Source organism: Juglans microcarpa x Juglans regia, chromosome 1S (genome assembly GCF_004785595.1).
Source record: "Juglans microcarpa x Juglans regia isolate MS1-56 chromosome 1S, Jm3101_v1.0, whole genome shotgun sequence".
Lineage (NCBI taxonomy): Eukaryota > Viridiplantae > Streptophyta > Magnoliopsida > Fagales > Juglandaceae > Juglans > Juglans microcarpa x Juglans regia.
The window spans coordinates 63,673-135,761 of NC_054595.1; the positions used below are offsets into that span (position 1 = coordinate 63,673).

At 37.1% G+C, this 72,089-nt stretch overlaps 1 protein-coding gene and 1 long non-coding RNA gene across 3 annotated transcripts; one reads left to right on the plus strand and one right to left on the minus strand.

Annotated features, from left to right (window-relative positions):
• Positions 1 to 3,703: 3,703 nt before the first annotated feature.
• On the plus strand, positions 3,704 to 12,229 carry LOC121246697 (DEAD-box ATP-dependent RNA helicase 53, mitochondrial-like). 2 transcript variants are annotated; one of them, XM_041144932.1, is made up of 10 exons: positions 3,704 to 4,282; positions 4,548 to 4,675; positions 4,833 to 5,244; positions 5,887 to 5,985; positions 6,121 to 6,345; positions 9,379 to 9,540; positions 10,048 to 10,309; positions 10,397 to 10,539; positions 11,929 to 11,999; positions 12,030 to 12,229. In XM_041144932.1, exons 1-8 carry the CDS (start codon positions 3,890 to 3,892, stop codon positions 10,534 to 10,536), a joined length of 1,821 nt encoding a protein of 606 aa, XP_041000866.1. In that variant the 5' UTR covers positions 3,704 to 3,889; the 3' UTR covers positions 10,537 to 10,539; positions 11,929 to 11,999; positions 12,030 to 12,229. The 2 variants fall into 2 exon arrangements, with proteins under 2 accessions (XP_041000866.1, XP_041000865.1); XM_041144931.1 differs by having other exon boundaries at positions 10,048 to 10,539.
• A 4,666-nt stretch (positions 12,230 to 16,895) lies between these two features.
• LOC121247844 lies at positions 16,896 to 37,786 on the minus strand. Its single transcript, XR_005937295.1, has 3 exons — positions 37,775 to 37,786; positions 26,724 to 26,729; positions 16,896 to 17,024 (listed from the first exon to the last, which is right to left on the minus strand). It is a non-coding gene; the product is annotated as an uncharacterized LOC121247844 (long non-coding RNA).
• Positions 37,787 to 72,089: the final 34,303 nt, after the last annotated feature.

A 72,089-nucleotide genomic window follows, 5' to 3' on the forward strand; every position in this document is an offset into this window, starting at 1 on the left:
GAACAACTTCAAATGAAAATATGTTTTTGACAATAATTTTATTTCTATCAAATTATTCTCTTGTACTTACCTAATGTATTGTGATCTCGTTACTTTTAGTTAACTTTTCCTCTTCCGGAGACAACTCTTCAAGAGATTCATCTTCAAGGGATTCTATTCTTGTTGCCTATTTCATGGGTACAATCTCTTCAGGAGCATCGATTTTCTTTTATTTGTGATTTTCTCTTCCAGTGAGTCTTATCATTTGCACCAATAAGTCTTCCAAATTTCATATGTGTTTTAGACTTAGTAACTGTTGCATTATATGATTGTACTACCGAGACATCAATCTATGTTATAGAGTATTAACAGCTGGAATATGATACTTCACTATTTTCTTATTATCAGTAAAAGTATCTGGTAATTGATTTTCAATAGTTTGCAAATGAATGATCTTTTGAACTTCCAGTTCACATTGATTTATACGAGAATCAAGATGAGATAGTATCAAAGTGTTCAATGTTATTTGCTTTTGTGATTCTGTCAACTTTTCTCCCCCTTATGGTGGGAAGACTATTTCATCAAAACAATAATTTTCAAAACGAACCTTAAGAACATCTTAAGTTAAAAGTTTAAGATATCTAATGATAGAGGGAGAATCAAGATCAACACAAGTTTCAAGTCTACGTTGAGGACTCATCTTAGTGCGTTGTGGAGATGCAATTGGAATATACACAGCACAACCAAAAGTACGAATATCAAAAAGAAAAATTATACTCATCATCCCCATACCACACAACACACATAAATTTTTAATTTTCTTATTTTTTTTCCCTTACCAAATACGTGGTGTATAAATTATGTGTATAAAAACTTAATTAGTTTAGGAAAAATAGAACAAAAAAAAAAAAAAATAAGTGTAGTATGTGAAATGATGAGTAACAAAGCTTTAAGAAAAATATTTGGTGGTTGGCCAAATGTAAGTTGCAATAGAGAATATTTGTTATAAGCAGTTGGTTTTATTCAAACCAATGATACAGCATGCAAAATTGTATGTTCCTAAGTAGAGAGATGTAGTTTTATTTTCAGAAGTAATGGTTGAGTAATTAATTACAGACATTTAATAAATGACTCAGCTAAACCATTCTATGTATGTGTATGGGCAACAAGATCTTCAAAATTAATCCAACCTAATATGCAATAATCATAAAAAGTTTTAGATATAAATTCTTCTACATTATCCAATCGAATAACTGAATTAAATAATCAGGAAATTGAGTCCATAATCTATTAATTTGTACAAGAAGTCTAGCAAATACAACATTTAGAGCAGAAAATAGACAAATATGTAATCATCTAGTTGATGCATCTATTAAAATCATAAAATATCTAAATGACCCACATGGTGGATGTATAGGACCACATATATCTCCATGGATTTTTTGTAAAAATGATGGAGATTCAATAATTATCTTGGAAGTGGATGGTCTGGCAATTAGCTTTCATTTGAAACATGCCACACATTGAGAATCACTTGGTAAAAGAATCTTCTAATTCTTTAAGAGATGTCCATATTAATTCTCAATTATTTGACGCATCATGATTGATCCCTGATAACCAAGACAATCATGCCAAAGCATAAAGATCTTTGGATCATAACACTTCTGGTGCATTACAATATGTGATTCAATTGTTTTCAATATTATATAGCATAACCCAGAAGAAAAAGTTGGCAGTTTTTCTAATATGAGTTTTTGGCCCAAATTTATTATTGTAATGTAAAGATATTCATCACTGCCTTCATTGGTGGTTTCAACATAATAACCATTACGACGAATATCTATAAAACTTAATAAATTTCTTCTAGACTTCAAAGAATACAAAACATTGTCAATACAAAATTTTGTTAATTTTGACAAAATGAAATTGGCTCTTCCAGAGCCTTCAATTAGGTTCGATGACTCAGTTATTATATTGACATTGGTTCTATATAATATTAAATATTGAGTATTTTTCTTATCCTAGAATTGTGTGTTGTACAGCTGTTTGCCAGACACATATCTTTATCAATCATCTTAGAATTGGTCAATACATCAATAGAATTCATGTTTTCTTATAAACAAAAATATGTATAAAATTTTATTAATGCAAAAGAAAGCTTAACATGATGTATTAAAAGATAACGACTCAAACATAATGTAATTATAGTAAAGAAATAAAATTAATTATTATGGTTATATGCATCACTAATTAAAATATTATTATCCATGCTTGGATCTATAAAGAAACTAGAAATATTGAGATGAGTTAGGACCATCATATTTAGATTATCAAAATAAGTTAAATGATCTTTTGGATTCTTGTGATTGGTAAAATTCATTTCGAGTAATTTTTCTTTTTTCTTCATAGATGCTTAATATAGGTCTACCAAATGTTTAGATGTACAACACGTACGTGACCAATATCCTTTCAGACCACACTTGTGACATTTATTTTCATATTTCTTTACAAACTTATTGTACAAGTCTCTATTTTTATCTTTTTTTGTCATGGTGTGATTCCACTTATAGTGTTAAACAAATATTCAAAAGAAAATGATTTTTTTTTTTCTTTTGACATTAGCGATATGTCTAACAGTGGCCGACTAGCACCATCCAAATTTTTATTAGTTGATATGTATCATATTTATCATGCAATTTATTGAATATGGATACTTAATTAAGAATTTCAAGAGCGATGATAACTTGGTAGAGAAATGCTCGATTTAGAAAAATATGTTACAAAAATAAATTTATAAACTAACATTATTTGATATGATATGTCAAATTGTAAAATACTTATGATAAAATACATCTAACATATTAAAACAAATATTGCCAATTTATTTATTTTTTATAAAAAATCTTACACCACATAACTTCATTTAATTAATATTTAATTTGTCATTTTTATTTTTTTATATTAATACTTTTTTATTTTTTTAAATAAACCTCATTGTATTCAATTTCAAATTGTAACTGTATCAGTATACATTTTGTCTATCCTCAATTGATTAGTAATACACTCAGGGCCCTCCTCAATCCAATACAAATCGTTCACCCCATGTACTGCCCCTTTTGCAAGTTGATGAGCAACCTTATTATTGAGTAAATCCAATCTCCTACTCTGGTTAGAGCTTCAGTTTCTGCTGCAGATCTTCCACCAGATGACCCAGACTTGAATCATTCCTCTCTCCCATCTTCACACCTTCGATCACACCCTTTGCACCCCCTTCAATTATGACCTCTCTCACTCCCGACTCTTCACATAGGGCCATAGCCTCCCACATAGCGGAACACTCAACCCCAAAGACACCATAGTTAACTTCTCTTATAATAGAAGCTGCAGCAAATACCTCATCCCTTCCATCTCTTATAATCACCCCAATACCCATTTTTTTAGAAGACACATTGATGACTGCATCAAAATTTGCCTTTAATATATATATATATATTAATACTTATATATATATATGTTTGAATAAAAATATAAAAATAATAAATTACATATTAATTAGATAGCTGGTAACATTTATCTTTTATAAATCTAGCAATTCTTAACTCGGGATAGAATTACGAAGGTTCGGTGCTGCATCATGATAACTCGATATAGAATTGAAAGGGCATTTCAGGCATGATGGCCTGAAAGCCTAGCACAGAGGATCCTGATCCCATAAATATCTTCCAACATATACTCGCACTCAAAGTCATAAACCCTTCGCTTCGCTTGGCTGTCTCGACTGTCCAACCCTCACTTCCCGATAGCCCAGCCTAAAACCCTAACCCTAAACATATCAAATATATCTCTCTCTCACTCTCTATCAGTCTCCCTCTCTCTACAGTCTCTTGGAACCAAGACGAAAAAGAATAGGATGATGAATATCATCATAAGAAGGTCGTCTTCGACAATTTCCAGGCTAAATCTCGCCGCCTTCGCGTGCTCTTCCTTCGAATCCATCGCGACCACCCTGCCTAAACAATACCATGGTTACTACCCATCAACATCACTACCTGATCTCCTTTCTGGAAATGGCGTCATATCTTTCTTACATAGAGCCAGGGGCTTCCACGCCAAATCTGGGCCCTTGGATTTCAGTGCCTCATTGCCCTCGCGAGCGGAGTTCGCCGCCATAGAAGATTACGAGGAAGCCTCCCCGTCCAAGGTGGGGAACGACGATGGACTTGAGATTGCTAAGCTCGATATTTCGCCGGAGATTATCTCTGCTTTGGCCAAGAAAGGCATCACCAAGCTCTTCCCCATTCAGGTTTTATACACAAATCTGCTATCTCCTGTTCTCTTCTTCCTTATTTTTGGTTCCCCTAGATATAAGTAAATAATTTAAAATATCGTATTTTCTTAGCTTAGTTTATTTGTTTGCGTCTTGCGTGACCCATCACCCCGAGTGTTCAATTGGTAACCCTTGTCATAACCATCAAGCGTCGCTTTGCCATGTAAATTGCTACGTATAGCCTTCTCAAAACTGACTATTAATTCCTTGTGGTGCTTTCTTTGCTTTCTCTCCTGCGCAGAGGGCGGTGCTGGTACCAGCAATGCAAGGGCGTGACATGATTGGTCGTGCTAGAACGGGAACGGGAAAAACCCTTGCTTTTGGAATTCCCATTATGGATAAGATCATTCAGTTCAATGCCAAACATGGGTTCGCTTCACTTGCTTTCGTTTCTATTCTAGAAATATCCATGTTGCATTTTCGAACTTTAAACAACAAATGCGTCCTCTCATCAGTGGTAAAGGTTTGGGTGCCTAATGCAATTCCATTTTTATTAACAATCCGCACTTTATGTTCAATCACACAGGCGTGGCAGGAATCCTCTGGCCTTGGTTTTGGCTCCCACGCGAGAACTTGCTCGCCAGGTCGAGAAAGAATTTGCCGAGTCCGCTCCAGGCTTGGATACAATTTGTGTTTATGGTGGTGCTCCCATTTCAGGTCAAATGAGGCAGCTTGATTATGGTGTTGATGTAGCTGTTGGCACACCTGGTCGCATCATTGATCTTTTAAACAGAGGTGCTCTGAACTTGTCAGAAGTTCAGTTTGTCGTTCTCGATGAAGCTGACCAGATGCTTCAAGTAGGCTTTCAAGACGATGTTGAAAAAATCTTGGAGAGGCTGCCCCAGGATCGTCAGAGTTTGATGTTCTCTGCAACAATGCCATCTTGGATTAGAAAGCTCACCCAAAATTACCTAAAAGATCCAGTTACTATTGATCTGGTGAGTATGCAGCTTAATTTGAGTTAGGGAACGTTTGGGTAATGAGATGAGAAATTCTCAAAACTTCTTACAATTTCTTCCCAAACATGACTAAAAAAACAAAACACTTCAATTTCAAATCTTCAACTTTTTCATCTAATCATTACCTAATTATTACAAATTTTACAAAATTAAAAACAAAACACAAAAACCAATACAACTTCTTTTAACTTGAACACAAAAATAATATCAATTTTATAATATTTTTATTCAAATTTTTCTCTCTAATTTCCCAAAACCCAATAAATATCTTAACTAAAATCATTTCACTACTATTCACAAAATTCTGATATACTCCAAGTGTCCAATCGAGCCCTTAATCATCAGATAATAAGGTTAAAAAATTACTACCATTTATCAATGTGGTTCTTTCTGTTCCCACTTATTAAAGGTCTACTTGATGGATCAGATTCTATGGTTTCTTGTATCGTTACTTTCGTGAGTTTGTTTTGATTCTATTGGTAGTAGTCAATGTCATTATAGGAGTAGGTGATAGAAATGTTTAATCTATAATGTTTCTCGTTTAAAATGGCCACCTCAAATTTAATTCACGGAATTGTAGCATTTTGTTACAAGCTCATTAGCTGCTCAAGTGTTCTGTAGGTTGGAGATTCTGATCAAAAGTTGGCTGACGGAATTTCTCTGTACTCGATTGCATCAGACATGCATGGAAAAGCTTCAGTTATTGGGCCTTTGATAACAGTATGATTCCACAAGTTCTTTAATAAATTTTAGATTTCTTATATTAAAAAATTTCCCTCTGGTTGTTTTATGTGGTTATTAACTATTTATTTATCATTTCATTGCTTGCATTCTCACTATCAGATTTGTTTTCAGGAGCATGCAAGAGGAGGAAAGTGTATTGTTTTCACTCAAACAAAACGTGATGCAGATCGATTAGCATATGCAATGGCAAGAAACTACAAATGCGAAGCTTTGCATGGGGATATCTCACAAAGTCAGAGGGAAAGAACACTTGCAGGTTTCCGAGATGGGAATTTTAATGTTTTAGTTGCCACTGATGTTGCAGCTCGTGGCCTTGATATACCTAATGTTGATCTGGTAGATTTATTCTTCCTTCTTCTTTTTCATGTTAACTAGTTTTTTGTGATCGTAAACCCCCCTTTGCTGTTAATTTACATGTACCTTCTTAGTTAAAATAGATTTATCCCTTCCTTAGTTTGTAATCGGTATGTTCAGCACCTTTTTTTTTTTTTTTTTTTTTTGCATTTCTATAATAAATCTGTTTTCCTCCTTTCCCCTCGAAGAAATTGCAGCTGAAACAAAATTCCTGGTCTCGTTCTTTTATTGTGTTTATAATTTTTTTTTTGTACATTTCAATGCAAAGTGATGGTTCATGAATTTCACCATTCTGTACATCCTTGAGTATCTCATAAATGGGATAATGCTTAAAGTAGTTCTAATGATTGGTCTGGCTGAGTTTAAAAAAACTGTCTTGATACTTGTGCAGAGTGCAAGTTTTCTTTTGTTCTGTTCATTTTTCTCACATGATTGTCTGGCCAGTTACCTTATCTTTTCCTTTTTCAGTTTGTTTAATGGCAATCATAGACTCCACATTTCCTTTAGCAAGCCCCCCTTTTCAGTATATGCATGTATGACGAAAGTACATAAAATTTCTAGTGTTGGAATTGTTGTTTTGAAAAAATTATTAAGGATAAAAGGATAATCAATTTGTTTTTATGAGGAAAAATTTTATTAATAGAGATCTAGATGGAGCCCAAGTACAAATTATATGAGAGAAGATGCCTAGTTGAGAAGAAGATGAAGAAATAGATACAAGGAAATCATGAACACTGAGCCCATTGAAATCTATAGCCATTGTCCAAAGAAATAACATGTTGACAAAAAGGCTTCTGAGCTCCTCCAACAAACATTTCTAATAAGGGAACACCTAGAAAAGTGGTTGTTTCAGCCAGTAAAAGTCCAAGAAAGCCCCCAACTCATTAAATATCCTAATCCTAGACAGATGAGGACCCTATCACCACATATGCCAATCTGAGAAAACCTAAACACTCTAGGAGGCCTGATCCAACTGAAAAATCAAGTGTAATCTATGAAGGATTGAACAACACTCGAACTGAGACTCGTAAACACTCTAGGAATCCCGCCACTTTAGGGAAACAAAAATTCAGCAACTAAAAATGCCCCTCCTGCTGCCCGTCTTATTAGATACTCCAAGGAATTCCAAACAAACTAGGAAAAGCACTGCTGCCACACATCTAGAACAACTAGGAGTCCTAATCCTTGATAAAAACTCTATAAATACCTTGCTGCACACCTCCCTTCTTTAATGAACCAAATCATAGTTTTAGATTTCAAGCCTCAATGATCCCCAATCTGCTGCCAGCCTTAAGCCAGAGAGAAAACCAAGCGTTTTCCATCACACCCCACTGCTATACATGAGAAAAACAATCCCTGTGGTGCTGCCCTTCACCCTTCCACTTCCTTCTCTATGTCTACCGTCAAAAACTCCAAGAAAGTGAAGAAAACTCACTGCCAGTGTAAATAACACAAAACTACAGCAGCTTTACGGCATTAGCTCGAACTTAGATTCATGAAATTTTTTTGATAAGTAAGAATAAAGTTTTATTGATTGAAAAGAGGCATAGCTCAAGTACACAGGAAGTATACACGTAATACACCTAACAGCAACTAGGAACTAGAAATGGATACATGCAAATAATGAAGACTAGCCCCATTACAGTCAATGACAGAAGTGCAAGCGAATAGAGTGACTGTCCAGGTTAGACCAGAACACTTCAAGCTGCCTTAAACTTACTGCCTTTGACCACGTCTTTTATAAGTTATGTAATTATATATGATCAGGCCTTCTGAAATGCGTGTTTTCTAAATTATATGAGCACACTCGAAATTGCTTAACATCTAAGTTTCGTGATTATGAACATATCTTTATAAATGCAAGGCTCATTGCTCCAAGTGTGTTTTTAATTATTATTATATTTAAAGCCTATCAACGTTTTAATTATTATTATATTTAAAGCCTATTCGTTGATAGCCTTGTTGATATATTTTTTATTATTAAAGCATGTGAACATATATTGACTATATGCTTCTTCTATGCAATGATATGTATGTAATTATTATTATTAGTGTTCCCCATGGGTACTTGGGCTATGCCTATCTTATTTAATATAATCTGTTACTTATAAAAAAATTATTATTATTACTTATCAAATAAAAAAAATTATTATTATTATTGTTGTTGTTGAATGAATGGAGAAAGAAAAGGAAAACTGACTGAATGATTGATGACTGATGATGATAAATGATGACTGCTGATGGATAATGTTTAACGGATAATGGGGCAAATGGTAATGTAATGATCGCTCACTACATGTGTGACTAGTGATGTCCATCTCCTTTTAATGGGATCTCATCCGGGGTCTCAAGTGGAATCATGATCATCAACCACTAGCACAAGGGGAAATTTTATGAATGATTGATGGATTCTATGTAACAGAATAATCGATGATTGTTTGTGCATAATGGTTTAAAGGAAAAGCCTGAATTAAGTATGATATGTTTGCTGCATGATGTATTACTTATTGAGTATTTGAACTCATTGTTTTTGTTTTTTTTTTTTTTTGTGTTAAGTGTCCTGGGTGATAATAAATGTGAGGATGAAGGTGTGGGACAGGACTTGGCTTAAGGAGAAAGAGGAGAAGGCCTAGCTATTTATGATTTAGGTTTTTTTTTTTTTTTTAATTATTATTATTATTTTTTTAAGTGATTAGCATATGTCTTTGAACAATATTTAACAAGTGATACATATGACTCTTGTATATAATAAAGTATGGTTTATTTTTGTTTTATAGAATCTTTTACATTTGGTGCTTTAATGATTTTAAGAAGTTGGCAGCATTCCTGGCCATATGAGGAAGGGTGTTACAAATACTAGGCTCCTCTTCTCTGAATTTTGCATTGTGCTTCTTGATCTCCGTGGATTGAAATTAGACGATTTTGTCTTTGGGAAAGTGGAATTTTTATATTGATGCAGTTTTTCTGGTGGAACTATTTGTTTTGTTGCTCGCAATTAACTCATCTTTTGCCTAGATTATACATTATGAGCTTCCCAACAACTCGGAGATATTCGTTCATCGATCAGGCCGAACAGGTCGTGCTGGGAAGAAAGGAAGTGCTATCCTTATTTACACACAGGACCAGATGAGGGCTGTAAGAGTTATAGAGCGAGAAGTAGGATGCAAATTTACAGAGGTTAGGTTTTATCTCCCTTTCCATTTGCATCATCTTACTTGAACGATCTGTGTTTAATACTTGCAGTATGTTGTATGATATTGATGGGAAAAAGTTAAAAGAAATGGAAAAGTTAGTTTTCTGAGAGTATTGTGATTAGAATTTTATGAACGATCTGAATTACTAGTTTACTCTGAACAAGTAGAGTAGCAAACTAGCTATTTTTTGATCCTAGATATAAATGTGCATATTCTACAAAGTGCATTCATGAAAACACACTGCTGACTGCAATAGCCATGAGCAGCTCATCCTACAAATGCATTCCCAGATACTCAGGCACCTTTCCTACATATGAATCCTATCCTCCTGGTCTGGCCAACCTTCTTATAGATACTTAGCAGCTCTCTCTCTCTCTCTCTGTGACAAACTCATGCACTGCTCATGTAAAATCTACAATGTGGGACTGTTTCCACATTTTGTGACTTTCTTTGTTCCTATGCTGATTGCATGATTACCTGTTGTTATCAGCTACCTAGAATTGCTACGGAGGGTGGTGCAAGCAGGGACATGCTAAGTGACATGGGTGGTGGTGGTAGATTTGGATTTACTGGAGGCATGAGGGATCGTAGATCTGGTGATAGTGGTTTTGGCCATTCTAGCGGTCAAGGGCGTCCTGGATTTGGGCGTAGTAGTGGCTATAGCGATTCTTTTGGTAAAACAGGTCAAGATCGTAGACCTAGTTCTGGACGTTTTGGTTCCTTCGGTGGCCCTGGCTCACGTAAATCTCAAGGTGGGAACTTTGGTGGTTCTGGGTTTAGTCGTTCAGGTGGTTTTGGTGATTTTAGTAGTTCAGACCAATCTGGTGGATTTGGTTCAGGCCGTTCTAGTGGATTTGGTGATAATCTACCAAGCCGTAACAGTGGTGGCTTTGGCAATTCTCGTACTAGTCATTCTGACATCTTTGGGGACAAAACCAATGATGATCAGAACCCTGGGAGAGCATCACGAGCTTACTAAATGGTATGCTTATTTTCTTTAGTACTTCAAAAAATGTTTATTTTATTTCTTACTTGTTTCGGTATGCAAGTTACTTTTTCTTTTTAAGTGAAATTTTATTCAATCTCAGAAAGTGATGAAATTCAAATACCTAGGGAGTACCCAACATATACACTAAACATCGAAAAGAAATAGCAGAAAATCCGTATAGATAAGATTAGTATCAGAAATACGAGTGACCACCCATAGATAAAAGGGTTTTAAGGGAAAAAAATTTAACATATTCTTTGATTTATCACAATCTTCAAAACACAGATCATATTATCATTTTGTTCTCCCATTTACACCCATTAGGCAAGATGAAGTCAATTTCCACGAAGCTTCACAATGATGGCGGGCACACTGTTCTTTCCAACACAATGAGATTCATTGCACTTCTAGGGACCTCAATGCACTCCAAATAGACTGAATGATTTTACAAATCATTAGCCACTTCTCAATGAAGCAAAAGATGATCAACAGATTCTCCATTCTTTCGGCACCTATAACAATCACCAATGGGAAATAATGATCTGAGTGTCATCCTTTGTAGGGACTTTTAGGATGACGAATAGCATTTTTCATTACCAATATACGCCTCATCCTCAAAATTGTCCAAATTGAGAATTTTTCCTCTGGTAGCTATCCAAAGAAGAAAAGCCACCTGGCTTAGTTCTCCAAATACTCCCAAGGAAATGAAGTTTAGCCTGTGGAAGTATGACATTATAGGAAGATCTGACTTCAAATATTCCACCGTCAGAGAATGTGTTGACCTAATCTTGTCTTCTATACCTCTCCCCCATCTTGAAAGAATAATTTATCAAAGAAGAAAGTAAAGAAATCCACCTCCCAAAATTGCTGTAAACTAATGAAAGAGGCATCCCACAATTCAAAACCATTAAAGAAATGTAAATTACTTGTCACAGACGCATCTTTAGAATGGAGATTGCTAAATAATTTTGGAAAGGCTTCCTCTAGGGACCAATTTTCACACGAATCATTATTCCTGAAACAAATCTTAAAGCTATCGCCTATTTTAGAACTGGTAAAGCTAAAAAAATCTTTCTTCGCCTCGTATTTTTGCATCATATTTAGTGTCCATGGTAACCATTCACCTTATTAGAACACCCACCCATCCCATGAAGTACCATATTTAGCATCCACAATCAACCGCCACAAACTCTCTTATTTGCAGTGTCATAACCATTTCTCCAAATTGAATAAAAGCAACTTCTGAACCCCGAAACTTCATACAGATAAAAAGCAAACAGACTTGGGATCAACACATTTAATGCGATTTTCACTTTATTTGTATGTGTATTTTTCAAGTTGTGGGTCGTTGGCCTCTTACACTAGGGATACTTGACATGGCAGGTAAGAAACAACAGAAGACAGCTCCCAGTGGGAGTTCATAGCCAAGAGACTGATTCAATTTGATTAATAGGGTTTGCTGGGAGTAGCATGGGGCTTACCGGACCGATCAAAAAGCATGGGGCTTACAGGGATTCTGCACCTACAAGTTCTAAATATTTTCTAGTTACTCTAAGACGTATTGCTAATATAGTTTGCTGTTTATATTCAAATTATATCAGTTTTGAAGAGAACAATATCATGTTTGTAGAAGGGGCTCGTCTAATCTATTATGAAAGCCTTTTTTTTTTTTTGCTTTTTATAAGCCTATTTCTCTATTCATCTTAGTACTCGTAAATTGTTGAGAATTTACTGCCTTCCTCGGTGCTGTTTAGATAAAATTATGAAGCTGAAAAATGGATCATGAGTGTTGCTTCCACCAAAACGAACCATCCTAGCATCTATTGCGAAAATGATGTTTGGTTCGTTGTGAATTTGCGTAGAAGAAAAACAATTATTTGGAATCTAGTAGGAAAAAGGGGAAACCAACCAACATGGATTCAGGTTCACATTTGGGAAAGTATTGCGCAGTTTGGTATAAAGAGGAGTTGCCCGACTTGCAGTCCTGGCTTATTTGGTGCTAAAAGGGGAATCGGATCTCCCTGGTTAGGGGAATCGGATCTCCCTGGTTAGGAGAATTCGGACTTCGGAGGTACACCTAAAGATGATACACTTGAACCGACTCATTGAATTAAACGGATCAGACCTTAAAACTTGAATCTGACCTGTTTAGTTATTGGGTGACACGATAAGATCTGTTTAATCTGTATAGAGGAGTTGCAGGATTTGAAATTTGGGGAGGAGTATAAAGTTCTTTCTATGGAGGTATTTTTGAGAAAAAAAAAAATCTGTGGTTGCTGAATTTAAGAGTATTGTTGGAAGAAATCTCTTGGCGCCAAAAATAAAGGGCTCTTTGGCTAAAAGAGGGATAAATGTACTAAATTATTTCATAGAATGGTCAACTCACATAAAAAAAATGCTATTAAGACGTTTCACTCCGATGATTGTGTGATTTCATCTCCACCTGAGATTTAGGATCTTATAGTGCATTATTATGAAGATCTTCTCATCGAATTAGCTTCTTGAAATCCTAAAATTGATAAGCTGGTTTTTTATTTTCTTGGTCCTCTTAGTGCGAGTTGGTTGGAGAGACCGTTTGATAAAGATGAGAATTTTTAGGTGGTTAGTGGGATTGGGATGGTCAAAGTTAAAGCTCTTGGTTTGGATGGGTATTTTTTTTTTTTAATAAGTTTGAAAAACCTCATGCTGCTTTCATTGCTCTCATTTCCAAGAAACTTGGGCTTCAAAGTGAAATGATTTTCGACCTATCAGTCTTGTGAGCTAGATTTACAAGATAATATCGAAGGTCCTTGCTAATCTTATGATTAAGGTGATGGAGCAAATCATATCTAAGCTCCAAAATCCATTTGTTTGGGGAAGACAAATTCTTGATTCGATACTCATTTCTAATGAATGCCTAGACAATCATTTGATAGAGGGTGTTAATGTTGTTCTTTGTAAGCTTGATATGGAAAATGTATTTGATCATGTGAATTGAAACTTCCTTTTCTACATGCTTGGGAGATTTGGTTTTGGGGAAATGTGGTGTTAGTAGATTAGACATTGTGTTTCTATTACCCGATTCTCAATGTTGGTTAACGGTAACCCTGCTAGTTTTTTCCATGGATCGCATGGTTTGAGACTGGAGGACCCTTTATCCCATTTCCTTTTTGTCATTATTATAGAGGCATTGGGTCAGATGGTGGAGGCCGTTGCTAGGGAGAGTTCCTTTCAGGTTTTTCGGCTGGTAATACCATTAATAGGTCTATTACTCTTTCGCATCTTCTTTTTACAGATGACACCCTCATATTTTGTGATGTGGATTGTGGTTAGATTCAAGCCTTTAAGGGTTTTGTTATTATGTTTTGAAGTTGTTTTGAGCCTTAAGGTGAACCTTGGAAAGTTAGAGTTGGTTCTAGTGGCAATAGTGCGTAACATCAATAGCTTGGCAAGCTTGTTGGGCAGTAAACTTGCTTCTTTACCTCTGAAATATTTAGGTCTTCTTGCGGGGTGCCTTGCTATCTGGGATGGGGTTGTTGGAAAGTCGAGAAAGTTGAGAAAATTTTGACTGGTTGGCAGCGACTATATTTATCTAAATGGGGTAGACTTACTTTTATTAATTGTACCATTTTTTTTAATTTCCCCACTTGTTTTCTACCGTTGTTTCCAATTCCTGCAGGGGTGGCCAACCGTATTGAAAAGTTGTTTTGTGCATTTTTATGGGGTGGTATGGTAAAGGAAACTAAACTCCATCTTGTTAATTGGAACAAAGTTCATTCTCCTATTTCAGTTGGAGGGTTGGGAGTTTGTAATATAAAAATCTTTTAATAAGGCTTTATTAGGAAAATGGCTATGTAGATATCGATCAGAAGGGGAGACGCTTTGAGGGAGGTCATTGATTGGAAGTATGGAAGTGTTTGGGGGATTGGTGCTCTATTGAAGTTCGGTGGGTTAATGGTGTAGGGCTTTGAAAGTTCATTAGAAAGGGCTAGGAGAGTTTTGCTAGTCATATTAGTTATGTTGTTGGTGTGGTGATCGGGCCCTCAATAGTGTGTTTTTGACTATCTTTTGATTGACTTCAGACTGGTTTGTTGCTATTTTTTATTTTCTTTGTCATTCTAATGGCTCGATTTTGTGGGATATTTGTTTAACTAGAGAGTTGTGACGCCCCCAAACTCTGCTTGGGACATGTAACACAAGGTTACATACCCCCGTTCATGATAGTTAAGAATACAATACACCTAGCATGCGTCTAGTAATACATAGTAAACACAAGATATTTTTTTTAAACATATTTACTTTCCATTCATAATCACCTAACCAAAAGTCGCATCATAGTTCCAATCAGTTTGTAAAACTAAACATAGTACTGGAGTTGTAACTCCTTAATTACAGATAAACAGAAATCTAATCAAAGCGCCATGTCTACCATTGTCTACCATTCCAGAGGGAATGATAGTTGGGACTACCACAGTAAGATTTATCAAAGCTCAGCAAGTAAAGCTCCTAAACTACTAATAATATATTAAGCATGCAAGACGATAAACATGACATGTATGTATGATAAACATGAACTTGCTTTTGCAAAACATTACCTTTTCAATAACCGAGTTTACTCAAAACTTCATGATGTGCTTGCTCACATAAAACAGATTCATGCATTATTATTCATGTTCTTACATAGAGGTCGTCTCATGGGATTTCTATGATATCTTATCTCATAGAGTTACCATGATTTCTTATCAAGTTATACTTGACTCATAAAAGATTTCATGATAGATTTTTATGCTTATGACATGGCAATCGTGACAGACGACCGATATTCATGATTGACACTTATAATGACATAGCATAGCATAGACATATCAAATCACAAGGCCTAAACTCAAACATAAATTTATTATATGAATCTTACCATTCCGCATACATAAATATACTACAAGTTAGAAACTAACTTATAGAAATCCGTGCTTAAAGTAAGCATAGCGTAGGCTACAATGAGAGAAGTTCTAATATTAGAAATTCTCACTTAATCCTCATAAAAACAAAACTTACTAACTTTGGGCTTAATTTGCAAAATTACCCCTTAGTTATCGTGAAATTACAAATTAGCCCCTAAACTTGTGAAAATTGCAAATGAGCCCTAAAACTTACCAAAATTTATATACCTCATGTAAATTTAATACTAAGACCATTTATGGGCTTAGAATTTATAAAAACTCATCCCTACTATAAGAACTCCTCTAGGCCAAACCATACTTAGGCTAAAAATGATGTTTGCTTGCTACTTGGCCATTAACCACATCATCATGCTTAGACCCGAAATTAACAACTCATAAATATCAAATCACTGGTTCTAATATCAAGCATTTATCAAAACCATAAACTCACCATTTCAAGGAACCAACCAAAACATCAAGATTACCGAATCTAATCTTGGTGTTTTTGGTCTACCACTTGCATTTTAACGCAAGGACTCCAAAATGCTGAAGATAATATCAAATAAATAATTTACTTGATTTTATCTTGATTTTATTTTCATGATATTTAAGATATTTATTTGATCTTATATCATTATAATTTTCCTATAAATAGAGATGTATGCCTTGTATTTAGCAACAATTGAGAAAGCAAAAATGTAGCCCTCAAAGTCTTTTTCCCTCTCTTTTCAATCTTCTTTTTTATTATATTTTATTTTCTATCATGGTATCAGAGTACAAGTTTTGGGTTTAAACTCTGACTCTACACTCTACACCATTTAATTAAATATTTCACGTGTTGGGCCACCTATTAAAGAATTGATGGGAAGAGGTAGATTTTATTATTTATTTTATATCTTAACAAAAAAGTCCACAAATCTCACTTCTAAAATTTTCATCATCCAACATAGTTGATAACATGCTTGAATAACAACAAAAATAAACTTTATACATCAATGATAATCGGCTAGCATAGAAAAACATGGAAACCGAAACTTAGCATGCATGACATTGAACATAGAGACTAAATCATTAATTTACATGCATAAAATCTTGAGACAACACATCCATATACCTCCCATCCAAGTTCTAGCTTGATCTAATCATCATATCCAACATAGCAAATAATCACACCAAAACATCCATAAACCTGAGAGCCTCTAGACTTAGCATAAGAATATACTCTTTGCTTGTTTATAAAAAATCCCAAAAAAACCTTAGTCATACAGCTTTTGAAACCCAACTTAATCCATAAATCATAGTTTTAAGAACACGAGTTTATAAAACAAAAACCATAAATTCAAGATCCTAAGGCTAAAAGACACACTAAACCAAACAAAACACCTGTTGGAGGATTCGGCTCTAACACTTTGTAGATCATGCAAAACCATTTTATTAAAACCTAATATGCTCTAAACCAAACCTTGAACTTGCATAAAAGTCATAGAAATACCCCATAGCGCCAAAATTTACAATACTTTTTCAATAAAGCATCACAAACTTCCAAACCTTAACAATAAACTCCAAATAGAGCACCATACCACCAAAACACCAACATCCAACCTTCAAACATCCCAAAAAAAAAAAAAAAAACCAACACTCTTCTAATAATCTAAGACTCAAAGCTTAATAAAATAAACAAGAGGTTAGAGTTAGAAAGAAGTAATCACAAGCTTGAATGTCCAAGGAAAACATTTAGCACCAAACTCTCTCTCAAAACCCCACTCAATTTGCTCCCAAGAAAAAGAAAGTGTGGGAAATGAAGGGAGGGCATGGGACTAAAGGGGATGAGGTGAGCGTTGGCTTGGAATGGGTGGGAGGCATGACAAATCTATGGTGGGTGAGACTTGAAGCTTGACCGTGAGTGGTTATGGGAGTGGGTGGCTTGCTCAGGTGTGATGACCATTATTTGGGTTGTCATAGGGTAAACATTTGAGACCATTGAGTGGTCATTCCATGGGAGAAAACTTGTGGGAGAAGCTAAGGGAGAAAAGGGTCTGGAACATAATTCACCCAATCTGGTTTGCTCATTTAGGGTATAGTGAGGCTTTCACTTAGGGTTTCAAGTCCACATGCAATTGTTTTGGTCAAATGAAAATACCATGGTGTAGGGAGTGGATGAGGGTGTAAGAGCTTGTACTTGAGTGGTTGGTTGCTTGTGGAAGTAGTTTAAACCAAGAGGGAAACACATAGTCAAATCTAGTGGCATTTAGGGTTTGGGAACCATTTAGGGTTTCAGTTACACTAGGGATTTAGGGTTTTGGCCTTCACCACCAGTTTTGGAGTTTCATTAGGATTAAAACCCTCTTTGTGGATAGCGAAAGAATACTAGAGTGGATGGAATAGTGAAATCTGTAAGAAGGCCTGTTTACTTGATTGATTTTCACTCCATTCACCTTACACATTTGTACTAAAGTTTTTAATTCCGTTCCAATGACCATTCCGGTTGACGTACAAGAAAGGAATATTTCGGTACCGGTCCATTTCGGTTTACCGTTTTGAGATATTTGTTATATGAATAAATTATATATATATAAATAATTATATATAGATATAGAAAAACTATATTCCAAAATAACATGAATACAAGTCTTAAAAAGATATATATTTGAAAAACTCAATAATACTTGAGTTCTCAATCCAACTGTTAAAAAGATAATCACTCATCTTCATCCAAAAGATAATAAGGATCAAAGTACAAAACGGTAATCAAAATATTTTTATCACAATCACATAGCAAAAGTGCAATTATATTTTGTGTTTATATATATATTTTTCCAACCAACAGAAAAACCCATCAACACTAATTATTATAGTTTGTATTTATAAGTATTTTCAAGGCAAGGTCCCAAACTCCCAACAACACATGTGGGTTTGAAGAATAGAAGTGTGGCTTCAACAAACTGTGGTATGCCCTTAAAAGCCCAGCCCAGATCACACAAGCTTCCCCAATATTATTTCTTCCCAAACCCTAACCTTAGATTTCCATTAAATTTTACCTGTGTGTAGTGCCAACTCTCCGAGTCCCAGAAGCCAAAGCACTCTCTCACAATCAACATGGGTAATTATCTAATCTGACCTAAAATATCTCTTTGCCTCAAATCCCTTTCTTATTACAACTTGTATGCTTTGTGGGTTCTATTCTTTGATTCCTCCTTGAGATAGAGAGTTTGGAGATTGTACATTAGGGATTTGATAATCTTGGAAAGGGGGGGGGGGGGGGGAGAATGAGAGAGGTCGACAAGGAATAGGAATTACCAATACGTCCCTCACTTCTCAAAATATTTACCAAAATGCCATGAAAATACATTTCGAACCGAAACATAAATTCAGGCCGGGATATCGAAATCTGGTTGGAATGGACCAGAACTGGCCTAAATGGCCGGAATTTAACTCGAGACAAAACAACCCCCTCATTCGTGCCAGTTACTATTTCAGCATTGAAAATTCCGACCATTCCGACTGGAACAGAATGATTTTTAAACCTTGATTTGCACTCCTTTTGACAAGTATAAGGTGGATTTCCAAATGGAGGGTTGTGGCAGTGCCATGTGTCCAAAAAGATTTTATAGTGATTCTAGGCTGATTTGGACATCCTACATGGTAATTTAACAACTATTTGGACCAGGTGCCACGCGGCGGTCTCCCGAGGGTCTACTATTCACCCAAAAAACTTGAAACTTTTTATTGCACCATAAAATCATAAATATTATACGAGTCTATTGGTGTAATTTGTTTCACCACATTATCCTCCTAAGTGCCTTAAATAAATCTACCAGTCAAATGCATCTTTGTAGCGGATCATAATCCGATTACATTAATGGACTAAAACCTAAACGATCGCTCGAAATTATTTCATGGTATCTCTAAGGCCTAGAGAAATTATTTTCATCGAATTTATCTCTGGTCATTACATCCTCCCATTCTATAAAGAAGATTTCTTCCTTGAAATCTAAGCGTGTGTACAAAATAACTAACATAACCAAAAGAAGAAGATACTCACATGGCTAACACCCAAACTAAGTTTGTTCTAGGCTAATAGTCTATGACACTGAATCCTTTCCTATGTGAAGCCACTAATTTCCTTATTGTCTGTTGAGTCATGCACCACATATATTTTTACAAGCCTTGTTACTCATTATCCTACACACCATACACCACACTTTTTATTTTTTTTTATTTTTTTAGTTTTATTCCTGTTAAACTAATTGAGTTCTTCTACTCATCATCCGTACACCATATACTTGCTAGGGGGAAAAAAAAAAAAGATAAAAAATCATGTGTGGTGTGTGATGTAAGGGATGATAAGTAGAATTTTTCTATTTTCACCAATGAGAAATAGTAGTTCCTCTCTCTCTCTCTCTCTCCAATCAACAATTTGTATTAGAATCCTTCCTTAAGGTCGTCCCGATATACTCTCTAAATCTAAAACTTCAAGTGGCTAGTCTCGCAAAACTCTTCCTTCCTTAGAAAAACACACGTGATACATGTCATGTGTCCTTGGAGTTCAGTTATAAAATTTTGTCCATACGTAACTAAATCCACTTTCTCTACTACCTCAAACAATCCTATCTATTTTGGACTAGTTTACCTCTTATTAACAAAAACGAATCATTCATCTTTGTAGGTGGTACCTTGATAGGCGTTCAGTCACTAATTTAACTTAAGGCACTCTCTCATGCGGTTGACATAGCTCTTCTATCTGTCATGAGCTGTCCTTAATCCTAATCCTAATCAAAAGGACCTATTCCTACCGTTCCTGCAAAACCTCATGACCAAGACTTTATTTTCTAGACAGAAACTCAATCGCATACTCTTAGTTGTATAGTTCATTCTGTTTGTTCACACTCAAAATCAAAACAAACTCCATCAAGCAAAACACCATTTATCGACTTTCAATGTCTTTCCTCTTACTTCTAAAGGGTATTCTATATTTACACGGTTACAAGAAACAGTACTCATAAAGAGAATTGTTTCTCTTCCCTTTTGGGTAACAATTCGGTTTACGAATTGAATACTTGAGCGACGCTACATACACTAGAATAGTGATGCGCTTAAATTAAACATTGTACAAGTCGTAAACCTTAATGGCTTGACATTGCCTAATGTTAACCATAAAGCAGTACTACTACTAATTGTAGTTAAACTAATCTTAGCTAAGCTAAACGATACATAAGTCTTAGAAAAATACCAATGACGATGTCGACTTCTTCAATTTTTGGAACGTCCGCATCTACATCTCTAGGAGTGATCGTGTACACTCGAGCGGGTACTTGAGGTCGTGGCTTTAGTTTGTAATCTCCATTGGGGGAAACTCCCTTCCTCAAAGCAATGATGGGGCAGCCTTTGATCATATGACCTGATCGGCCACACTAGAAGTAGGTCCTGAAATCGAGTCTGTACTTGCCTTCATGGTATTTACCATTTCTGCATTTATCTCCCGATTACGATGCCTCTTCCTTTGTTTGCTCCATAAATACTCTATTCTTTCCCAAAATTTCCTCAACCACATACGTAGAAGCTCTCTTCCTCTAAGAGTTGATTTGGACAATCACTTCCCTCTGTTCAGCCTTTGCTATTGCTGCAACGTTGACCATCTCTTGATAGTTATCAATTCGGAAGCAGTCTACCTGGCTGCAAGCCCCTTTGAAACTTTTGGGCTTGCATTCTCTCTATGGAAATCAGATGAGGAGCAAACCTCCCTAATTCCATAAATCGGGTTATGTACTGCTCGGCCGTTATGTTTCCTTGTACTAGTGATGTGAACTCTTGGGCCTTCTATTGCTTAACCGATTATGGGAAAAATCGGCTATCGAACTCTTCCTTAAACCTTCCCCAGGTCAAGGTAGCTAGAATTCCCAGTTCCCTTGTCAACAGTTGTCGTCTGACATCCCATCAAATACCGGCATCACCTTGGAATAGGTATCCAAGGTGATGCCTTTCGTACACCCGCATATATCGAATGGTCGAACCAAATTAATCATTCATTTGTATGCCCTCATAGGCCCTTCATTGCCCATGAAGCTCAGGTAACAGTATACTATAAACTTCTCATAGGGACAACCTCTGGCTTTGGGTTTATGCCCCTACACTTACTGTTGTAGTTGTTGTCTTAGTACGTCCGTTAGCAGATGAATAGCCTCAGTCATGGCACTTCTTTCATCCATAGGAGGATCATGTTCCTCCTGGTTATAGCCTCCAACCTGGTTTTTGGATAGCCTTTCCCGTGTATGTGTTTCGTTTTGAGACACAGGCTCACATGTGTCATACTAAGAATCCAATTCATCACTTCCACAATTCAAACATATACAAAAATACTAGTATTCCCATCTTAGCTTGATACATCCTACTCTGTTGAATAAACAAGTTATTCCTTATAGCTAGTTGTACCTTTATTCATACATTTGATAGAATAATTCCCTAAAGTTTCACAACCTAAAACCTTGAATCTGATCTCAATCATATTCCAAAATAGCGCTCAATTTATAACTTAATATAAAATACGATCATCATTGAAAGTTAGCAGATTTGCTACCTTCAAATATCGTAAAACTTCGTCTTCTAATGTCTCCCAATCAATATTGCAGATTCAATCAAGGCTTCCTTTCCAATAGTTGTAGACCCAAAACTTTAGATATGATTAAACTTATATACTAAGCCTATGGAACTTAATAATTCGTATCCTAACAGGAACTTTTCTTAGAGTCTCCAATTCTAAAATCTTAACTTTTCTGAGTGATCTGAAACTGTTACCTTCCTCAATTCGTGACTTCCGTTCCTGTTCCATGATTAGGATGACTTAGTCATGTCGCCTCTGTTCTGTGGCCAATGCTGTTATGCTTTCCTACTTCAACACTTTAGTTTCATTCAATCCTAAACATCTTAAATTCAAGCCTAAATATCTCAAATACAAGCTTAAATATGCTAATAATTCATACTTAGATTCTGGTACTGAATCCTAAGTGACTTGTGGATTTACCCAAAGACGTAATTGCTCTAATACCACCCTGTGATGCCCCTAAACTCCGCTTGAGATTTGACGGAGCTTGAAATGTTCGAACATGCAACCCAATATTACATATCCTTGTTCATAATAGTTAAGAATGCAATGACACATAACATGCTTCTAACAAGATGTAGTAAACGCAAGGGATATTTTTTTGAAACATCTTACATTGTACCAAAATGCTAATCCCAAAACAAGAACTCTATGAGCAGGGGAACCTTTATGTCATTATTGTCTGGTCCTACCGTAGTCGAGATTGAAGGAGGGACTATTTACTTTCCTTTCATAATCACCTAACTAAAGTCATATCATAGTTCCAACCAGTCGGTAAAAATAAACACAGTACTGAAGTTGTAACTCTTTAGTTACAAATAAATATAAATCTAATCTAAATGTCGCTTGCGTAGCTTTGCTATCAGCTCAAAATAATACAAAAAAAAAAAAAAAAAAAACTAAAGAATCATTTCTCTCATCTCTCCAAGGCTCCTTCTCGGCCTATTTGACCTCGTTCAGAGGGTCACCCACTGTTCCTCCACTCCTGTCACATCATCCACCATTTCAAAGGGATGATAGTTGGGATTATCACAGTGAGATTTATAAAAGTTCTCAACAAATAAAGCTTCTATGCTACCAACAATATATTAAGTATGCAAGACAATAAACATGACGTTTATGTATGATAGACATGGATTTGCTTATGAAAAACATAAATTTTTCGACAATTGAGTTTACTCAAAACTTCATGACATGCTTCCTCGCATAAAACAGACTCATGCATTAAAGTAAGGTTGGAAGATGGCTGAATAGAATACGAAAAAGTCACTCGACTTTATTACAACAATAAACCCACTTGGCTATAAGTCTTCTTGTCCTATCATGGTTATTTGATTTTCCATTACTTGTCTCTTTGCCTTTCCTACTCTTAATTCTTCTATCAATATATTATTACTTTTTCAATAAATAAAAATAGACTATTTACCTTATAGTAGTTATTGGCCATCGTTATTTACCCATTGATTTCCTCACCTTTTAACTGTTATACTTTAATTATTCACATGCATTGTTTAGGTGAACAACTAGATATTTCAACTTAAATGACTAGGAGTTAGATAAGGTCTAGGAGTGTTAGAATTTTGGTCCAGACCGTAAAAACCAACCAAACCAGCCGGTCTCAGTTCAAGAAAGTAAAAAATTTTGGTTTTTGGTCTAGTCTCGGGGTGGGATTTTTTCATCCCGGACCAACCAACCGAATTTATTATATAAAATATTAAATAATCTTTTACGTGATATTTTATAATTTTTTTAGAGTAGATATATAAATTAAAAATAATTAGTTATGTAATTTGCTTCTAACTAATTATAATCAGTTATGTAATTTTCTTCTAACATAATTATTTATCCTTAGATTATATAAAATATTAAAGGTTAAGAATTTTATAATAGGGTATTAAAAATACACATACTATTAACATTATTACTTTATTTTACTTAATTAAAATACTAAATTAGTTAAATATATACTTAGACTTAGGGGTGTAGAACCGGGCCGGATTTTTTCCCGGTCCGGTCCGAAACCCAAAAATCCGGGTCATCCGAGCATGTAGAAAAATATTATACCCGCCCGGATCCAGTTACGGATTCGGTTTTTAAACCGGATATCCGTAACCGGTTTCTCTTACATTGTTAATATTTTAAAACGCCAACGTTTTGCTCCTCTCTCTCATTTCAACTTTTGATATTTCACTCGATCGACACTCGGCAAACAACTCTCTCTCTCTCTCTCTCTCTCAAGTTCCAACTTCTGAAAATTAGAAACCCTAGCCGTCACCGCGAGGACTGCCGTTCGCCGTTTGCCCATCTCTCTCTTAGCGTCGTTTGCCTACGGTATATTCTTCTCTCTCAACTTGAACTCTCCATTTTTATCCATCTGTGTAGCTTTGTTCCTTCCTGAAAAACACTACGGAAATCCAACTTCCCCTAAGCCCGAAAACCTAACTTTGCCTCTCTCAATCTTCACTTTCTTTCTCTCACTCTCTCCCTGAAAACCCTAGCATCCCTCAACGAAACCCATCACTCACTCTCTCACAGTGCAGCTTCTCCTAGATCTGGGTATCTCTCACTTTTTAAAGGTAGATATGGATAGATTAGATATGGGTTTTCGTTTTTGTTTGAGTCCATATCCATTTGATTTGTGAATCTTGGTTGCCATTCCAGATTTGAACGTTTTATGGGGTTTTTGAAATTTCGTAGTATAGATTTGGTTTAGATTAGATCTGGGTTTACATTTTTGTTTGAGTCCATATCCATTTGAGCATCTCTCGCTTTTTAAAGGTAGATATGGATAGATTAGATCTGGGTTTTCGTTTTTGTTTTGGTCCATATCCATTTGGTTTGTGAATCTTAGTTGCCATTCCAGATTTGAACGTTTTATGTGGGACTTGAAAAAACTACCATACCTGCAATTAAAAAACATCCAAAAAGAAGAATTGCAAGAATCATTAGTGATGAAGTCAAAAAGAATTAGAACACCTTACTCGACTATTAATTACTAAAATCTTTGAGAGGGTTCCTTTAGTCATGTAGGTATGCTTGTACTTTCTCACAGGGAAACACTAGTATGGATTGATTGCTATACAAGCTCTGTAGACCATCTTTCAGGCAAAAGAAAGCAAGGAATCCCTTGTGTTTCTTAGTGATATTTGCAAGGCTGTTCTACAAAAGTAACTCCAAACCAAAAGCTCAATTCTACAGATACAGAGCACCAACACCACCCCAAGAACTACCATACCTATAGATTTGGTTTGTGCAAAATGTTTGTGTCTTGGTTTTGAAGTTCTTGTAGATCTCTTGCATATCGGACTCGTTCAGATAGCGAATGATTTGAATCTCTTTTTGGTTGTTTATTCTATCCTTTCTATTTCTTGATAATCTTTGTAATATGCATATCAGTTGGGATATGATTTTTTTACTAAATTCTTGATTTCTAGTTCTTTGTTTCCCACAGCTCACAATGAAGAGGATAGGGGGCTGGACTTCAAATGTTCTTTCACAGTTCTTTGCTACTGCTTTTGAATTTTTCACTATTTGTTCCTTGTAAAGTTGATGTTTTGCAATACGATGTAAGCAACAATATAAAGTACAAAAGTATGTAGTGAATAGGCAATAAAAAAGTTTAAAAAATGCCTATAAAAATATTCATTATATAAAAAAATGCCTATAAAAAATAATAAACATAAAAGCCTTTTAAAAAGTGTTAGAAAGTTTTTCTTAAAAAAGGCATTTTAAAATTTGTAAAAACATATTTTTTTTTTTGTTTAAAATCTGGATATCGTCCAAATCCGGTTAAAAAAAAGCCTTTTAAAAAGTGTTGAATTTTTTTTTAAAAAAAAGCATTTTAAAAATGGTAAAAACTTATTTAAGAAAACCAAAAAAAAAAAAAGTAAAAAATCCGGATTTCCGGTTTGAAACCGGATATCCAGGTTGAAATCCGGATATCCGCCCGGGTTTTAATCCGGTTTATCCGGGCGGATATCCGCCCGTTTTTTAAAAGCCTGATCCTGATCCGGATCTTCCCGGATATCCGGATCCGGATCCGGATGCACAATAGACTAAATCATTCACTTAATTATTATTTTTTATTTTATACATTTTTTTTTTGTTAAAATCTTGAAAAACGAAAAAGAAAAAAGGACCCGGACCAAAACTCACTATAATACCGACCAGACCAAACCAAACCGGTCAGGTCCAAACTTTTGGTGGACCAAAAAATTCAATCCGATTCAAAATCCTCCTCCAAAACCGATTGGACCAAACCTATTACACCCCCAATGTGGTCTCTCAATAGGAACAAAAGTGCTTAAAACCTTGTGTATGTTATAAATTTGTATGCATGAGTGGGTGGATGGATCTACTATGAACTATAATACATCTATACTTATAAAAGAGCGAGTTTTGCATTCAGTTTTGCGTTTTTCTTGCAAGCTTGCTAACGAAATTGCCAATTTTTCAAATTTTTATAGAATTATATGATCATAAGAAAAAACTTATTTGTTGGACATTATCGTCAATTGATATATATGATGCAATGCTTATTGATCTTAGACCTTAAGATTTGTTTAAATATCTAATTGGACATGGATATATATGATGCAAAGCTTATTGATCTTAGACCTTAAGATTTGTTCAAATATCTAATTGGACATGAAAAATTGTACTTGTTACTGACACTAGGCCTATAAATTGATGGACATACTTAAATGCTAGTCTACTTTTTGTGCCTATTTTACATAGTTGACCCTATTATTAGCTTACTTCCTCTATTCTGCTATCTTTTCAACCGACGTGTGTCCAAATCGACCAAGCAATGGACCATGACTTTTGACATGGAAATCCTTGGTTGAGATAGAGACACACTTGAACCTAAAATGCTTTAGGCCTGACAATGGTGGAGAATATATTGGTAGAGGGTTCTAGGAGTACTGTGTAGTGAACGATATCATAATGGAGAAGACCATTCATAGACCCCACAGTAGAATAGTATTGCTGAGCCCATGAACAGGACCATCAATGAGGGTGCTAGGACATGAAGTTGCAGACTAGTTACCACCGACATATTTGGGCAAATGCATTTAGCACTGCCATTTACCTGATTAATTGGGGTCCATTGGTTCCGTTGGAGTGTAGACTACCTGAGGAGATTTGGAGCAAAAAAGAGGTGAAAGTCTCTCATCTTAGAACTTTTGGTTGTGTTTCTTACGTTCATGTTGATTTATGGTACTCATATGATGCCAAATCAAGAAAGTGTTATTTCATTGACTATGGACGTCGTTTGGCTATTGCTTTTGGGATAAGTAGAGTTGAACTTGATTTTTAATGAGAAATTCATGTACAAGGATAAGTCCAATACAACGGCAAATGCACATCCTCAGGAGTCTGAGTTTGTGATGAGCTACCTAAGGTTACAGTATAGATCAAAGGTGTGAGTGACGGGGAGAATGGTTCCAGTGTGCCCATTCCTATTGTTCTGCAGTTTGATCCAGCGCCATCCACTCCTACAGTTGTTGGTCACAGGTCCACCAGGACCATCAGACCCTCGCAACAGTTTTCGCCCACCTTGAACTACATTCTGCTAACAGATGGTGGTTAACCGCAAAGTTATCAGGAAACCTTGAAAGATTAAAATTCAAACAAATGAGAGTCAGCCACGAAGGATGAGATGGAGAACCCATTAGGAATCAGACATGGGAGCTAACAGAACTTCCAGTAGGGAAGAGAAGGTTACACAACAAGTGGGTGTCTCAGTTGAAGACTGAGCACAATGGCTTCAAGAGGTACAAAGCTAGACTTATTGTAAAAGGATTTTAGCAGAGAAAGGGCATTGACTACTTTGAGATTTTCTCTCTAGTGGTAAAAACCACAACTATCAGGCTAGTACTGCGAGTGGCAGCTACTGAAGATTACATCTATCTACACTAGCTTGAGGCGTTTTGTGAGATCCATAAATTCTTTTGTTTATAATTCATTATATATTTTATTTAAGTGTGTTATTTTATTTATTTTATTTTGATATTGTAAATTTATTTTGGTGTGTTTTTATTTTGGGTTTTAATTCCTTACTATTTATTTATATATGTTATTTTATTTGTGTTATTTTAATTGTAGTGTTTTATTTTTTTTAATTGGGCTGAGTGTGTGTGTGTGTGTTTTAATTAAACCCAGCCCGTTAGGTTTTGACCCAACCCGTATGGCTTGAAGGCCCAACCCGTGTGTTTGTGTGGAACCAGCCTGTGTGAAGCAAAGCCCAACCGTGTGATTCATTCCAACCCTCCCCTTTATTTCAAACGGCGCCGTTTCGGTCAGGAACTTAGGGTTCCATATTGTTTTCTCCTGCACCCTGCACCATCTTCTTCCTTCTTCTTCTTCTTCTTCTTCTTGGATTCTTCTTCTTCTAGCAGTTGCTACCATCACCATGCGGACTTAGTCATGCACTTCGCCTGCAAGCCACCACCTCCTGCTTCCTTTTTCTTCTTGGTGTCGTTCAGCGTAAGACCCCGAAATGCTTACTGTTGAGCTGCCGCTTCTCACGGCCACCACCACCTTCCACCTTTACCGTGAGCAGCTTCGTGTTGACTGGTGGTGCACTCCGTGTTGTGCTGTCCAGCTGCCGTGCCACACGTCCGCGCCTTAGCCTTCCTCTCCTCCACGGCTTATGCTGCTGTTTTTGCTCATCTTCTACCCGAGCGACACACAGCTCCTCAAACAGCCACATTCGGTCTATTTATAGTCCACGGATTCCTCAAATAAAATCTTCCGAGATTCTCATCTTCTCTCTCTCGCTTAAGCTTTTTGCATCTCTTGATATTTTGAGTGTTGTTCTGTAATTTTTGTTGATGAATCCGTGAGCTTGTGAAGTTTTGCCGAGCTCTGTTTGGTTCTAAAACTGTGAATTTCACTCGGTTTCGTGGTTAAATTATTGGTCTGTAGTGAGTTGAGTTTTCCATCCACTTGTAATTTAGCCAACCCGTGAGTTGAGGGCTCTTTTTGGGCATTGAACCGCCATGTACCGCCGTTGTGCCGCTGCCTTGAGCAACACTTCCTTTCGCGTGATCTTTCAAAAAATTTTTCATCTTCGTGTTTATGTAATTTTTTAGTTTTAATAATAATATTGTTATAATTTTCATTTGTAAACTGTTGATTTGTTGGTCTGTTGGAATTGGGCCTTGGGCCGTTAAAATGTTGAGATGTTAATTGGGTTGTTGGAATTGGGCCTTGGGCCGGATTGGAGGACGGGATTACGCGTGTAGTTAGTTGTAAACTGCATTTTTGTAATTATTGAGAATTTGTAAATGAGATATTTAAATGTATTCCAATAAACTGTTGAAATGCACATTTATCGTTTTTAATAAATTGTGCTGTGAAGTCACGTTGTCTGTTTGGAATTGTGACTGAATATGTGGGTGCGTGTATCACGACCCCAAGCCGAGATGGGGCATTATCTTGGTGGAGCTCCTCTGGTCACTCAGGAGCGTAACAGATTGACGTGACGTCCCTTGAGTTGTCGCAAGGCGACGACTGGAACGGATGAGACGGTAACGCTCTCGAACCGATTTTGTGACCTTTTGGCTGGCGAGGTTAGCGGATACTTCGCCATGTACACGCTGGGCGCGAAATTGGGCATCGCTCGTTATGAAGTCTCATGTACGGACATTACCCGTGGTGTGACGATGAGAGTCAGGGCATGCGGACGGTCCATAGGGGAGACCGTGGTGCATGCATAATAAAATAATGGTTATGATTTGGCCAAAATGAGATTTTTGGCGTGAGTAGTTAAAAGTGTATTTTTGAGAAAAATGAATGAGGTTTTGTTTTTTTCTACATATTTATCTGTATGGGGATGCGTGATTATATTAATGTGTTTTAAATCTCTTGGATGTTGTTTTGGTTAATTACTTACTGAGATGTCATAATCTCATTATGGTGTTTTATCCTACAATTCCGTCTTATGGTGCCGTAGAGTTTGATGCAGAGCCCGAGTATGAACCCGAGGGATTAGCTCCGCCGGAGATTTGAGTTGCTAAGATATTGTTCAGCGTTATGGGATTTGTTTTCCTAATGTTATTTCCTGTCTTTAATTTATCTGTCGAATGACTGTATAATTCTTGTAAAGTTATTTTATTGTTTTTGAACAATTCTGGTACTTAATAAAGAAAGACTTTTTTATTTCTCCGCTACGAATATTATTTTTGCATACTTATTGCATGTTGTACACACTCTGAGCACTAGTCGTTTGGGTGCGTGATCCGTGTGGACATCATCTCGGTGTCACGAACTCTACAAATATAACACGTGGGGGTCGAGGGCACCATATGTGGTATCCGAGCGGTCTGGCTCTGGGTAAAACCGTAAAAAATATCTAGGTGCAAAACCAGAAAAATTTATCGTATTTTAACTTGTTTATTAAATATCGGGTTTTAAAAGACGTATTTTATCAGAAAGATGGACCAATCAGGACTGCCACATCCGGAACCTGAGAACGATTTGTCTCGTATTGATGGGATTCTTGCCATGGCTAGAGCCTTAACTCGTATGATAGAATTTCTTCAACAGAATTTTCCTCCACAAAGGGAGCAACAGAACGGTTGTCTGTATGAACGCTTTTTAGCTCATAGAATTCCTGTTTTTTCTGGACAAGAGGATCCACTTCGTTCTGGGAGGTGGATCAGTGATCTCGAAAAGACATTCGAGATCTGTGGGTGTACTGAAACTCATAAAGTGTTATACCCAAGTTACCTGCTACAAGGTGATGCGACTGCTTGGTGGGGGACCAAGCGGGAGCTTTTGGAAATGGAGTTAGGATCAATTGCAGTGGTATCTTGGCTGTGTTTTAAAAAGGAATTCAATGATCGTTTCTTCCTGAACACTATGAGGAAACAAAAGGCACAAAAGTTTAACAATTTAGTGCAAGGGGAGATGACCGTCGGCAGTATGCCCGGAAGTTTATAGAACTTGGGAAGTTTGCTACACATTTAATTGCTACAGAAGAGATGCGGATCGAGCGGTTTCAGGAGGGTCTACGGCGAGAGATTCGTAGACAGGTCGCTTGTTTGCAAATTCTGACCTTTCAGCAGTTAGTGGAGGTTGCTACGATTGTAGAGTGGGAGTTTATTGGTCATGTTGCTACTCCAATCGGTCAAAAGAGAAGAGGTTTCGGGGAAGGAAGTAGTTCCGGGTTTGCACCTAAGGTTACTAGCAGGACTGGGGCCCGACCGCAGATGGCCACCGGAGTACGAATGGGGGGACGAGCGCCGGTATGTGGCAAGTGCAATAGGTTGCATGTAGGCGAGTGCCATTTGTCTAGGATTCAATGTTTCAGATGCGGGCAAATGAGACATCTTGGTCGCAATTGCCCTACCATGATTCAGGCGAACCGAGGCGGTTACCGTGGTGGGAGGACTACCCCAAGACCAACTGTTCAGGCTAGGGTGTATGCAGTGACCCTAGGTGAGGTTGATGATGAAGCTTCGGAAACCCAAAATGCTAGAGTCATCACATGTATAGATTTCTATCCAATCATTTCAAATTACTATACTGTGTGATTTGATTTATAGATTTCATCAGTAGTTTTAATCTCTTTAGGTAGAGTTCGACTGTATAATTTTTATGCTTGCACTTTGTTTGATTCAGGAGCATCTCAGTCGTTCATATCTACCACTTTTGCACGGATGTGCAACCTAGTCTTTAAACCTTTATCGCAGTCTTTGGTAGTGAAGTTACCAAATGGAGAGACTGTGTGGTGTTCAAAGGTTACCCTAGGATGTCCTTTGGTTATTAGTGGAATGACTCTTAAGGCAGATTTGATAATGTTTAAATTACTTGAGTTTGACATTATTTTAGGAATGGATTGGTTAGTTTCCAACTACCTGGAGGAGATTATTTAGAGTTTGCAGGAAGTAAGATAAAGGTGAAACCTGCAGTTATATCTGCCATTCAAGCAAGCAGGGACTTAGCTAATGGGGCGGATGCCTTCTTCGTTCAAGTGGTGTTTGTACTTTCGGAGAAGAAATCTTTAGCAGATATTTCGATTGTGAAGGAATTCTCTGATGTGTTTGTGGATGATTTGCCCGGCTTGCCACTATTCGTGATTTGGAGTTCGCCATCGATCTAGAATCCGGTGCCGCACCAGTTCATAAGGCTCCTTACCGAATGGCGCCAGCGGAGTTAAAAGAGTTGAAAAGTCAATTGCAGGAACTGGTAGATAAGGGGTTTATCCAGCCTAGTTATTCACCCTAGGGAGCACCTGTACTATTTGTTAAGAAGAAGGATGGTACCCTTAGAATGTGTATAGATTATCGAGAGCTCAATAAGGTAACCATTAAGAATAAGTACCCCCTACCTCGAATTGATGATTTATTCGATCAACTCCAAGGTGCAACTACTTTTTCAAAGATTGACATAAAGTCGGGATACTATCAGTTGAGGATAAAGGATCAGGATATACCTAAGACTACCTTTAGGACTAGGTATGGGCATTATGAGTTTAAAGTGATGCCTTTTGGATTAGCCAATGCTCCTGCAGCATTTATGGATATGATGAATAGAGTATTCCGACCCTATTTGGATTCCTTTGTGATAGTTTCTATTGATGATATATTGGTCTATTCTCGAGAACCAGATGAGCACGCCAGTCACCTTCGTTTGGTTCTGGGTAAGTTGAGAGAACATCAACTCTATGCAAATCTGAATAAGTGTGAATTTTGGTTGGAGAAGATTAAATTTCTTGGTCATGTTATGTCCCGAGATGGAGTAGCAGTTGATCTAAGTAAAGTCAAAGCTGTTTTGGCATGGCCACGTCCTTCAACAGTGCACGAAATTCAGAATTTCTTGGGACTTGCCGGTTACTATCGCAGGTTTGTGGAAGGCTTTGCTCGATTGTCTGAACCTCTCACTACTCTTACCAGGAAAAATGTGGAGTTTGTGTGGTCCGACAAATGCGAAAAGAGTTTTCAGGAGTTGAAGAAAATGTTAACTACAGCACCTATTCTGGCGCTTCCGGAATCACATAAGCCGTTTGTGGTTTTTAGTGATGCTTCCAAATTTGGTCTGGATGTGTTCTTATGCAGGAGGGAAGAGTTGTGGCATATGCATCCCGCCTATTGAAAGATCATGAGAAGAATTATCCCATGCACGACTTGGAGTTAACAGCTGTGGTTTTCGCTCTCAAGATTTGGCTGTACTATTTATATGGGGAGACTTGTGAAATCTACACTGATCATAAGAGTCTCAAACATCTCTTCTAGCAAAAAAATCTTAACATGAGACAAAGGAGATGGTTAGAGTTAATCAGTGATTATCAGTGTGAGATTAAGTACTACCCAGGAAAAGCAAATCAGGTTGCGGATGCGCTCAGTCGGAAGTCTTATTCGGTTGATAAGACTGAGTCACCAGGGTTAGACTCTCTTCTTTTTGGTATGAGGAGATTTCTTGCTGAGAGTTTGCAGCAGGAAGAGATGTTGACTTCAATACATGATATCCGAGTTCTTGATTTTGAGGAGTTGAAGACTCTGCAGGAAAATGACTCTAAGTTATTAGATATTAAAGAAAGAGTCAAGAAGTCACAAGGACCCGCGCATTTCAGTCTAAGCAGAGATGACATTCTTTTATTCTGAAGGCGTAGGGTGATTCCTACAGATTCAGAATTTAAAGAAAGAATCTTGGCTGAGGCCCATGCAGCCCTTTATTCCGTTCATCCTGGAAGTACAAAGATGTACCAAGACTTGAAGAAAAGTTTTTGGTGGGAAAGAATGAAGAGAGACATTGCTTTGTTTATTGCAAAATGTACAACTTGTTGGCAAGTTAAAGTTGAGCATCAGAGGCCTGCTGGCTATCTTCAACCACTCCCTATTCTCGAGTGGAAATAGGATGACATCGCAATGGACTTTGTAATAGAACTACCAAGGACGCCTAGTGGGAAGAATTCAATCTGGGTAATTATTGATTGGTTGACCAAGAGTGCCCATTTCTTACCTATTTCTAACACTGATACTTTGGGAAGTTTGACTCAATTATATGTCAAGGAAATTGTGCGTCTTCATGGAATGCCCAAGAGTATAGTGTCAGATAGGGACCCACAATTCACGTCTCACTTCTGGAAGAGTTTGCAGACAGCTTTGGGCACCAAGTTGAAATTTAGCAGTGCTTATCATCCTCAAATCGATGGTCAATCAGAACGCACTATTCAGACCCTTGAGGATATGTTGCGAGCTTGTGTTTTGGATTTTAAGGGAAGTTGGGAAAATCATTTGTCGCTTATAGAGTTTGCTTATAATAACAGTTTTCAAGCGACTATTCAAATGACCCTTTATGAAGCTCTTTATGGGAGGAAGTGCATATCTCCCTTGTTTTGAGATGAAGTTGGCGAAGGGAATCTACTTGGACCAGAAATTGTTCAGGAGATGAGGAATCAGGTTCAAGTTATAAGAGACAAGATGGCAGCAGCGCAGAGTCGTCAGAAAAACTATTCGGACACGAGGAGAAGAGATCTATTATTTGAGGAAGGTGATTGGGTATACCTCAAAGTTTCTCCAATGAAAGGCGTTAAGCGTTTTGGTAAGAAAGGGAAACTTAGCCCGAGATATGTTGGCCATTTTCAAATTCTGGAGAAGGTTGGACTTGTTGCTTACCGGATTGCCTTGCTAAAATATTTTAGAGAGATTCATGATATTTTCCACTTGTCATCATTGAAGAAGAGTTTTGGACTGCAAGAGCCACGTTTCATTGACCCAGGAAGCATTCAACTTCGGCTTGATCTCACATATGAGTTGTGCCAACTCAGATCTTGGACAGAAAGGAGCAACAATTGAGATCCAAGACGATACCTTTAGTTATGGTATCATAGGGAGATCCTTTGGCTCAGGATTTCTCGTGGGAGAGAGAGTCAGACATGAGGAAGTTTTACCCTTACTTGTTCGGGTAGTTATGAATGTTTGTTTTCTTTCTCAAGCTTGTTTTGAGCTTTGTATTGTATCTTGTTTTGGAATCAATGAAGAACTTGCCAATTTCGAGGACGAAATTTCTTTTAAGGGGGGAGGTTGTGAGATCCATAAATTCTTGTGTTTATAATTCATTATATATTTTATTTAAGTGTGTTATTTTATTTTTTTTATTTTGATATTGCAAATTTATTTTGGTGTGTTTTTATTTTGGGTTTGAATTCCATACTATTTATTTATATATGTTATTTTATTTGTGTTATTTTAATTGTAGTGTTTTATTTTTTTTAATTGGGCTGAGTGTGTGTGTGTGTTTTAATTAAACCCAGCCCATTCAGTTTTGACCCAACTCGTATGGCTTGAAGGCCCAACCCGTGTGTTTGTGTGGAACCAGCCCGTGTGAAGCAAAGCCCAGCCGTGTGAAGCAAAGCCCAGCCGTGTGATTCATTCCAGCCCTCCCCTTTATTTCAAAAGGCGCCGTTTAGGTCAGGATCTTAGGGTTCCATATTGTTTTCTCTTGCGCCGTGCACCATCTTCTTCCTTCTTCTTCTTTCTTCTTCTTCTTTCTGGATTCTTCTTCTTCCAGCAGTTGCTGCCATCACCGTGCTGACTTAGTCATGCACTTCACCTGCAAGCCACCACCTCCTCCTTCCTTTTACTTCTCGGTATCGTTCTGCGTGACACCCCGAAATGCTTGCTGTCGAGCTGCCGCTTCTCACGGCCACCACCACCTTTCACGTTTTTCGTGAGTAGCTCTGTGTTGACTGGTGGTGCACTCCGTGTTGCGCTGTCCAGCTGCCGTGCCACACGTCCGCACCTTAGCCTTCCTCTCCTCCACGGCTTATGCTGCCATTTTTGCTCATCTTCTACCTGAGCGACACACAGCTCCTCAAACAGCCACATTCGGTCTATTTATAGTCCACGGATTCCTCAAATAAAATCTTCCGAGATCCTCATCTTCTCTCTCTCGCTTAAGCTTTTCGCATCTCTTGGTATTTTGAATGTTGTTCTGTAATTTTTGTTGATGAATCTGTGTGCTTGTGAAGTTTTGCCGAGCTCTGTTTGGATCTATAACTGTGAATTTCACTCGGTTTCTTGGTTAAATTATTGGTCTGTAGTGAGTTGAGTTTTCCATCTACTTGTAATTTAGCCAACCCGTGAGTTGAGGGCTCTTTTGGGGCACTGAATTGCCGTGTACCTCCGTTGTGCCGCCACCTTGAGCAACACTTCCTTTCGCGTGATCTCTCAGAAAATTTCTCATCTTAGTGTGTATGTAATTTTCCAATTTTAATAATAATATTATTATAATTTTCATTTATAAACTGTTGATTTGTTGGTCTGTTGGAATTGGGCCTTGGGCCTTTGAAGTGTTGGAATGTTAATTGGGTTGTTGGAATTGGGCCTTGGGCCGGATTGAAGGACGGGATTACGCGTGTAGTTGGTTGTAAACTGTATTCTTGTAATTATTGAGAATTTGTAAATGAGATATTTAAATGTATTCCAATAAACTGTTGAAATGTATATTTATCATTTTTAATACATTGTGCTGTGAAGTCACGTTGTCTGTTTGGAATTGTTACTGAATATGTGGGTGCGTGTGTATCACGACCCCAAGCTGAGATGAGGCATTATCTCGGTGGAGCTCCTTTGGTCACTCAGGAGAGTAACAGACTGACGTGACGTCCCTTGAGTTGTCGCAGGACGACGTCAGGAACGGACGAGACGGTAACGCTCTCGAGCCGATTCTGTGACCTTTTGGCTGGCAAGGTTAGAGGATGCTTGGCCATGTACGCGCTGGGCCCAGAACTGAGCATTGCTCGTTATGAAGTCTTATGCACGGATGTTACCCGTGGTGTGACGATGAGAGCCAGGGCATGCGGACGGTCCATAGGGGAGACCGTGGTGCATGCATAGTAAAATAATGGTTATGATTGGGCCAAAATGGGATTTTTGGCATAAGTAGGTAAAAGTGTATTTTTGAGAAAAAGGAATGAGGTTTTGTTTTTTCTGCATATTTGTCCGTATGGGGATGTGTGATTATATTATTGTGTTTTAAATCTCTTGGATGTTGTTTTGGTTAATTACTTGTTGAGATGTCATAATCTCATTGTGGTGTTTTACCCTACAGTTCCGTCTTATGGTGCCGTAGGTCTGACGCAGAGCCCGAGTATGAACCCGAGGGATTTGCTCCGCTGAAAGTTTGAGTTGCTGAGATATTGTTTAGCGTTGTGGAATTTGTTTTCCTTATGTTATTTCCTGTCGGATAACTCTATAATTCTTGTAAAGTTATTTTACTGTTTTTGAACATTCTGGTACTTAATAAAGAATGACCTTTTTATTTCTCCGTTGTGAATATTATTTTTGTACACTTATTGCATGTTGTACACACTCTGAGCACTGGTCTTTGGGATGCGTGATCCGTGTGGTCATCATCCCGGTGTCACGAACTCCACAAATATAACACGTGGGGGTCGAGAGCGCCACAGGTTTGTAGTACAAGGAAAGGAGAGTTTAGTTTACAAACTAAAGAAGAGTTTGTATGACTTGAAATAAGCTCCCAGATAGTGGTACAAAATATTTAACAGTTTTATGTGCAATTCAGGGTACATCAGATGTTGGGCAAACCATTGCTGCTATGTTAGGTAATTTCACAACTCATATATCAGTTTGTTTTTGTATGTGAATGATATGCTTATCGTAGGATCCGACATTGAGGGAATTAATAATCTGAAGAGGCAGTTGTCAAGGTAGTTTGCAGTAAAGGATGTGAGAGCAACGAAGCAAATCCTTAGTATGAGGATGACTAGAGACAAATTTCAAGGCACATTGAGACTCTCACAAGGTGCTAAGCAAAGTATGTAAAAACGGTGCTCAGCATGGACGAGGCCAAACTAGTAGACACACCCTTGAGTAGTCACTACAGACTTAACGGGGATTAGTCACCCAAGCCAAAGGAGGAGCATGACTATATTACTAGAGTTCCTTATTCTTTAGCTATTGGTTCACTCATATATGCTTTGGTCTGCATGAGATAAGATATTACCCATGTAGTGAGAGTTGTGAGCAAGTACGTGAGCAACCAAGGAAAGCAGCATTGAAAGGCAGTAAAAGGGATTCTACGGTACTGAGAGGCTCCTAAAAAATGTACATGTGCTATACTGGAGTAGGTCTGAAACTGTAGGGTTTTGTTGACACTGACTTAGCTAGTGACACTAGTAGCAAGAAGAATACCACAGTTTTTGTATAACTCTGGGTGGTACTATTGTGTCTTGCTTTCTAGCATCGAAGTTGAGTATGTTGACTTGTCGGAAGCCTCAAATGAGATGATTTGGTTATAGAGTTTCTTGGAGGAGTTGGGTAAGAAGAATGAGAAGGGTTCTCTCTACAATGACAAGCCAAGAATCCTGGATTTTATTTTAGGACCAAACATATTTAGATTAGGTATCATTTCATTTGATCTCTATTTGATGATGACTATTTGATACTTGAGAAAATTTGTGGAAGCAAGAACCCTATAGATATGTTGACAAAGAATATTACGCTTGAGAAGCTGAAGTCGTGCACAACTGCCCAACTTCAGTTGTCTTATAGCTTGAAAAATGTGGCTATCAGCTGTAGAGGTGGGGGATTTCAGTTTTGGAAGTAGGTGTTGATACATTGGCCATACCAATCTCCAAATAGGAAAATTGTTGGGTTTTGAAGTTCATGACTTGAGCGGAGGAAGTCGAAAGTTCACTCGACTTTTGCTCAACACAGTGCTCAAGCGAACATTAGAAAGAAAGTTTGTTCGAGGCTCACTCAACAGCTTGCTCAAACGAATAATGCTATAATTAGAAAAATTAGGAGTTCCTCCTTATAACCCTCTATATATGTTTATTATGAATAGTATGAACGTTTTGAGCATTGTAATTTTGTTCCACAATGTATTTAACATTCCTAAAGAGAATAAAATCCTCTGCATTTCTGTGGATGTAGGCATGTTGCCGAACCATGTTTATTTTGTATCATGTGATTGATTTTTTGTTTTTTTCTTTTGTCATCATTTTGCACAACAAATAACACCCTTAGACGTTGCATATAACCTTTGACTTTAAGTTTGAATTGTTTGTTATCAAGTGCATTGTTGGAATTTTCAATGTGCCTCTCGAGTGTAATAAAGTTCCTAGATCGATGTGTATTGTGTGTGACTGATATGGTAGATGCACATGCATTGCCTAAGGGGTTTCTGTTGAAAATCTTGCAATTTCCTTTTTGCATCTTCCAAAAAATAGGGTCATATTGTTGTTTTTGCTTGTTCAAAATGTACCCTAGCCTTGACGTATTGCAAGTGGCTTGTTAGGGTTTTTCCCGTCAAGACATAGCCTTGGTGCCTCCTAAGATGCAAAAAGGCCTTGCTGAGGTTGCTGCTCAATTAATGCACACCCTTGACATATTGCAAGCCATTAGGATTTTGTCGAGGTTGTTCTCTCTCAAGGCATACCCTTGTTGAGGTTGCTGCTTGACCAAGATATAAGTTTGGCATATTGCAAGTTGCCATGGTCATTTGTTAGAGGTGCTTAGGCCTTAGTCAAGGTGTGCACTTGATGCCTCCCAATTCGAGGGCCTTGTCGAGCTTGCTACTCAGTTAAGTTGTACCCTTGATGTAATGCAAGCCATAGAGGCCTTGTTGGTGGCATTTCCTAATCAAAGTGTACCCTTGTTGCCTCTTAAGCCAAAATGGTCTTGTTGAGGTTGTTGCTAGGTCAAGTTCCATCCTTTACGTATTGCAAGCCATGTAGACCTTGTCATTGGTGCTCCCTAACCAAGGCATAAAATTGGTGCATTCGAAGATACATGGGCTTTGTCAAAGCTATTGCTCCATCAAGATGTATCCTACACGTATTGTAAACCATAGAGGCCTTATAAGGGGTGTTCCCTAGTCAATATGTACCCATCTCCCATGCCACATGGGCCTTGCTAAGGTGGTTGTTTGATCAATATATATAAATATATATAAATATATATATATATATATATATATATTTATATATCGTTAACATATTGCAAGCTATATGATCCTTGTTCTGGTTGCTCCCCCATCAAAACCTATCATTGAAGTTTATTGAATTGATCTTGGAGGGGATCCATACATGGTGATTGTGGAGCATGTTAGCTCGTTCATGGACGGAACTTGTGCTTGGCTAGCAGGTGTGGGTCCCATATACTCGTTGATGATGTTGAGGAATCTTACAGTAAACTTGATGGAGCTGAGTAATAAACAAATCTCGTTGCAGTCCATCTTTGAGTAGCAATTTTTGTATAAGGGTGAGGAATTTTAATAAAGGAACAAATAGGTAAGGTGCTTCAATCAATTAGATTTATTTGATTTTGTACATGTGTATTTCTTTGTTGTTTAATATATTTCATAAAATTAAATAATTCTAGAGATATTGGAGAGAATGTGTTTCTTGTAGGGGTGCTACCTGCCCTTCTTGGGCGGGCATCCCCCCCCCCCCCCCCCCCAATCGCATGCATCGGTGGGAGTTGGGCTCCACCCTTGTCTAAATGTTGGGGGTCGGATTGACCCCAGGGCCATCCGCCCACAGCGAGAGAGATAGCTTCCAGAGAGATACTTGGGGATGGGGGCAAAGGCGAAAGGGAGAGATCAGAGAGACTGCGATGGTGAGAGGGAAGAGATATAGACACGATGGGGTGTAGCATTTTAATTTAAAACAAAAAAGATTTCCAAAACGACATATTTTTATTAAAAAGTTTATTTTTTTATTATATATATGTTATAAAAGATGACAACCATTTAGAACACTACACATGTCAAGTGGAGAAAAGAAAGCAGCCAATACTCGAGTAATTATGCTGAGGTGGAAGGTTGCAGTTTTTTCTGTTATACTTGTGAATGCTATAAAAGGGGTCTAGGTGGCTCATTCAAAGACAACGTAATTCTGAGAGAAGATATACAGGAGAGCAAGAGAGAAAAGAACTCGTGAGAGAGATTCTTTCTCATTGTGGAGAAAGTGATCTGTGAGAGTGTGATCTTGTGCACAAACTGTATTTTTCATCTTCATCAATGAAACCGAAGGCTATTAGCTGTTCCTGCCATGGATGTAGATCATTAGGATCAAACCACGTAAATCATTTGTGTTATTTATAGTTTTCTTTACTGCTTGTGTGAAGTCTGTGAGTTTCTTGGCAAATCTTGGCAGAGCAATTATGTTCTAGCATCAACACAGATAGGATAAAGTTCAACAAATGGCATCAAGAGCTAGGTTCGATGGGGACAACCAAGTTTGATGTCGAGAAGTTAACTGGGAAGAATGACTTTGGTTTATGGAGAATCAAGATGAGAGCACTACTGGTTCAACAGGGGCTTCAAGATGCACTTCTTGGTGAAAAGAACTTGGGTTCTTTATCAAACAAAGAAAAATATAAAGTCTTGCAGAAGGCTCATAGTACGATCATTCTTTCACTTGGTGATAAAGTTATGAGGGAAGTTGCCAAAGTGGAGACAATAGCAAGAGTTTGATGATGAGGACCAAGCAATTCTGCTATTAAGTTCCTTAGATTCTTCTTATGCAAACCTCAAGGAAACCATGACGTATTAGAGAAAGTTTTTCATTGGAAGAAGTTCAATCTACGCTGCATTCAAGAGAGTTGAAAAATAAAACTGATGACAAAACAGAGACTGGAGAAGGGTTGCTTGTAAAGGGTAGACCAAAAAAAAGGAATCATAAATGGAAGAATAACAAGATAAGATCAAAGTCAAAGAGAAAACAATTGAAATGTTTTAACTATCTCAAGGAAGGACACTTTAAAAGGGGTTGTCCTGAAAAGAAACAAAATGGGTTAAACAAGCCTAAGGAGGAGGGAAATGCAATTGCTGTCCTGGATGGATATGAAAGTGCTAAAGTCATGAATGTTTCAGAAGTGGATTCAAGGAAGGAATGGATTCTGGACTCAGGGTGTTCATTCCACATGTGCCCCTCTAGATCATGGTTTGAGACTTTCACTGAACTCGATGGAGGACATGTGATCCTTGGGAACAATAAATCCTATAAAATTCTGGGAATTGGGATAGTAAGATTGAAGATGCATGATGGTATGGAAAGGTTACTCAATGAAGTAAGATACATACTTGAGTTGAAGAGAAATTTAATTTCTCTAGGGATGCTAGATCAGTCTGGTTGCTCTTTTAAATCAGAATTAGGAATTTTAAGGGTTGCAAAGGGATCTCTTACAGTGATGAAGGGAATAATAAAAAATGGGCTTTACACACTAGTTGGCAAGATAGTAATTGGTGAAACATCTCTAGTTCAAAATAAAATGGAAAAACAAGTTCTGTTATGGCACAGAAGGCTTGGACATGTCAGTCAACAAGGTCTACAAGAACTGAACAAACAAGGTCTACTGAGAGAAGAAAAGCTTGGGGAATTACCTTTCTATGAGGACTGTATTCTTGGGAAGTCAACAAGGGTCAGCTTCAAGACAACAACTCATTAGACCAAGCAGACTTTGGATTACATTCATTCAGACCTATGGGGACCTGCAAAGGTAAATTCACATGGCGGTGCAAGGTATTTTCTAACTATCATTGATGACTACTCAAGAAAAGTATGGTTATACATTCTAAAAAATAAAAGTGATACATTTGCTAAGTTCAAAGAATGGAAAACTTTAGTAGAAAATCAGGTTGGCAGAAAAGTTAAAAAGTTGAGGATAGATAATGGTTTAGAAAATCTGTCCAATGAGTTTAATGATTTCTATAAAAGGGAGGGCATGGCCAGGCACAAAACAGTGAGGGAAACCAAAAAAAAAAAAAATGGTTTACCTGAGAGGATGAATAGAACCATTCTGGAAAGGGTAAGGTGCATGTTTGCAACATCAGGTTTACCAAAAACCTTTTGGGCTGAGGCTGCTATTACAACAGTGCACCTAATTAACAGATGCCCATCCTCAGCTTTAAGCTTCAACTCCACAAGAAATGTGGTCTGAAAAACCATCAGGATATGACCACTTAAGAATTTTTGGATGTGTAGCATATGCACATTCCAAAACAGATAAATTGGAACCTTGAGCACTTAAATGCATTGTTGTGGGGTATCCTGAGGGAGTTAAGGGCTATAAGCTATGGGTTGATGAACCTGGGAGGTAGAAGTGGATAATAAGTAGAGATGTAACCTTCAATAAAAAACAAATGGGTAGACAAAAAAAATAAACAGGAATGTTAACCTACTACTATTGATAGGCACTTTAAGGTGGAGCAATCAATAAATACACTGTGTCATTAGGAAACTCAGGTTAGAAAAACTGCGGATACTGATTCAAAGGTCAGAACTCAAGGTGGAGATGACACCATAAACTGGCAAGAGACAAAGAAAGAAGAATCATTAGACCTCCACAGAGGTATGAACAAGCAGAATTAATAGCCTTTGCCCTTACTATTGTGGAGGAAATAATTGAGTTAGAGCCAAGATCCTTTTAGGAAGCCATGGCTAGTAAAGAGGCTGATAAATGGACTCTTCCAATGCAAGAAGAAATGGAGTCTCTAAACAAAAATAAAACAAGGGAAATGGTTCAAAAGCCAGGAAATCAAAAGTTGATTGGGTCAAAATGGATTTATAAAAGAAAAGAAGGCATACCAGGGGTTGAATTACCTAGATACAAAGCTAGGTTAGTAGCTAAGGGGTTCACACACAAAGAATGAGTGGATTACAATGAAATCTTCTCTCCTATGGTAAAGCACAGGTCAATAAGACTTTTACTCTCATTTGTGGCTTACCAAGATATGCATTTGGAACATTTGGATGTTAGTTAAGACAACCTTCTTACATGGTGAACTTAAAAAAGTCATATACATGCAGCCACCAGAAGGGTTCTCAATTGAAACCATGAAAAATCAAGCATGCTTACTCAAGAAATCACTTTATGGACTTAAATAGTCCCCAAGACAGTGGTATAAAAGGTTTGACTCTCACATGATTCAAAATGGTTCAATAGAAGCAACTATGATAGCTGTGTATATTAAAAGCAACATGAAGAAAATCCAATATTTCTGTTACTATATGTGGATGACATGCTTATTACTTGTAAGGATAAAATACAAATTGATAAAGTCAAATGCATACTGGAGTCAGAATTCGAGATGATGGATTTGGGTCCTGTAAAAAGTATTTTGGGAATGGAGATAGTAAGGAAAAGGGAGAAAAGGCTTCTCTACCTATCTCAGAAGTCATACATTTCAAAAGTTATTAACAAGTTTTGTATGGATCAAGTAAAAACAATCAACACTCCAATTGGAAAGCATACAAAACTATCAGTTACTTAAATACCAGAAATAGATGAGGACAAAGAATTTATGAAGAAAATCCCATATGCTAACATGTTGGGGAGCATCATGTACGCCTTGGTATGCACTAGGCCTGATCTAACTTATGCAATTAGCTTAGTTAGCATGTCTATGAGCAATCCAGAAAAGCCACATTTGCATGCTATCAAATGTGTTTTTCAATACTTATCTAGTACAAGGTGTTTGGGGCTGAAGTTTGGAGAAAATAAGCAAGTAGGTTTTGAATTACAAGGTTTTGTTGACTCAAATTATGCATGAGATTTGGACATGAGGAAATCCTTAACTAGTTTTGTGTCCACTGTCTTTGAAGAAGCTGTCAGTTGGAAGGCTAACGTACAGTTAGTGGTAGCCTTATCAACAACTAAGGCTGAATATATTGTAATGACTGAGACAATAAAAGATGCTATATGGCTATAAGGGATATTCTCGTGAATTAGGCATGATTAATGGCAGTGTCGCAGTTTACTATGATAATCAGAGCACCATTCACCTTGCCAAGAATCATGTTTATCATGAGAGATCCAAGCATAAAGATGTCAGATTACACTTTGTGAGGGACATCATATCTGCTGGGGAGATTGGGGTGGAAAAGGTTCCTACTGATATGACACTACAAGGATTTTCCTCTTTTGTGGGGTGCGAGATCACCGCAATTCCCCTGCTATCCTGCAGCAAAATTTCATGAGCTGCGATTTCCACTCACCCTAAATCAGTCGGGAGTAATACGTCTGGTCAGAGCAATTTTGGTGAAAAAGTGAAGTTGGCCGCTGTTCCTGCAGATTTTAACATTAATCTTTCCCGCAGCGAAAGTCGAAGGACAAATAGGGTTGAGCAATTTCGGCTGGGACATCATCGGAAATCATGGACATTTTTTACCATTTTTTGGGGCACCACAATTGCAGATTTCGGGGAGTTAGCTGGGGCACCAAAATTGCTCAAGATGATGCTGTCGACATCTCCCGCAGCAACAATGGTCGATCCCAATTTGGTTTGAAGAGCATTTACCGCCAAATATTGGGATGCAGCCATTGTTTACATACGAAGAGGAAGGGTCACCGCAAAAGGGAACTTTAGATTTTGTCAAGCAGAACCCAAATTTTAAATTTTCCAATTTCGGCGAATTTACTTACGCTGGAATTCGTAGTAGTGCATGCGGGAGAGGTGAATCCGCAAGAAATGCCATTCGTTCAGCCTTTCAAAATTGGGTATTTGCAGTGAAAAATTTCTTCGTAGCGGCTTGAAACCAGATAATTAAAATTCATTGGATGATTTACCAGATCGCAGAAATAAAGGTCATAATTTTTATGCTTTTTTCGAATTCATTAGCTACGTTATTATGGCTGGAACTAAATCTCAGAAACCAACCTAGGTATTTGTTCCTCAAACTCAACTGCATGTCACCCATTTTTACAATATGTACATGTATCAATTGAACAACCCTGTAAAAAAAAGTTCAACAACTTTAATTCTCAATATATAGTGAATTGAACAGCCCAGCTTGTATCAATATCCTGTCTTTGAGGACTTTTTTTTGTATTGTGCCAAGTCTATTTTTGAGTTATTGTTTTAGATTTAACGTAGGAAATTGACATGTTTGGCAAAATAGAACAACATATATTTTACTTGCATTTCCATGTACAATATTGCCATCCAATTTTAATACAATCTTGAATGAACATCTCATTTAGTTTCACATCATACATTATAGCAGGTAGAAAGATTAAATGTCATGCAAAATCAAGCTTAAATTCCTAAATACATACTGCCACTAAACACATAAAAATCATGTGCCACTCATTAAGATTGTTGTCAACATGGCTATACATTTAAACCTGGGAGTGAAGTCTATATATAGCATCCTACAGACAGGCTCATTGTTGCATCAAAAAATTCATCAACTGAGCTCATATAAATCTGTGAGAGCTACCTGCATATTACAGAGATGAAAAATTTGAGTGTCAAAACAAGTGTAGAGCCTACATGACCACATTCAACATGCATATTGAGCATAAATGTTTTCACCTATACTCCATTACAAAAATACCTAGAGAAAATCTAATCAACTACCTGGTCAGCTAGATTCTCTGAAGGTGCAGGTTTTAATTTGTGTAACATAATAAAACATCACCTATAGTACTTGTACTTGGCATCACAGTATCTTGGAAAAAGAAAATAATATACAAGCATTAGAAAAGTAAGGAAAATGTAGGAATGTGCAATATGAAAGTATAAACTGCATCTAGTATTAACTTTTGATATAAGTGGCTTCTAGAGAAGATTGTTTTATTTCAACAAGTAAATGCATTGTACATCAGTGTACTAATATTCAATGTTCCCATAAATTCCTTTTAAAAAATTAGAAAAAAGTGCAAGAACTAGACTCCTATCAAAGCTAAGAAATGCATCCCATAGAAGATCTGATCACACCATACTTTTTTTTCTCCAAATTCCATAGTCAAAACAATTACATGCATAGTTAACATATATCCATCACCTATACTCCATTACAAAAACACCTAAAGAAAATTTTCCAATAATTACCTAGTAAACTAGCTTCTCTCAAGTTGCAGCTTTTAATACCACTAACATAGTGAATTATGTAACTCTCTTAACCATTGCAGACAAGACATGCAGTTGGAAGGGGTTTTAAAGCATACTTACATAATGTTAGAAAAACCGTAAAACAAAATCATTCACAGCACCATTTTCCAACAAATTTTTGCCCATGACTCTGTTGTGATCGATGCCACCTAGATACTAAAAATACTTCAAAAACCCGCACCATTTTCCCTTGACAACTATGTAACAAAATATGTGTTTGCCACCAAAAGTTATTAATACTTCTTAATAGAATTTCAAAAAACTCCGAGTTTAGAATTAGGAAACAGCTAAAGATCTCCTTGAGTGTCTCTATTAGACACTCTTTGAGATGCCAAGTCATTCATCCTCTGGTCATAGGACATTTGCTAAACCAATAATTGTCTTACATCCCTTTTTAGCTCATCCAATTTGGTCTTGTACATCAATACCTCATTTTCATGCTTCTCATTTTCTTGGGCTAGGTGCTCAACTTGTGCCGACATAGCTGATGGTCTAGTCTCGGGTATAACTGAACCATCAAGTCCTCTTGTATAACCAGACCTGTGTCTTAACACATCTCTGAATATTGTATTTGCAGCCTCATTTGTGTGCTCCTTAGACTAAATCTCATTTAATTTTTGACACATCGTATTCTGATGCAAACAAGTTATCATATATGAGTTATAGTTGAAATAAACTAAGTAGCATGGTTATCTAGGAATGGAACAATATAGTGTAAATTGAGTAAGTTAGAGACCACGCACATAGTAAGTTTCTGTCATGGGAGTGACAAATGCCCATTTCTTCTTTGACCAATGAGTTTCTTTATAGAAGTTAACCAAGTTAGATGTGCTTGAACTCTTCAATTATAAATTACATGCATAAATATTACCCACCCCTCTTTCTATTACACACTATTACTGACCATTTAGCTTATAAAGAAGAAAATCACTAGAATCTTACCATCTCTTGTATTAACCTCACAAAAGACTTTATGCCTAGGGTGTGGTTGACACGTTGCTTTTTCCTATTGGCCTTATTTTGATTTGATATTTTCTGCAATATAAATAATGATATAGTTATGTCCACACTCAACACATACCAATTTCTAATAACCTTTCATCAAATGTAATCCTATCTAATTCAGCACATTTACTTTTACACGTCACTTGTTACCTTGAATTCATCTCTCCCCCATCTCTCACATAACTTTTTCCATACATCTGGTTCCACCAATGACGTTGACTTCATTAATGCCCCTTGGCGTGTTGCAAAACCCCTGTATATTTTATGAAGCTGGTAGTGGAAGTCATTGAACTTCTTCCCGAGGTTCTTCTCAACCATCTCGTGATGATTCCTTTTGCTCCAATCTATAATGAAATCTGCCTGCAACATGACACCAATGAACAGGTCAGTCCATAATAATAATAGGCCTTTTTGCCTTATACCAACTAGCTACATAATTCCTTTTAAATTCCCAATTTAATGAAACTAGCTCAATACCCTGACACGATTGATCAACTCCTTTTTCTCTTCAACATCTACAACATCCCAACTATTTTGAATCATGGTTGCATAATGTTTGATAATCCATGTTACTCTTGTAGTAAAGAAGACTGCATTCTCACATGATGGTGCCCTCTCACCATCATTAATCTGCAACAGAATGGGACCATGCTTACGAAGCTTCATAAACTCAGTGCACCCAGCTGGTCCATGACACCTCCACATTGTTTGTTTTCCTGCCATTGATAGAATGTATGTTATATAGAAGTGAAAATAATTTCCTGTTGTATACCAATATTGTACATTGCACATCCACCAAATAAAACCACAGAATTTACTAGCAGAAAATGCATATGACATAAATGAATAACATCATATTTTTGGTCCATTAATTTTTTGAAATACAATTGAGTTTACCATTATTGGATCGCATTGTATTAGGAGTACCATTGCTAACTTCATTAAACTCAGTACCCAAAACCATATATGGGGGCTATGTTGAGTCATCCAATGATGAGCTTTGCTCAACCCTTCGTGTCCACCTACAAGGCTGCTCCTGAGGAGTAGGACCACTCCATGTGCAGCCATGACTTGGTTGTATGCGAGTTTGTGTCATCCGACCATGTACACCAACTCCTATTCTTGTTCCTCTAATGGCAAATGGTACTTACAATTGATTGAAACTTGAATCTACTTGCAATTAATTAAAATTAAAACTGTCATGTGAATATACTTAGTGGATAGGGTTAACATCATGAATTTATATCTAGAATATTGAAATACAAGCAACTACCAACATGGATTAAGACCTAAACTTTAATCATCATCACATGGATAGATTTGTGATAAGATGGTAGACCGTTTTCATGATCTATTACCATTAAGCCATGCTGGATAACTGCATAACATTTTATCTTAATGGAAACTGGTAGACCCTGTTTGGTTTGTGGCTATAGAGAAGAAAATGTACTCAGTATTGTTGGTTCCATGCAGGTGAAAATTAAACTATTAAATTTGCACTTTTGATTGTCTATTACGTCCACATATTATTTTTAGGTTCAACAAAATCCATCAACTCAGTTTATGTCACCCCAGTTTAGCTTTATTATTGAGGTGAAATAATTTGATTTCACAGATTATTAAAGATAGAAATAATCTAATTTGACATACCAACATGATTTCAAATGTTCCCAGACATCAAGAAAATCTCTAATCTCAACACACATTATCAGATTCTTCCTATGTTGCATATCATTAATCCACCAAAGATAAAGTTTGTTAAGTAAAATCCAATGTATTTTCTAGACTGAGAAAATCCATCAACAAAGATTTTTCTTTCACCATTATAATATTGGGAAATCATCAGCAATTAGATTTGTTGGAAACAAATAAGACATATTTGTTAAAAAGATAGGCACTATAGCATTCAACCATTTTGGAGAAGGAGGATGCCAAGGTAAATTTCCTGGTAAAACTTTTGGTCCTAACTTCTCCCCAATCTATTCTAGACTGAATGTAAATTTCCTTCGAAACTTCATCTCATCTGAAGTAAACAACCAAGTATTTCATCTGATTGAACATGTTCCTTCTTTTCTATTTACATTCCTTTGCAGATGTATATATGGGTATTTACATGTGGTGAACAATGACTATAAACAGCCAAGGGAACATATTTGTCGGCCCCAATGACAAATTTAACTAGGAGGTGAGAAATCACATACAAAAAATTATCATATTTTGGAAAAAAAAATGGTAATACTCGGCAGTTATAATCAGAGCACTTATTCAAGTATGTCAACTTATTTTAGGTTACCAAACATAAGGATGCACCACAGAGCCAATGGAAGAACTGGAACTCGTTAATGTAGGAAAATACTTACATGGATCTCGTAGTGGTTAAAAGCTGAGTCTAACTCCACCGAGTGAGAAAGTGACTCTGAATGCGAAATCCAAATATGTTTTGGTTTCTAAGGATAGCTCCATATGCTGACTCCTTGTAATTACTTTTAAGTTATTTTTACACTGAAAAATTGACAGCCATTTTGCCACTTAAATATTTCACACTCTCGTGCGCTTGTTACTTTCACATATTTGAGTACTCTACTTTTTTGTACAGCCCGTGGGACCCAGTTGAAAAATAGATGGGATTTTATCGTCAGCATGCCTTTTTGCCGCTTACCATACCAGGCAAATGATGCAATTCCCAACTTTGCATATATCCTACCTTTTTACTCCCGATGATGCAATTGATGATCTTATTTATATAATTACATTTGGACATATTGAAAATTCATTTTTATAACTGAACACTAACTGAAATATAATTGGCTTTCAGTGCAGATGAATTTCAACTCACGCATGTGTCCACACTTTGCCAATTATCGAATAGTCATTGTTCCCTTGGCTTTTGGTGCAGATCAATTTCAAAAAACTGTGTAGCTTTTTGGACAACAAGAATCTTCACAAAATTACCATAAAATGTATATATATGTATACATATGACCAAATAAATTAGGAGCGAGGGGGCGGGGGGCGGGGGGGCCCGCACCAGAGGCCTCCACGGAGGCAGGGGACGGAAGAGGCTAAGCCTAGCTCCGTTTGTCCCCCGCCTCGCATAATATATAATATATTTATATTATATAAATATATAAAAAAACACTCCATAAGTGAAACGACGTCGTTTTGTCCATGACAAAATGGCACCATTTCATTATACCTGTTAAGTCCCCCCCTTTGTCCCGTTCATCATTCTTTCATATTGAACTCTCTCTGAGACTCAGACTCTTTCATGCTCTCTCTTCATCTCTTCTCTCTTTCTCTCTCTCTCTCTCTCTCTCTCTCTCTCTCTCTCTCGCACGAGCACAACATCTGAAGACTGAGACTCATCGTCACTCCGTCCGTCATTTGCTGTGCCAAAGGTAAGACTCCTTACTCTGGACCTCAACATATATATAGATGTTTTTTTTTTTTTTTTTTTTGAGTTTTCGGTTGGAGATTGGAGGAAAGATGGGTTGAATCAAAGATGGAGGATGGTAATGATTGTGAATTTGTGTGCTGTAGATTCTAATTTGTGCATGGGTTTGAAATTGAACGAATTTGTGTGGCATGCGCACTATGTTTGAATTTTTTTTATATATATAGTTTGTAGATTTTCGGATTTGGAACCCTAAATTAGTTTAGGGTCCAAATTCGAAACTCTAAATAAATTGATTTATGGGTTTCAACTGAATAATTGTTTATCATGTCTCATTGAGAATCTTATGCCTCAAGTAATTAATGACCACATACATATTTTGTAGTTGTCACATATATATACCAATCCACAGAATTATTTGAATTTGAATATATTATAGATGGACTTAACAATTTTGATAATCTTCACAAAATGTGAAATACAATTTAGATCATAATCTTCACAAAATCCATTCCTTATTCATTGAAACAAGGAATTCCTATTCCTCCAACAAAGAAAGTAAATATACCTAATGCAAGCATAGGCCTTACCATAGGAGTTACCATCGTCCTTGTAGTGACCTGAAAATTGTATTATATTCAATTTTTCTCATTACAGTCCATGTGTAATTACACATGATTTTTTGACATGGACAAAAACCATTCCTCTATGACATTTATCCCATCTGAAGAAGATGACCAAGTACATATATAAAATGGTTGACGTAAAGTTGGTATTACAGGATCCATCTTCATATCTACGCATGATGAAGTCAATGACAAAGTTCCAGACCACCAAAAGTTACAAATATTCAAAATAAAATATTCTTGAAAAAGGTTACAATTGACAGTATGAACAAATAAAATAGAAGAGGAAATGAAATCTAATTCTTTTTCTTTTTTATTTTACATACTTTATATACATATACTCTTTACTCATCTATGCTATAAAGTAAAGAGTATATCTTCAGACACGTATGCATCATGATATATTTAATGAAATAGATTTAATGAATATGTATGTCGACCCATTTGTAAAAGTACAATAAATAGCAGTCGGCAACACTACTGGAATTAAACGACTTGTTTTCCCACCAACTTCTCCAATATAGATCACGGAACTCGAAGCACTGTAGACAAATAAAAGATGCAACAACTCAGTAAATATATAACTAAAAGACAGATAAAAATAATTAGTAGCAGCACAAAAGCAAATATTCCCACTAATTTATGTATAGCACATTCCAGAGGACGAAGGTCAAAATAGGTGTAGAAAAAGGAAACTATGTTGATCAAAATATCTAACCTATAAGATGCAAAGGATCAATTGTTTCCCTGCAATTTCAACATGGATAGATTTTTCCTTCATCCTCAGAACTTCAGATTTACAGTACTATACATCCACATGCTTAATGAGGATTCCAATAAAAGAGTAATTGAGCACACAAATTCTGGTAACTTACACAAATTTTGACCACCTGCAGTAATACATAAAATCATCAATAAGAGCCTATATGCAACTACCAATCCCTTTCATTAAAAATGGCAGCAGCAAGAGTTGAAAGTAAATGTAAAGTAAGACATACATTTTTTATGTAAAGTAAGACATAAATTTTAATCACTCACACACACACGCGCGCGCGCGTTACCAAATACGAATGTAGCCATATTGTGAACTATAACAATATTTGACTTACTTAATCATTAGAGTCAGTCTCATGATCACCATCTCCATCCTCTCCGCTTGACTCTGATGTGTTGTCATTATTCCAATCACTCTCATCAGAGGATGGTTTTTATTAAGAAACTCATCCTCCTCAACTCTTGGATCGGGGTGGTCACACATCACTGTCTCATGCACAACAAGCGGGTCTATATCTAATCGATGCAAAGGCATATCTATGCATGTATCATCTTGATGTACAAAATGGGCTGGTAGAGAATATTCTTCATCTGGGTATGCTTCATCCTCAGGCTCTTCCTCATCGCCAACTGATGTGATGGGGATGTCATAAACATTCCTAGTGGTGACCTTCTGTACTACTAGCCAATTTCTCCTTAAACTTGTATCTTTTAAATAAAAGACTTGTAACGCTTGGCATGCAAGTACAAAAGGGTCATCCTTGTAAGATTTCCAAGTTGAGTCCAGACTTGTAAAGTATCTGCCAACGTGAACTCCTATTCTCATATCATATACATCAAACCAATCACATTTGAACAAATATATACGGCGCCATCATAGGTAGTTAAGTTTGATAATGTTCGTTACTACTCCATAGAAGTCAATAGGCCTACCTTGATGATCTCCAGGAACAAGCACACCGCTACTTTGTGTAAGCCAATGTTCTTCACGTTGCTTTGAGGAGAACCTGGTTCCATTCATAATGCAACCAGTATATGATGCAATCCATGAGTCAGGTCCACACGCTAGCACGTAAAGATCATCAAACACCTCTTCAGGGCTTGAATTAAGCAATTTCTTAATCTAAATAAAATTAATGAAAAGTAAGACAATTTGAAGCACCCATAAAGTTAAAAGGACCTACAATTGGCCCACCGTAGTTACCAATAAGATACTCACGTGCTCCTTGAACCAAAATGGAAATAGATTTTCATGCACATCATCAATATTAATTACACCTTCGTCTTTCAATTTGTTGTAATACTCACTGCATAATGCATGAGCAAATATTGTCAACTAATTTCTATCATGGAAAATATGAAATGAATTTATGGGCAACAAGTGACTGCAAATTGAATGACGATACTTACTATAGGTAGTGGGTAATCTCAGGACAATTGTTTAGGACATACCAACATTGTTTGACAAATACTAATTTATTTGGTCAAGTTGGACTTGAAGCACCCAATGGCCGCACCTTTTGCCTGAATATTGAAAATTCTGAATGCTGATGTCCTTCACAAACATCTAGATTGTGTTCTTCTCTATGATATCTAGTTTCGACATCATGGAGATATATCAAACAAAAAGTCAAGCACTCAATGTGAATGTAAGCCTCAGCAATTGAGCCTTCAACAAGAGCCTTGTTTTTGACATATCACTTAAATTTACCCAAAAACCTCTCAAATTGGTACATCCACCTATATTGTACAGGCCCTCCATACAATGCCTCACGTGCAAGATGAATACCTAGGTGCACCATTACATCAAAGAATGCAAGTGGGAGTATCATCTCAAGTTTGCAAAGTATGAGTAGAATATCATTCTCAAGACGTTTCAAGACATCTATTGCCAATGTGCGTGTGCACAACTGCCTAAAAAATGTGCTTAGTTCAGTCAAAGCCAACCGAATGTTAGGTCGCAGGTACCCGGCAATAACGACATGAAGTAGTCTTTGTAAGAAAATATGACAATCATGACTCTTCATTCTTGAAATTTTACAACCATTTAACATAACACATCTAGCAATATTCCCAGCAAATCCATCTGAAAATTTCCCAACTTGTAGCCATTCACAAAAGGACCTCCTCTCATCTCCGTGCAACGTGTAACATCCAGGTGGCATAAAAAGTTTTTGTCCATGTTCTTGTAAATGTAAATCCTTCTTTATACCAAGAATCAACAAGTCCCTACATGCGTTAACTAAATATTTTGTTTTGCCTGGAATCGTCATCAACGTTCCTAAAACGTTGTCACAAATGTTCTTCTTAATATGCATGACATCAAGATTATGTCAAAATTTCAATGTTGGCCAGTAAGGTAATTGGAAAAATATACTTGTTTTTGTCCAATTAAGTTCATCAGGTCGTCACTTTCTCTTCCTTCTACCTTTTCCAAATAATACATCTCCAACATTATTTAGTTGAATCAGTAGATCGTGACTAAATAATTCACAAGGTGGGGTGCGGTGATCAGTATTGCTATTAAAATTAGCCTTCTTCTTCCTCCAAGTATATTCTGGAGATAGGAAACGACAATGGCTCATGTAACAATGTTTTCGACCATATTTTAACCACAAAGAGTCAGTGTCACCATTACAAGTTGGACATGCCAATTTTCCATTCGTGCTCCACCCAGAAAGATTTTCATATGCGGGGAAGTCATTAATCGTCCATAATAATGCTGCATGTAATTGAAACATTTGTTCTCTCAATGCATCATACGTCTCAACACCATTTTCCCAAAAATCAATCAATTCATCAATAAGAGGCTGCAAATACACATCGATCTCTTTGCCCCGCGCCTTTGGTCCAGGAATTAAAAGAGACAACATGAAGAAATGGTCTTTCATGCACAACCATGGTGGCAAGTTGCAAGGGACAAGTATTACTGGCCATACATTATAAGGTTTACTCATATTATTGAAAGGGTTGAATCCATCAATGGCTAGACCAAGGCGCACGTTACGAGCATCAAGAGAAAATCAGATATGCTCCTGATCAAATTCCTTCCACCCAAGTGAGTCACGTGGATGCCTCATTACATTCAAATTGTCGACGTGGTGTTCTTTGCACCACCGCATGGCTACAGTTGTATCTTTCAACATAAACAACCTTTTCAATCTAGGTTTTAATGGAAAATATCGAAGTGCTTTGTGGGGGATTTTTCTCTATTTAGTTGTACGGGTTACCCATCTTGACATACTAAATTTGGGACAATCATGCTTGTCAGCATTTTCCTTCCAATATAGTATACAATCATTTGGACATATATCAATCTTTATATAACCAAAACCAAGGGCTTGCTTCATCCGTCATGACTCGCAGTATGAGTCAGGCAAAAGTGCATCAGGAAATTAAGCTTTTAACAACTTTAGTAGCATGTCAAATGATTTAACACTCCACTCCCCAATCGTCTTTATATGTAACAACTTCACAATGAAAGATAACTTTGAGAACTTAGCACATCCTGGATGAAGTGGACATTTGGCTTCTTCCAATAATTCATCAAAGGTTTTTGCTCTAGGGTCCACATAGGTGGGTCCTTCACTAGTACCGGGCTCAACTGGCTCCATATTTGCAAATGATCCAAGCCGAATGTCATCTAACATTTCATCCATGTTATCAACGTACTGGTCATTTTGCACTTCATTTACATCACCATCAAACTCATTAGCATCCCAAGTCTCTTCCTCGCCATGAAAGATCCATTTGGTGTAGTCTTCATCAATTCCTATGGTGAATAGGTGTCTTTGCACCAAGTCTATATTGTGGAGAAAGTTATTACAACAGTTACGACAAGGACATATGATATTGTTTGTTGTTGCATGAGCTTGGGCCAGTGTAATGAATTGATGTACCCCTTCCCGATATTCTGTGGACCTAAATCGATCGGTAATATGCATCCAGCTTTTGTCGATGTCAAAATAACTGTAAGATGAAATAATGGAGTTTGATAGTTTTCAACTTAAGCTAAAGAATGATCATGTCAAAGTTGGTAAAATAGGCACTATGAGAAAATATTTTGTTTCTTGAGGAACTATGAAACACTTTGCATGAAAGCAAGTCCCTTGGAAGTGTTGAGTATCTTACAAAGGCTTCAATTTTTTTCCCACCGTTAAAACATGCAATGCATGTGATTTCAACTATAAAGTACCTCAGATTAATTGAACAAGTTCTTTTTTTAAAAAAAAATAAAGGTCACAAAAAAAAGTATGAATCACAACTAAATTTCTTTGAACCTAGTTGTTAAGGTTCCGGCGGTTAGGGGTCAAAAGAGGAAGCAACCCTAACTCAAAGTGGAAGCTGTCGTGCAAAGTGAAGTATTGGAACTGGAATGTTAGAGCTAAAGTGAAGTGTTGAGGAATAAACAGGTTCACTATGAAACTGGTAACTTGGTTTCTGGAAATGAAATACATGTTTTCTATACTTTAACAAGTATGCATGTCATTGTACTGATTATAAAGCTTGTGACTATTTTCCACTCCTATTTCTACCTATTTCTACTGATTATTACATCTTCTCTGCTTTACACACAAATACACTCGTTCCAGTAGCTGTTAATCTGTTGGCCAGCTAACATTAGTTAATATTAAAGGCATCCAACATAATAATAGAAATCCATATTGGGTTGATCAACCACATCTGCCACCAAAATCATACAACATCCCACATACATGAACTTTCATATGTATATCCTGCAACAACATCAGCCAAACCTCCAAAACAATTTCCAATACTTATAAATCAACATCTAAAAACTGATCAAAACAAACCCTTCAGCAAAATAGAAGTTTGTAATGTGGATAACTGGCATCAATTTTACCTATTAGTTGCAAAAGAACAGAAAACCTAGCTAAATAAAAATACCCAAAGTCTGAGAGAGATAGACAAGGATTGAGGGAGAGAAGTACCACCCAGATTGAAAGGAGAGGAGATAGCTTGCTCAAATAGGGACCGAGTGGAGGAAGTGGCGCGTGACGGTGGGGCACGATGGGGCAGCTTTGATTGTGGAGGAAGAAAGAGGGAGATTAGAGAGAGAAGACGACCGAAGATAAAGAGAGAGACAAAGATGACTTACCGGCCAGACGTGGAACGACGGCGTGCAAGAGGTGGACGGTGTCAGTTGTAGAGGTCGAGGGTCGCCGAGAGAGTCGAGATCACAAATTTGTTATCGTTTGTGGAGAGAGTGGAGATCAGAGAAAAAATCCATTTTTGCAGAGAGAGTCAAGACGTAGAGGGCAATCCCGTGGATTAATGATGTTATAGTTTAATGCAGCGAGGAAAATGTCCCTGCAACAGGTCCATAAGCCTATTTTCAATTCTTGTTCCACAAAACATAACTTGCAACGAGTCGAAATTGCCGTAATTAGTATCTATAACCGTGAATACATGACCCCCCGCAACAAAAATGCTGCTACAGTAATACTCCCTTTGTTACTACAAAAATTCCTCTGCAACAATTAAAACTGGTAGCAACAACCGATTTTTCTTGTAGTGTGATGACAAAATCTTTACCTACAATCAAGTTTAGACACTACCTAAGCTTGATTAACATGGTAAATTGATAAGTACCCACTCAAGGGAACCTGCAGGAACAACTAAGAAGGAGAAGACAACTTGCAAGGTCTAAATGCTTGCCAAGGTGGAGAATTGTTATAAAAGATGACAAGCATTTAGAACACTACACATTTCAAGTGGAGAAAAGAAAGTAGCCAATACTCAAGTAATTGTGCTAAGGTGGAAGACTGCAGTTTTTTCTGTGATACTTTTGAATGCTATAAAAGGGGTCTAGGTTGCTAATTCAAAGACAATGTAATTCTGAGAGAAGATATACAGGAGAGCAAGAGAGAAAAGAACTCGTGAGAGAGATACTTTCTCATTGTGGAGAAAGTGATATGCAAGTGTGATCTTGTACACAAACTGTATTTTTCATCTTCGTCAATGAAACAGAAGGCTTCTAATTGTTTCTGTCGTGGATGTAGATCATTAGGATCGAACCACATAAATCATTTGTGTTCTTTATAGTTTTCTTTACTGCTTGTGTGAAGTCTGTGAGTTTCTTGGCAAATCTTGGTAGAGCACTTTTGTTCTAGCATCAACACAAATAGGATAGAGTTCAACAATATATATATATATATATAATTGCATCACTTAACCTATGAATTAAGTCATTTTTTATGGCAATAGGGTACCTAATCCCCTCTAAGACTTTGTTCAAGGGTTTGTAGTTAATGACTAGACGAGGGGTTCCTCTTTCTAGCTCAGCATTTTTCTAGACATAAAAAGCAGGACAAGACCAAGGGGACTTGCTATGTCTAATTATTCCTTTTTGAAGAAGATCTGCAATTTCAATTTTGCAGAATTCTAAAGTCTTACTATTCATTTGAAGAGAACTGGCTTTAGTAGAAATGGATTTTTCATCAAAAATTTTTATATATGGAAGGGAAACAATGTGTTTCTTCCTGTACCAAAAAGCATTGGGTAAATCAAAACAAACATCAGTAATTAAACATTTGCTAAAATCATCAATTTTTGCAAGGAGTAAAGGGGAGGACAAGTGTTCAGAAATCTTTTTATACTTGATTTCCTGTTGTAGGAAATTCAAATGTTTTTCTTTTGCAACAATCAAAGATTTCAAACTTTTATCCTGATCAAACTCAAATCGAGAAGCAAATTTAAATTTAACCTTTTGACCAAAAGGATTAGTAGTAATACCATCTTTTTCAGTCAAAAAGGGGTATAAAGAAGAAATAAAAAGAATTCCTAAAATTACTTTGTCAGACATATTTCTGATTACAATAGAAAGAATTTTAAAACAGATATTGTTTTGGCAAATATGAGCATTGTTAAGCTCATAATTGATCTTCATTTGAGATCCATTTGCCAAAAACAATCTTTCATTTATTTTGTTGTTCTACAACTCCCACCCTGAGTTCTTACTTTGGTTGGTTCACTACCTTGTTGTCTGTCTATAAGTCCCGTTTGCCGGAGAGCATTGAGGGCAGTTTGGGTTGTCGGGTCGGATAAGGTATAGTGTTTGCAGGCCCCTGAAGTGCGAAGGTCAGTGTTGTCCAATGACAAAATGAATAGGATGGATAGATCCAATTCAACAATTAATTCCAGGTCGACTATGCCACCAGACATAGTTAATGAAGAAGACTGCTCTTTTGATGAATCAGTTCCCCATGTGCTGGAATCATGGAAGATCCCAAAGATCAACCCTAATTCCATTTACCAAACTTCTTGGTATCAATCCACTTTTAATTCTGCTTTTAATGTTCGAACTGTCGAACAAACCTATGCCATTTCGAAATGTCAAGAAAAATGTTTTCTTTCCAAAAAAGAAAATATTGAAGAGTATAGAAAAAATTATTTCAAATATTTACATGTTGGTTCAATCCAAATTGCTGCCAAACCTTTAACTAGGAAAGACATCAATGCTTCTGTTTTATTTTGCTTAAGAGATGCTAGATTCAATCAATTTGAAACTAGTATATTAGGAATGATCCAGTCCTCTCTCGCAGAAGGACCAGTTCATTTCGATTGTTTTCCTGATTTAACTCTAGCTTTAACTGATAAAAATATTTTGAGTGCTTTAACTCAGAATATTTTAACTTTTGGATATGATATGCTTGAAGGTAGCAAACCTCTTGCTTTGATTTTTCGGATTTATTATCGTCTTTTAAAAACGAATTTAAATCCAAGAGCTATTCCAAAACCATCTGGAAGGCATACTTTACTGATCCAGAGTTCAACCTCAGATGCGAATATTCAAGTTCCAAAAAAGATTTATTGGGAAGATATAAATCTCCCCATTGAATGGACTTTGGAACATGAAGCTCCTCCAGCCAGAAATGTTTCCACTGATTGTAATCTGGATTACATCAAAAAATTTCTGGATGGAACTGTTAAAATTAGTTTTGATCAGACTAGTAATCCCAGCATAAGAAGAAATTCTTTTGCAGGATCTAGATCTTCTTTTATAGGTTCTGTTTCAGAAAATCCAATACGAAGAGACCAAAATCTTAGACGTTTTCTGGAAGATTCTGCACAAACAGCCCAACCTGTTAATCCTAATTTAAAACTGAAAGGGCTTTCTACGTCCTCTCAGGTTACTTCTACCTATTATTCTACCAAAGAAGGTGAAACTTCTACTGGTAAGCCCATACAGGAAGAAGCTAATAAAGAAGAAGAAAACTCATCTCTATCACCAACAGCTTCAGATATGGTTACTCCTATTCATCATAGTTTAACTGTTTTAAACAAACCATTTGAGTTTGATTTAATTGCTCTTTCTGAAGAATATAAACTTGAGAAAAATCGTGATAGATGAAAGGCCTATCATGCGAAATATTTTGATAAAGAAAAACTTCGCGTCAAGCGAAAATGGAAAGAAGAAATGAATAAGCAGCAAAGGCATATTCTTTTCTTTGATTTTGTTGAAAAATATTATGTTTCTAACAATACTTTAAATGTTGTTAAAACTGATTTTGTCAAGGAAGAAGGAAAGATGGTAGTTCAGGCCAGCCATCCACCTTTAGAGACAGTACTCATTCCTTATAAAGGAACTGAAGTACCAGCTACTCCTTTCAAAATCCCTGAGTCTATTTCCAAAGATCCTGAGAAGGACAAGATTTTAAAAGAAACAAAGAAAGTTATTTTAAAATAACTTCGTAAATCTTGCTCTTCATACGATCGGACAACAGCTTGATCGGATTGAAGAAAATGTTGAAAAACCTGTTTTTATTCCAAATCCTGTTTTTAAACATGAAAATCCTTTAGTCATTCCCAAAGATCAGTCTTCAATTGAACAACCCCTGATTATCTTACCATCCAGTCGGCCTAAAATTGATTTAAAAACCCTTCAGGCTAAGACTCTGGATAAGATTAATCAAATGCTTACTGATCTTAAGAAAGAACAACCTTCTACCACTGCTCTAACAAGCAACGAAGTAGAAGAAGTTCTTGTGGAAACCTCAGAGTAGTCTTTTAACGACCACTCTTCTGATGAAAAAGATATTGATTTACTTGAAAAGAATTTCCAAGATTTTGATTTAAAACCTGAAATTGCCAGATTCTCTTCAAAATGACCCAAACCAATGAGTCTGACGAAGAATTGGTATTCCAGGCCTACTCCTCCTGATTTACAGTTTGAAGAAAAGGTTTTTCAAAACCAATCTTTTTATTCTGCTGACAAAGTTTATGAATGAAATATTAATGGATTATCTGAACAAGAAATCATCAATACCATGAGTAAGATGTCACTTGTTGCAAATGCTTATATTAACAATAATATCAGATAACCTGATATTGTTATGATTTTAACCCAGAGTTTTTTTGGTGTTTTAAGAAACTGATGGGACAAACATCTTACCAGTACTATGAAGGAAACCATTCAGAATGCTGTAAAACTTAATGATGAAGGTTTACCTAATTTTGATAAAGTTATCGGGATGGCACATCCTGACGGTATTAATACCTTGATTTACACTATTTTAAAACATTTTATTGGAACACCATCTAATATAACTCATCGTATTAGCGATCAGTTGAATAATCTCCGATGTCATCGGATGTCAGATTATAGATGGTACCAAGATGTTTTTATAACCAGAGTAATGCTTCGAGATGATAGCCAGAAGCCTTACTGGAAAGAAAAATTTATTGATGGATTACCTCGTCTGTTTGCTTACAAAGTAAAGAAGGAACTTACTGATATGACGGGATTTCTCAATTACGAAAATTACACCAATGGTGATATTTTCAGTGTAATTAAGAAACTTGGTATCAGTATGTGCAATGATCAAATAATGCTTCATGAGCAGATGAGAAATAGTAAGAAAGCCAAATATGAAATGGGAACTTTTTGTGAACAATTTGGCCTTCCTTCTATAGCTCTATTTAAGAGAAAGCATAAGTTTTCTAAACCTTATGGTGATACCAGGAGAAAACCCCGTGATGAATTTTATAAGAAAACTTATAAAAAATCTAAACCCTCTTCTAAGCCATTTTCTAAGAAAAAGAATTACAAAGATTCTTCACAAAGAAATTGTTTTAATTGTGGTAAATATGGGCATTTTGCAGATAAATGTCCCAAAAAAGCCAAAACACTAAAAAAGAAGTTTAATAAGTTGAATATTGATAACAATGATAAAGAAGAACTATTTCGACTCCTAGAAATAGCTTCGTCTTCATCATCTAATATCCTAGAGTTCAGTTCTAGTGATTCAGAATATCACTCTGAAACTGAATCTCCTGATTCTACTGGTCCAAAACTTGGTTGCAATTGTAATGATACTTGCTGTAAGCCTATCGGTAAAACAGTCAATGTTTTAACTAAGGCTGAGGAGTAAGAAAATCTTTTGCTAATTTTGATTTCTCAAATCACAAATCCTCAGCTTAAAGAATAATATCTTCTTAAACTCAAGAAGACAATGGTTCGTCAAGAACCTAAAACTTCTAAGCAAAGGATAAGTTTTCAAGAAATCTTGGAGAGATTCCAAAAGAAAAAAATCCAAGGAAATTTCTACTTCTGATTTACAACACGAAATAAATCTTGTTAAAAAAGAAATTGTTGAACTCAGATCTGAGATTAACAATCTTAAGTCTGAAAATGAGATTTTAAAACAAGAATTTCTAGTGTTTAAAATTGATAAACAACTGGATCAGGATATTCCTTCTGATAATGAGCAAACAAATGATTCTGGTTCAAGCCAACATGAGCTGGCTGCTGACAACCAGATATGTTTAATCCGCAATACTATTCCTCTCAAATGGTTTTCTCGAGTTACTATTGTTGTTTCTCATGATTTTCAATTTTCTGTTATTGCTATGATTTATTCCAGATTAGACTTGAATTGTATTCAAGAAGGATTAATCCCTAACAAATATTTTGAAAAATCTACTGAAAGATTGTTTTCGGCAAATGAATCTCAAATGAAGATCAATTATGAGCTTAACAATGCTCATGTTTGCCAAAACAATATCTGTTTTAAAATTCCTTCTGTTTTAGTCAGAAATATATCTGACAAAGTGATTTTAGGAATTCCTTTTATTTCTTCTTTATACCCCTTTTTGACTGAAAAAGATGGTATTACTACTGATCCTTTTGGTCAAAAGGTTAAATTTAAATTTGCTTCTCGATTTGAGATTGATCAGGATAAAAGTTTGAAATCTTTGATTCTTGCAAAAGAAAAACATTTGAATTTCCTACAACAGGAAATTAAGTATAAAAAGATTTCTGAACACTTGTCCTCCCCTTTACTCCTTACAAAAATTGATGATTTTAACAAACGTTTAATTACTGATGTTTGTTCTGATTTACCCAATACTTTTTGGTACAGGAAGAAACACATCGTTTTCCTTCCATATATCAAAAATTTTAAAAAAATATCCATTCCTACTAAAGCCAATGCTATTCAAATGAATAGTAAGACTTTAGAATTCTGCAAAATTGAAATTGCAGATCTTTTTCAAAAAGGAATAATTAGACATAGCAAGTCCCCTTGGTCTTGTCCTGCTTTTTATGTCCAGAAAAATGCTGAGCTAGAAAGAAGAACCCCTCGTCTAGTCATTAACTACAAACCCTTGAACAAAATCTTAGAGTGGATTAGGTACCCTATTCCCAACAAAAATGACTTAATTCATAGGTTCAGTGATGTAGTTGTCTTCTCTAAGTTTGACCTAAAATCAGGATTTTGGCAAATCCAGATTGCTGAGTCAGATAGGTATAAGACAGCCTTTATTACCCCTTTTGATCACTACGAGTGGAATGTGATGCTCTTTGGCCTCAAGAATGCCCCTAGTGAATTCCAAAACATCATGAACGATATCTTTAACTCGTTCACTACTTTCACCATCGTCTATATAGATGATATTCTTGTTTTTTCTAAATCTATTGATGAACACTGGAAACATTTGAATTCATTTTTTGACATCATTAGACTTAATGGTATTTTCATTTCTGCGAAAAAGATCAAACTGTTCCAAACCAAGATTAGATTCCTTGGTTATGATATTTCTGAAGGCAAAATTAGGCTCATCCAGAGAGCCATTGAATTTGCTGACAAATTTCCTGATGTCATTACTGACAAGAAACAATTGTAGAGATTCTTAGGATCCCTCAATTATATTGCTGATTTCTACAAGGATATGAGGAAACAATGTCGTCCTTTATTCAAACGACTCCTTTCCAATCCTCCTCCTTGGACAGATATACACATTAATCTGGTAAAGAAAATCAAGGCACATGTCAAGACTCTCCCGTGCCTTGGTATCCCTACTTCTGATTCTTTTAAAATTGTTGAAACGGATACCTCTGACATAGGTTATGGTGGCATTCTAAAACAATATGTTTCACCAAGCTCTTCTGAACAAATTGTTCGCTTCCATTCTGGAGTCTGGAACCCTGCACAAGAAAAATATAGTACTATTAAGAAAAAATTTATCTAGAGTACTATGTATTTCTAAATTCCAATCTGATTTACTTAATAAGAAATTCCTATTAAGGATTGACTGCATGAGTGCTAAATTTGTTTTAGAAAAAGATGTTCAAAACATAGCATCAAAATATATTTTTGCACGATGGCAAGTTATTTTTAAGTGTTTTTGATTTTGACATTGAATTTATCAAAGGTACCAACAATTCTATTCCTGATTTTTTTACCCGTGAATTCTTGCAGACACCTAACCATGAGTAAGAAAAACAAAGGCAAAGAAAAACAGACCAATGTCCCTCCTCCAATTCTCAGCCCCAAACTGATAAAAAATGAGCCGACACAGACCCTTGTGTCACTGTTTAGATATTGCCAATAGGTTCACCCCTCTTGGTAAAATTGTTCAACCTGCAACTTTTGCGTCAACAGTTTTTATGCCCTTTGATCCATATGCTAAGGCAATTGCATCAAAGGTTTCAAACCCTGCTTCTTCTCAGTATTTCCTCCCAAAAGGAGAATCTGAGTATTTGCGCAAGCCTTTTGTATCCTATCTGTTTCATGTGGAACCTAACCGGTCTGCACATACAGTTGTTTTCAAAATCGCTTATTCCTACTTCCCTCCCAATTTTCACTAGATACCAGAGGATTATTCCAAGAACCTCCAGTTTGATTCCAGTATTTTAATTTTAACCAATTCCATTGTCATAAAACCAATTTATGACAAAAATGTTTCCAAAAAATTAATTTACCATAATGCCTATATCCTCCGAGTCATCACAGAAGAAGAATGAGGAACCAATCCCTATACTCCCAAAAGACTCTCAGATACAGACACTTCTTTTAATTATCATGATTATATTTCTGCCTGGAACAGATTTATGTTCTTCTAGGTACCTGATATGAGCCACTCCTGGTTCATTAATTTTGATGCAAAATTCAAAGGAAGTTTTCCCTTTTGGTTTCTCCAATGGTGGAATCAATTTGGATTAATTCCAGAGAATTTCCCTGAGCAGCTCTCCCAAGCTTTTAAACATTATACCATGATTGTTGGTCCCAAACTTGACCGACACCTTGCCCATTTTCCTTACTCTCTCCATTTTTGTAAAAACTACAAGTTACCGTGGATTTTTAAATAGAGTTATGAAATGAATGCTAATATTATGACCCGCGCTTACTTCACTAAGTGGTGGGATAAGTTTGCATTTATTGAAAAAACAATTGACCGAATGATTAAAGATTTTCCACAAGCTGCATCCGACTTGCAGAATAAAGAGGAATTTCCAGCCATCAAGATCGGTTCACCTGCTCCTGGATATCCATTAATCCAAGCCCCCTCTTCACCTACTGCATCACAATGAGGAAAAGCCACCAGCTCATCCTCAAAGAAATCCTCAAAGTCTAAAAAGAATAATGACATTCTAGATAGACTTGATAAAAAGGATTTGATAAAAATACTTGAAAAACAACTATCAAAGTCCCTGAGCAATGATTCTAAAGAAGACAAGAATTCAGAAGCATCATCAGAGGCTTCATACAACAATGTATCTGGTCACGATTCAGAAGATACCCCGAGATTGACTGATGACTAACTACTACTTGAGTTCAAAGAAGACTAACTCTAGTCTCTTTTGATATTTGTCGCCTTACACCGAAAGCAATGGCCCACAGAGATCGCTGAAGACATAAAGACGACTGATATGCTATTTTGTCATCTTATGCCGAAAGTAGCAGCCCACAGAGACAGCTGGAAGACATAATGATGATACTTATGCCCGTACCTAAACAGTTCCCACTGTTCACCCACGGATTTACTTTTATTGTTTTGCTTTAATAATTGTAAACAGGAACTCCTTGTGTTATAAAAGGAGAACCTCATTCTATACTTAGGCAAAACTCACCCCCGAGAATCAGAACTCAATCCTATTCTCTCATTCCGAGTATCTCCTAATTGTAAGTGCAAATCTGCACTACCTTATTTTTTTGTGCATCTTAAGCTTTGTAATTTTAATAAAGGTTATATGTTTATTCAAATAGTTTTTACTAATTTTGTTCATACATTCATGCATTTGGCTGATTCTACCGCCTAATTTATTGTTTGCATAATTTATTTGTGCATAATACTCATTGCTTCCTTCTCTCCCTTCTCTTCTTCTTCAGTCCTTCATCATTTCCGCTTTTTATATATATATATGTATATATATATATATATATTGAGTTGGGCACATAGGTGAAAACCCCAAGCCCCATCCCCCGGCGCCCAAATGCGTGCGGGCATCCATGCCACCTGCCTTGCCAGGGGATATTGAAAAAGCAGTGGCTCTACCAATCACTACACTTAGAGGGGGGGTGAATAGGTGTATTCCAATTTTGATCGTCTTTTCAATATTAGAAATAAATAAACAGTTAATCAATGGACAAAAACAATTAACACAATGATTTTGTTCACGAAGTGGAAACTCATTTGAAGAACTTCTTCAAATTCTAATACCACTCCGAGTGTAAGGCACCACCTAAAATCCACTATAGAAAAATTTTATTACAACCAATTTAGAGACACTCACAAAACCTTTGTAGTTCCTAAACCTGGCTTGCAACATCACGAATGACCCACTCGATCTCTACACGCATGTAATGTCGGAACTCCGACCTTCTATAGCTTTCCACGAGAACCTCTCGATCTCTGCATCACAGCAGCTCCGGAAACCTTCTGGCCAACAGCACGTCCATTTCAATGGACTTTGAATGAGATTTTATCTTGAGTGTGGTGTGGTGGATATGTGTTCGTCCAAGAGAGATTCACAAGGTGAGGAATAGGTTTCTCTCTTTGGCTTTTGAAACACTTAGGGTTTTTCTCTATTTTTCCACACTCAGAACAGAAATGATCTGTTCTATATATAGTTCCAGCAAGTCACGGCGCTCAAAACATGAATCTTTAGGTTGTCTTGAACATTGGCTCGAGCGAGGTGTCGAGCGAAGGTCGAGCGCACGTTATCTTCTGAAACCGCTCGAGCGAGTTGTCGAGCGAAGTTCGAGCGAAGGTCTCTGGATGAGTTCAGCTCGCGCGCAACATCGAGCGCACATCGAGCGACCCACTCTGGATGAGTTCCGCTCGAGCGCTGAGTCGAGCGCACATCGAGCGAACCACTCTGGATGGGTTCTGCTCGAGCGCCACGTCAAGCTCACCTCGAGCGAACCACTCTGTTTGGGTTCCGCTCGAGCGCTTAGTCGAGCGCACATCGAGCGAACCACTCTGGATGGGTTCTGCTCGAGCGTTACGTCAAGCTCACCTCGAGCGAACCACTCTACCTGGGTTCCGCTCGAGCGCTTAGTCGAGCTCACCTCTAGCGAACCACTCTGCCTGGTTCCGCTCGAGCGCCAAGTCGAGCGCCCATCGAGCGAACCTCTCTGGAAGGTTCCGCTCGAGCGCCAGTCGAGCGCCAGTCGAGCCATGTTGAGCACACTTCAATCTTTTTCATGTACCAATCCATCAACACTTGTTACAACTCAACTTTACATAGGTTTTCACAAGAATATGCCAATTAACTCATTTTTCCCTCAACAATCTCCCCCTTTGGCATTTCTGTGACAAAACCTCTAACCTATACATAGGACCTAATCCTAACACACCCAAATCAGGATTCCTATTTTTCAGGCAAAAAGTCTTGAGCACGTTGAGATATTTCTGCAAACACTTAGCAAACGGTTAAACGTACCAATAACAATATGCAAGAAATAATCATAAGCATAAACATCTGTAGCACAGTTTTCAGAAAAGACTTTTCATTAAGAATTAATTCAGACATTGTTTTCAATTTAGACAAACAATATTAGCACGAGCAGCATGTGATACAAATAAAAATAGCTGCTCCCCCACAAAACAAAAACACAAGCTGCTCCAACAGCTTTCTTGCTACTCCCCCTAAATCTCTATACCACTCCACCTTAATCTATACTCTCCCTTTTTGTCACAAACGCCAAGGGTCTCAAGTATCACCATGAGGCTGACTGCCATCATCATCACCATCAGGCTGACTTCCATCATCATCAAGGCGCTCCTCTATATCGTTGAAGCGTTGAGTCACAAGCTGCTGCAGGGTGTTAACTTTAGCATCAAGGCTATCAAACCGTGCATCAAACCGGGCTTCAAGACGAGCAAGATACTCAATGACCCGCTGAAGGCTGGGTTCGGTCAAACCAGGTGCCGAGCTATGAGGCTGTGAGCATAAAGGCTGAGAGGTCGATGGCTGAGACGTGGATGGCTGGGAGGAGGATGCAGGAGGATGCTCAACATTCAGTGGGTGAGGGGTAATGTGAGCACGACTCAGCTGCATGGTCCTACGCCCAATAGGAGCCTTAAGAGGAACTCTAGGCTCATTAGGAAGAAGCATAACAGCCTGAGAGAGGGCTATCCTAGTGATTAGGCAGGCGAGAGGCAAGCCAGTCCGTAATTTCGGGGAATTGAATGCCTCAAGCATAACCCGACAGAGATGACTCCCCAGATCAATGGAGACATCATTTATCAATGCATACAAAAAAATGGCGCGGTCAGGACCGACATCACTTTGATGACCAGTAGGATATAGGTTTGTAAGGACTATCCTACTGAGAATGAGAAACTCGGGTGTAAAACGTGAGGTGAGAATGGGTGATTTACCATCCCAACTCGAAAATGGACCGATTAAACATTCAACAATGACAGTCGGACTAGGAGGAGAAGTCCGTGTATATGGATATGTGGGGTTTGCCACTCGCGGGGCATTTAGCAAATCCGCAACCATGCCCGGAGTCACCCGGAAGACAATGTTCCGGAGACTGACTTCAAAAGAGCCATCATCAGAGATGGCAGCAATATTGGAGTAAAACTCCTTAACCAACTCCACAGAAGGAGTGGGATGACCAATGGTCAAAGCCAGCCACTGGCGAGACTCAAAAATGCGGGGAATAACAGTCTCAGAAAGCTCACCAAGGAGAACTTCCCGCTCGACAATAGGAGAACGGGTAGAAAAATTTTGAGTGTAAAGTTCTCTTGCACGAGGATTGCGGAAATGTGCTTGAGCGGGGGCTGGAGGATTTTGGCGTGAACGAACTCTTCGAGACATGACAGAAGCTGGACAAAATCAGTGACCGTTAGACAAGGCTAAAGGTAATGTGAAATACCCAATGCTTGATGAATGCACATGCCTAATTTTGAACCAAGCCAAACTTAGGTAAAAAAAAATTTTTTAAAACAAGTCATGAATGTTGTCAAAAACCATTTTAAAATGCACAATGCACATGCCCAAAAACACAATTGAACAACCCATTTGGCATTTTGAGCACTTCAAGTGCAACTAAGCCAATGTTGGGTTTTAAACCCAATGGAGGTCCCAAGCCTCAATGCCAAACACTATCCCTACACTTAGAATAGACAAAAATGACCATGGGGACAAGGCAATACCAAAGCATGATGAAAATAGGAAATGAAACTTCATTGAAGCAATTCATCGAGCACTTGGAGTGCATCCAAGTACACACAAAATGAAAAACCCCTTGGGGTTCTAAGAACCTCCTAAATACAAAGAGAATAGGAATGGACAACCAAGAGGTCCATTCAAACACCAAACAAACCAACCAATGTGTTCCATTTCGGAATCCCCAAATCTAAAGCCCTAATTTCCGAAATGTATATGCATGGAGATGTATGTTGTAAAATGAAAAAAAAATGTCCAAAAATGATTGAGAAGAGGGAGAAATAAGAGACTTACCGTGATTGAAGCAAGATTTTGGGAGAAAATGAAGGAAACCACACGGAGAGAAGAGGAGAGGTTATCGCACGGGGTGGGGAGAGGAAACGGTGCAGGGGGGGGAAATACGGGCTGGGGAAAAAGAAAAGGGAGGGGGGCGGTTTTAAAACACGTTCGCTCGAGCGGCTTTTAAGTTCGCTCGAGCGGATGCCCAGAAATTTTCCTGCTTCTCTTTTCTTACAGAAATTCAGTGTGATCCAACTATTAATGAAGTTAATTTTTAAATCATTCACACACACATCAAATGTAGAAAGGCATCATGTCCTTATAAAACACGCAGATAATAAACACAAAGTATCACAAGTAATAAAGACAGCCGTGTTAACAAATTCCTTGCTCAATCAAGAAATTTCAACCAAAAGGTGTGAGCGGGGTTGGGCTGTACAAGAAACCACAAGTGTTTGAGAAACTCTTCCAAGATGCAGAAAGTCAAACCCAATGCTGCTAGAACCTAGATGCTTCTGTTTGATTATCTGTATCAATGTTAAGATACTTGTTTACCTTTTTTTTTTTTTTTTTTTTTAAATATATATATGCAACAACAGCCCTTTTTCTTTTCAATGACATACAATATCATCTTCTTTTCTTTTTCTTTGCAGAAGGGAACAATAATGAGATTGTCTAGCCCGTGGTCAATTCTGTGTGTAGGTAGAGTTTCCTAACACTTTTGATTGCCTCCCCAAAAACTCACGGTGGTGAAACGTCGATTGACTAAGCATGGAGTGAAGTGTGTGAAGCTAGTCACAGATTACAACTGATACTCATGTTTCAAACCTTTGTAAGCCATAGAAATATGATACAATTCTCAAAAGACACATGCACCTAGATTTTTAGAATTAACAACACCAATAACTAATATCACAACCAAGGAGAGCATGTAAAGGCAGTAATACCAAAAAAAAATACGAGGAGGAATAATCACAAAATAACAAAGACAAAAACAAAACAAAAAACAATGCAGGTAAAGCATGCAATGCATGTTATGCATGTTTCAACCCTCAGGTCAATGCACAAATACCAATAGCCTTTCGAAGTAATTCAAACCGAAGACCATCCAAAGGTTTAGTGAAAAGGTCGGCTAGTTGGTGTTCGG

Excerpts from the sequence above, each read along its gene's own strand:
- LOC121246697 (XM_041144931.1), top strand. The coding sequence starts at position 3,890 with ATGATGAATATCATCATAAGAAGGTCGTCTTCGACAATTTCCAGGCTA. Across the intron at positions 4,283-4,547 it reads CCAAGCTCTTCCCCATTCAG|AGGGCGGTGCTGGTACCAGC; the intron begins GTTTTATACACA and ends TCTCCTGCGCAG. Across the intron at positions 5,245-5,886 it reads ATCCAGTTACTATTGATCTG|GTTGGAGATTCTGATCAAAA; the intron begins GTGAGTATGCAG and ends AGTGTTCTGTAG.